This window comes from Diadema setosum, chromosome 21, assembly GCF_964275005.1.
Source record: "Diadema setosum chromosome 21, eeDiaSeto1, whole genome shotgun sequence".
NCBI classification, from domain to species: Eukaryota; Metazoa; Echinodermata; class Echinoidea; order Diadematoida; family Diadematidae; genus Diadema; species Diadema setosum.
Genome location: NC_092705.1, coordinates 13,393,028 through 13,465,116, shown reverse-complemented (window position 1 = coordinate 13,465,116; position 72,089 = coordinate 13,393,028). Strand labels below are relative to the sequence as shown.

Here is a 72,089-nt window from a genome sequence, read left to right as displayed (position 1 = left end):
CAAGGAGCCAAGATAACACTAACTTAAAATGCATGCAAAAGTTCTCGTCTACACTATATGCAAAGCTGCACACTGGCACTGGTCCGAGACCAGGAAAAATCACTGTCGGACCAGTAACTTTTTCAGGAATTTACCAGTGAAAAAAAGAAGAAGAAGAAAAAAAAAAAACCCAGATACCTACTGGACTGACAGGCAGGTCAGACCAGTAGAAGAAATGGGTTAGTGTGTATCCCTGCATATGCATTGAATGCCAGTGGTAATTTGTGAAAATTTTGTGCCACGAAAAAGACCTGCAGCTCCCATTCGCAAAAATTTCATTCCTCGAATATTTCTTGTTTACAATAATCTTTACAATATTTGCTGGTGATGTATGAAAATATTAATCTCTGATACTGTACGAGCTGAAATTTTCGCAGTGGTTTTATTTTCATGAATTTCGCGAATCGCCTTTGAACCGCAAAAATAACAACACGTGGAAATTTCAGCTCGTACAGTATACCATTTGCAATGACTTGTGCCATTTTGATTGTTCCTTGTGTGCATATATTAAGATGAAGCTAATTGTGTCAAAGGTATAACATGCAAAGCTAAGTGGTCCTTACAGTGGGAGAAATGAATAATGAAATACGCCATTGGGACTGATTAGATTGATTATTCATTTAAAAAGTAATGTGAAGCTGTCTGTAGTAGTCATATCCTCTTGACTGGTAACATGATAATAAAACCTGTTAGACAGGTGAAAATCTGTATACATCAAAATTGACCAATTTCTTCAACCGCTAAATTCTATCGAAGAATTTAAACAAAAAAAGAGAGCATAGAACTCTGTGACATTGTCCTTACATTGAATGCTTTCATTCAGTCCAAACACTATGAGGTGGTACAACCGCTGTCCTCGCCTCCACAGCAGATGACCATCTCTGACCAGCAAGGGACGACAGAGGACAATGACGACACCAGCTTTGGTGAGTTGAGGTTTATCTTGTGGATGCATGTCTCTTGTCTGTGTTTGTGTTTGTATGTGTGTGTGTCTGTTTGGTTTCTGATACGCATGACCGTTTGTAGACATTCTAGCACCCGTTGCACTCTGTCACAGCGTCATTACGCATGTAGCTTGTATAGTTTTACCCTCTGTGATGTGGGTAGTTTGTAGGTCAGTGAAGTACTGCAAAATTTGTCAAATACAAATCTCTATAGTTGGAAGTAATTGCATAGCCTTCAGTGTGTGAATTGGCATTGATCTTCACTGGCAAGGAGCTTTGACAGGAAATATGATTATAATCACTGTCATTACTCTGATGTGAAGTTTCTGTGATGGTTGAGTGCCCATACTGAGCTTGATATTTGGGTTCATTAGATTATGTGATAGCCTAAACACAACATGTAAGAGTTGTACACTTATGTGACATATCCCCCCCCCCCCCCACACACACACACAGACCAATATCATGTGACCACTCCCCACATTTAGTATTGCCTCAAAGCGAAGTGTCTTGGGATGACCCAACCTTTCCACTTCTTCACCGTGATCCATTAGCTCACATTTTTCATTTACATTGTGGGAGATTCTTGTTGAGTATAGGTCACTTATGTGCAGTTCTGTGTGTCTTGCCTGCAACTTATTCATTCCGCTTCGTAAGAAATAGAATGTTGGTAGACTGTCGATCATCACATATAAGTGCTGTGCTAGTAGATTTGTGCCATTGATAGAATTTATGATGTGTAGATAAGTGATATCATAATCTTTTCACTGTTATGATGACTCTGAGGATGAAAAAAAAAAAAATCTCTAGACACCCTGGAATTCCTGACCAAGTTTTGTGACTTGCATCTCACTCTGCCAAGCATATCTTACAGTCTTGCATGAGATACTCACCTCATTATACAACTAGAGATTGTTGTGTGTATCCCACGGATTGCATGGATGTCACTTTGTTATTCAGTCCAAAAGAATGAATGCAACTGTGCAGGTTGTTGCCAGCAACGGGTAGAATTGAAGTTTTGAAAACTGGAATGATTAGTGTTCCAAGGAGAATATTGTAATTGATTCTGTGGGAACACTTTTGTGAGTTCTCGGGTGTGAAAATTGGATCTCATGCCAAATGAGAGGACAGCCAAAAACTCCACCATAGCTTGGTGGGATGCACAGTTGCATTTTTTTTCAGATATTGACACCCCTCTATTAGGAGCTTTACAACTGATTTTATTGAGGACTGCATTGTATATGGATTTGCTTTGTCCTGTAATTAACATACCTTATGTTGCCTTTTGCCCTCTTTTCTTGTGGAATGACCAGCATGTTTAATTTGAGAAGGAAAAAAAAAAAAAATCTTGATACCAGTATATTGTAATCCATCATTTGACTTAGAAACTGTGCAACCTGAGAATTTGAGTTATGCATGAAATGTCAGCGAATTTTCAGATTTAATCATTGAGAAAAAATAATGGCATGTGTCAGTAAAACATCAACAGCCCATATTCAATCAGTAGAGTGGATGCATTTGCATACCCCTTTTTTTCACACTGCTTGTCGTTTACAGAATAAGTGAGTGCTGAAATGACTGTGTGCTAGGCAAATGCATGTGTCCTTGTCCATACAAATGTAGACAATGATTTTTCAAAAAAAGAAAAATCTCTATCTAAACTTAGCGACAAGTACATGTCATGGGTGCTATTCTTTCTGGTTTAGCCATATTACATTAGACAAGATCATAGTGTGGCTGAACCTTTAGAGTGTTTCTACTCAAGCTCTAGTAGCAATTCCTGGTCCTCTGTGTTGAAATGTTTCCTGTGGACTCAGTATTCATTAGATTGTTAACTATAATTTTCATTCTGTCCCTTCCTATTTCAACCAAAACGCATCCGGATTTCTCATCCTTTATACTACACTACCAAATTTCATTTCTTATGTTCACATGGCAATGTATCACCTTTGTTGTTTGCTTTTATTTGTGTTTGTTTTTTTCTTCGATGGTATTTGCACCATTCACTTATTGTCTTTTTCCTTCATTGGTTTATTACACTGAAATCCATCTCATGTCATTGGTACTGATGATAATGATGATGATGGGTCCCTATGGCTAACCGTGATGGACTTTGAAAAAAACAAAAACAATCCAAAACAAACCGCACAAACACAAGCAGAACAAGAAGGCATGGACACTCTGTCCCGCGTCCTGCAAGAGTCCGAGTCCTGGCTGACCGGCACCCATCCATCCTATAACCTTTCCGATTCAGGTCAGAGAAAGAGACTTCTTGCCTCTGTTGAAGCATAATACTGTATAATAATCTTTTCTGGGTCTAGGGGTTAGCCTAACATAGTTATTAGTCAGTCTGAAAATGAAAACTAATTGACATATTTGTAGTGATGACTAATGTTTAACCATTATAAATCATTTCTAGAAGTACATGTACTCGGCCCTTTCAAACGAACTTCTGTGCGTTAAGTGATCTTTTGTTAATCATGTAATAATGAAAGACTCCCTTTGAATGGTATTGTGACTTCAGACAGGGAAGCATTAACTCAGATCACAAAGTCTGACAATGTTTGTTTCAAGTTGTGAAATTTCAAATTTGAAAAAATTACTATATGTGATAAAGAGCTAGATACATTGTTTGTTCCTCTTGTAACTTTGTGGATTTTGAAGAAATTCAAAGTGTATTTCACATTAAACTAGGCACCCATTTCAAAACAAAACATTAAACTCAAAATTTAAAGGACAAGTTCACCTTCATTAACATAAGGATTGAGAGAATGCAGCAATATTAGTAGAACACATCAGTGAAAGTTTGAGGAAAATTGGACAATCGATGCAAAAGTTATGAATTTTTAAAATTTTTGTGTTGGAACCGCTGGATGAGGAGACTACTAAGGCTCGTGATGTCACATGAGTACAACAGTATAAAGAAAATGTAAAGAAAATTCAACATATTTTCACTTTTTTCGCATAATAAAAGAGCACTTGACTTGCCTCTTTCTGAAGGCAATGGGAATAATATTACCCATAACATATGTCAGTAACGAGTCAAGGGAATGTGTACTTTTTCAAAAGATGAAATTTTGTGAAATTCTCTTTATATTTTCCTTATATTGTTGTACGCATGTGACATCATACACTACAGTAGTCTTCTCATCCAGCGGTGACTGCACAAAAACTTCTAAAATTCATAACTTTTGAACGGATTGTCTGATTTTCCTCAAACTTTCAATAATGTGTTCTACTAATATTGCTACATTCTCTCAATCCTTACGTTAATGAAGGTGAACTTGTCCTCTAATCTAATCATTTGATTCTGCATAGCCCTCAAAAAGTTTGTTCAATTTGAGAGGGAATAGTATTGTTTTTGGATATATTTTTATTCCTGTTACAGTCTCAGCTACCACCTACACATTCAGTGATTGCAGGAGATGTAATTTTCAGTTTTTTTTTTTTTTTTTTTTTAAATTAAAACTGTCTGCATGCATTGGCTAAATCAACATCACCTTGAAATTTCAGACAAGGAATTTTGTCCTCTGCTGGAACCTGTATGTATTTTGAAAAGAGAGTTGAAGATCACCACAAGATGAAAGCAGGACTTTGTAATTGCATAACTGCCTTCACAAAGCTCGCAGATGTGAAATATGAGAGCACATTTAGTCTAAAGTGATTCAGAATTTATTGGAAATGCTAAGGAAAAAAATGTTTGATTTTAGACTCTGAATGCTATTAACATGAACATTTAGCCATCCACCCTGCATGAAATGTCCATGATTCTAACCTTCAAAATTTTCCATTTTATTTGAGTGTTTAACTAACAGATATTTTCACTCTAGTACTAATTCACTGTTGTCACAACATTTAGCATGTTTCCAATTCTCATTTCATATTTTTTGACTGTCTGTTATCAATGTGAATTGCAGCGTCAATTTTTCCTCTTATCTTTGCAATGAATAAGTATTTGAACCGATCATGTGCTGTTCTGCAAACACTGACACAAACACCAAAGTCCCAGTGTAGAATCTCCTTTTAAGTTCTAGTGTTTAGACTTTCACAAAGCACAGAATAGCATTACCACACCATCAGTCATCAGTTTGTTTCCTGTTGATTTTATCTACACATGTAACATGCACTCATCATTTAGCAGTAGATGCACATACACTACATTTTAAGTTGTAGCAATGGTAGCTGTTTTAGAATTTTTCATGAGAAGTATAACTTACATAGAACGGTGTCAAGATTGAGTTTTGTGTTTAAAATGTGCTTTGACTTTGCCTGACTTCATGAGAGACAGATTATTACATGTGAAAATATTCTTGAAATCATCTGCTAGATATGCAAGTGAATAGAACTTTTCTCAATCATAGTTTTTGTGTACATCAGCTCATAATTTATTGCATTATGTTTGAGACTTGATTATGAAATAATTTTACAGATTCTGATGATGTAAACAGACTACCTGTGAAATGATGTTGTAGTGTAGATGTCAATGTGCAGTTGTACTCCAGCATTCATTTTTGTCTTTAAAATGTTGTAGATCAGCTAGATTGTGAATCTCATAGAGTATGTTCTTGTTTACTCAGTAGACAAAAGTTGTTTATTGTACTTTCTGTGGCATGATGTTTCATGGCTGTGTCTCTGTCGCATTTGTATCATTGTGCTTGTGCTCCCTCCCTTCCCGACGTGTTGATCCTGCAGATGTGAGTGAGGATGAGTTGGACGCTGCTAGCGGAAACCAAAAACCTGACCAACATCATACATGTGGGTATCTTGCTCATCAACCAAGCAGTTGCTTACACTTAGTACTGTATTCTGCCCTTAGCTCAGAGGGGTTATATTAGAGCAGAGAGAGATTTAGATTTTATATTTGTTCTTCCTTCATTCTTCTTTTAATTTTATATATTTGTCCATTTTTTTTTTTTTGTGGGTGGGGTTGGGATAGGAGGGGAGGTAAGTTTTGGTGTCTTTTTGGATTCTTAAAAATGTTTTATGTAAATGTAAATGCTTTGCATTTGTGAATGTTTCTGTTCTTAGATTAATGATGTTTCACAATCATCGTTATGATTATCAGTGAAGTTAGTGTTCAGAAGATTGAAAGTTCTATCCCCCTCTTTTTATTTAGAGAAATTTTGTTCAAAGTTAATCAAACTTTTGTAGGTGGCTCTGATGCTACGTAGCAAGTAATTTGCAGATAAGATTTGAGAATAAAGTTTTGAAGGTCAAGACAAAGAAGTGTAAGCAACTTCATACATGATCATAAAATTTTTGGGAGTTTTTGTATAGATTTCAGGCAAATATGGCATGCACATATTTATGCTGCTTACAATTGGAGTTTATTGACAATGCTTTGCACTTATACAATATATTTGGCATAAAATTGGTAGAAACCTGGCTTTACATTCCTCTGTATAGCATGTTATGGCAAGATATACATACAAGAGTGTCACTTACTTATCTTTGCTTAGTTTGTTCCGGTTTATTTCTTTCTTTATACATGTATTTGACTTTATAACTCTATGTATGCCATGTTTCATGTCTTTGAGGTTAATCATGCATTACCAGTGTCTGCAAGAACTACTCGCTCAACAAACTGTGCAGTTTGGGATTATTGTGAAGTTCACATTCAGGGCAGTGATGCATGTATAACAAACTTAGTGACTCTGTGGTTATGCCCCCATCCCAACCCCAAGGAACATATTTGATTCCACAGTGACAATGTTTAGGGGAGAGCCAAGTGAAAATGTTCTTGGGCTTCATGAAGACTGTAAATCATCACATTGGTTTGGCAGTTTAGTCTGAATAATTGCTGCCTTTTTCATTCATACACTGTTTATGATGAATATCTTGAAACAGAGTCTAAAGTCACGTGAGATAAAGCCATTGCAGTCTTTGATAAATTTATTTGTCGTAAATTCAGCAAAAAGTAAATTGCAGAAGCGCTCGTTTATTTGTGTGTCCTTTTTACAACCTTGAAAATTAGATTCCTTTCAAAAGCTGGCATATTGTAGAGGTAGGTAATTTAGACCTTTCCTCAGAACGATAGAACTGGAAATGTCTTTATGATGGAAAGGGAAATAATACTAAAGATTTCCAGTGAATGTATTCAGGCTGCGAAAAAAATTCCAGTTGTTATTCTCTGTACAAAAGAGAAGTGCATTCTCAAGTGACATGGGGTTAGTTTTTCATTTCTTAAGAAAAAAACAAACAAACTGAGGTGTATGATCTATAGATTTCATACACCGCTGTTGGGAGACACTATTCTTCAACCATGCAAAATTTTGTGATGTTTATAAAAGGGATATATGACCTTTAAAGATACCTGTGATTAAAGTTATTATGAATTGATTATAAATGATGTCATCTGCATGTTATATGTTTGGCTGTCAATGAGAGAAATGTCTTGTTTGCCCGCTTAACCCACAGTCTCACACAACAAGGAGCGCATCATCGCTGGTCTGAAGGACGAGCTATCTAGTGTGCTGCAGAGGAGTTTGGAGAAGCGTGGTGTGCCAGAGGTAACAAGATGGCTGTCTTTTGGCAGTGTTGTCATTTGGTTGTATTCCAGTCAGTTGTGGCAAGGCATTGTTTGGGTTCTGTTCACCAGCGGTAACAAGATGGCTGTCGTATGGAAGTCTCGCATTCTGGCTGTATTCGAATCAGTCGTGGCATGGCATTTGTTTGTTTTAGTTTCATTTAGCACATGTAGATTGTTAAAAAGCGTTAGTGGTGATGGCAGTCACATTCTTTCAGTAGAATGTCTTTTCACTGCACTGGTGCTCAAAGTGCTTTCAACACATTATTTCTGTGGTCAGTAGACTATTTAGGGCTGTTTAGAGGCTTGAACCTTCTGGTTGAGTGTGACAACTTTCAAATATTAATCTATGTAAATGTACCAAAGTTGGAACTTTGTATCATTTGACAGGATTCAGCACATTTTTGTTGAAACGATGAGGACATCAGTCAAGGGAAAATAAATGGTCCCCAATCAATTGTCTTTGAAATACCATGTGAAAATAGCATAATTTCTTCACTATTTATCATGTTCCATCACTGAAGGAAATTCCATTCATGTTCCATTGTGTATCAGTGATGGGACACTGCTATTCAAGATTCATTTAATACATTATTAGTAATCCACAGCATGTGTAAGTGTAAATACGGCTCTCACACATTTGACTATAGTCAAACCTGAGTTAGAGGCCACCTGTCTATAACAGGCTCCCCTTTCATCTCCCTTGGTTGGTTTCTACAGACAGGTTTACTGGTACAGGCAACTGCTCTCACAACAAAGTCCTCAAGAGACTGGTAGTTTTCATGTCTTATATCAAAATTCCATTATAGGAGAACAATACAGTATAAATTATAAAGATATATAGACAAATCATGTGGAACCTGAATTCGTACTTTGCTGTTTAACGAGAATTCCGTTATAACTGTGTTCGTTATAACGGTAGTGCTCTGTACCTTCCATGCGGTCCATTCAATGGTGTGACTGAAATATGATGTGTCTGATGATTTCTGATCCAGGGAATGCAAGGCATCTCTGCACAGTCACTGGAGAACAAGGTCCGGGTGCTGAGGCAAGAGAGACAGCAACTTGCGAAGCAGCACGCCAAATTCTACGACATCCGGGAGCGCTTCAAGCGGGAGGTCGACCGCAAGGCCTCGGAAATGAAGAAGAGTGGCAAACCTGTCGTCAAGGCGGTGCGATCCGGTCAGTTAGTGCCCACAACTGTGTTTGGCCAGGGAGGTGAGAGGAAAAGGAGTGGGCACTGGATTAGTGTCTTTTGAACCATCCTCGGAGCCGCACTCCCCAAGAGACCACTCCACTAACTAGATTACTGCCGCTTGGCCGCACAGTGCACATGCGCAATCCTTGTCCACAGGCTGGTGGGTCTCACCCCTCCCTGGCCAGAACCTAGATTACTCCACGTGGTACTGGTGGGTGGTGTATACTGGTGCATTACCCATTGCTGTGCCTGCAAACAACACTGGTGCATTGTGATGTGCAGTGAACTGGTTGCATGGTCACATTTTGAATTTTGCAGCTAGTATTTAAAGTATTATAACTTATATGCATTTACATGTCCATGTACTATAAGATTTCTTGGGAACAATGTACTTTGCATGTTATATGGTGAAATAACTTTTACATGAAATGGAAACAAATTATGATTAGCAGCACCAATAATAATATACTGATTGTAAGAATATGAAGGAAACATGAACAGCTGAGTAGTGGAACACAGGCCCTATAATGATGTCTGATGATGATAATAATTTTAATACCAAGCTAGCACAGAAAATACCAACCACAACAGCAACAACCATCATAAAGATACCCATTCAGCTTTCAAATAAGAATAAAACAAAAACAGAGAGACAGACAAAAAAAACAATAAGCGCCATGGTGAATATCTTATCAGGCATGTTATACAGTGATACAGGACATGTGAGATAGTTCAGCTCTCACCAGGGAGGTGAGACACACACCTCCCTGCTCTCACTGAACTCTCACATGTTTTCACCATACACCAGGCAAGGAGGCAAGTTATTTCACCAAGATTAGGTCCTATAGTAGTCTCCATCATGACCACTCTGTTGTAGATTCGAGCCCTCCTGCCTCAATATATCCCCAGCATACAACAAACAAACATTCAAATAGTGTTTTCACCCCCTGGAGAACTAAAATTGCTCACAAAAATATGTTAGTGGGACCAGAAAAAACATGTCTTGGCGGATGTACGCAAGTTTCCCAAAAAATATGACAAGAGAACCAACACGAGCGAACAATGAAGTGATACATCAGACTAAAGAAAAACCCCAACATCTGCTGATCTACAGGTGAATTTCGTCAGCGCTAGTCAGGATTTACACTTGACATTGCGTCGTAATTTGATTAAGACAAGAACAAAACAATGGCTATTGTTAAACAGTTACATTGTCAAAACTCAACTTCTTCTTGGCCGATTTTCAAAATTTTTGTATCTATCGAGAGCTGAATTCTTAGACTAGCAGGTCCCAAGAGTACATGCTGTGTGAGCCTGCATAAAGAATGTAAAACCCTCATACAAGTCCTTGTGAACACACACAAGTCAACTGGCCTGTCCATACTCCTAACGATAGAGGGCCAAATCACCGCGGCCCCGAGGATCGAACATCAAAGAGCAGTGATAACGATCAGACTGACCTCGTTACGTAAGAGGTCGTTTACTTGTTCGTTGGGGCACTGATCCCTTGTAATCCTGTGTTGAGTGATAGGGAAAACCCTGAGGGCAGAGTGCCCACTCCTTTTTGTCTCACCTCCCTGGTTTGGCTAACCTCTCCTTGTCAATCTTGTCTTTGTTTTCATGTTCACTGCTGTTTTATTCTGTATTGTTCAAGAAATGCTAGGATTTTTGTGTGGGGCAAATAATATGTAAGGAGTAACTCAAGTGGTAGTAAGCACTTTGCTCTCAGAATGCTCTTGGACTGAACAGTGCCAATTTTTCATGCTTTATATATATCACATGTTTATGTGATAAGTGTTAGTACAAAAACAAACAAACAAACAAGCAAAGACCTGAAAGTAACAATAAACCAGAAGCAAAAACAACAACAACAACAAAAACTGCATGAATTTTACCACAGCGTTTAGTTCTCATACTTTTGCTAATCTCCTCCTAACCCTGTCAACTTGCTATGGTACAGTCTCTCCGCAAGGCAAGAAGAAACCCACCACTCTCTCGCCACCCCAGAAAGTGGTCCATACCAGCAAGCCCAAGACTAAGACCCCTGTGCAGAAGCCCCACCCCACCCCAGCCGTTAAGAAGATGTCTCCGGGGCAGGTCAGGACCCCACCCCCAGTGGTCCCCAGGGGCCCAATGCCCCAGGGAAAGGGGTTGGGCACACCCACCCAGGGCCGGGCAGTCCAGGGCCGCACAGCACAGGGCCGCCGATCTGCCGGTCCACAGTCAGCTACCAGAGTGTGAGTACATTATCAATTTGAGAGTATATTTATGGGTGTAAGTGCTGTAAGGTAGAATGTACTTGCAGCTCATTTGGTTATTTAAACTCTAAATTTGTTTTAAGGATGGAAGTTGAAGCTTTTTATGTAAAACAAACGTCCAGAATGCTCTTCTTTCTACCAGTCAACATTGTTTCCAGGGTATTTGCTCATAATACACGTTATTAACTTATATAATGATTGCACACTACATGGACATTTCAAACCTGTCATGATTGATTAAATTGTTTGTAATTGTTTGTTCATAGAATAGCTTTTATTCCATAGGCTAAACGAAAGTCTGGCAAGAATGGATTTCTTAGTGATCCGTGTTTTAATTCATTATTATTGTTACCCTTTTAGGCAATAATTTGTCTTTTTTAAGATCCATCCTGATGTGTCAGAAATTTGCGTAAATTAGGTTTATTGTGCCCCCTCCCTGGATATGCTGATGATGTATGATACAATAATAGCATTGCACTACCACAGCATATTGAGAAATGTCTGTCGTCTGACTTGTTTCCTGTATAGATCATTTGAAGATGAAAGCGAGGAGGATGAGGAAGACGAAAGTGAAGAGGAGGAGGAAAGCGAGAGTTTCGATGACGAGGATGACGTCGGGGAAGACCCCATCTACAAGACCCCCCACGTACCCCCGAGAGCAGTGGCACAGCCTCAGCCGGCCACTAATGGCTTCCACAGTGGACAAACGGAGGTAAGTTTAGTTTGAATTGGTTGGTTGGTTGGTTGGTTGGTTGGTTGGTTGGTTGGTTGGTTGGTTGGTTGGTTGGTTGGTTGGTTGGTTGGTTGATTGATTGATGGATGGATGGATGGATGGATGGATGGATGGATGGATGGATGGATGGATGGATGGATGGATGGATGGATAGATGGATGGATGGATGGACGGATGGTCAGTCAGATGAGTAGGGTGACGTGGCGATAGAGATAATGATTCACTTTGTCTTTGAATAGACAGGGAAAAGTCTGATGAGAGTTGCAATGGTGGCTTATTACTTTTATTGTTGGCAAGAATAATAGAGTTTTGTGAATTAGAATGCATTATCATGATTAGACACTTTCACAGATAATTTTTCAAAGTTTGACTAACTTCAGTAAACATTGCTTATTCTGCTTTTGATGGTGATGGTAATTATGCACATATTTTTGATATCTCCTCAAAGTGTTTATCTGTTTATGTACAATGTCAATGGCATTTGAGTTTGGGTATCCTAAGGGGTTAATGCCATCTCATTTGCATATGGTTTCCAGGGCGACATGGAGGATGAGAGTGAGAGCGAGTGGGATTCGGAGGACATCAGTGAGCTGGAGGAGGTCAAGCCAGTAGGAGGAAGACCGTCAACTGCCTCAACAAGACAACCTCAGGTATTTCCCTTCAGACCCCTTTTGCCACTTTCATCTCTATGGACTCAACATCAAAAGCTCTGTTTCATTTTTGTTTTGTTTTTTATGCCTCCGCCAACGAAGTGGCCGGAGGCATTATGTTTTCGGGTCGTCCGTCCGTCCGTCCGTCCGTACGTCCGTCCCGTTTTGTTTTTGTCGATATCTCAAGAACCGTGAGGTGTTTTTGCATCAAACTTGGTATGAGGGTACATGTATATCGTGGGGGGATAATACTTTGTTTGGATTTTAGGGTCACGTGGTCAAAGGTCACAGGTTATTTTGTGAAAAAAAGGTTGAAATTTCATGTTTTTCTCCATATCTTGCAAATGGTTCAAGGTATCTTCATGGAACTTAGTATATATGCATGTACCGATGGGCAGTGATTATCTAGGGAAGTTGGGGGTCATGGGTCAAAGTTCAAGGGGTCAAAGGTCAAGGTCAACTCCTCAAAATATCACTGCTTTCCTTATATTTATGCAATGCCTGAAGGATTTTTTTTTAACTTGATGTATGCATGTATAACCCAATATATATTCTGTGGAAAGTTTCTTGCCAAAAGGTCAAAGGTCAAAAGGTCAAAGGTCAAAAGGTCAAAGGTCAAGTGAAAGTGCTAAATTGCACTTCTTCCTCTATATCTCAAAAGTAACTCAAGGTATTATCATGAAACTTACATATTTATGCATGTTCTACCTAACAGTGATTCTCTTTGGAACTGTGAGGTCAAAGGTCAAAGGCCAGGTTTAGATAATACTATTTTACCATTTGATACTGAAATTATACTTTTTCTCAATACCTTGAAAATTACTCAATGCATAAACTTATAAAAGGGTAAAAAGTCAAGTAAAAATCATCAGTTCCCCCAAATACCTGCACTCTGACGTTTTAATCATTCATCCAATTAAACCTTTAAGTGAACATTCAGCACATTTGTGGCAAACCTGTCATTTTAATATTTTGCCAATTGTGTGAAACTTTCATCACACATTGTCAAGACATTGCACTACAGTATAGACCTATTAGGAGAACCATGCATTATGGCACAGGCATACACCAGTCGCCGTAGCGACATTTCTAGTTTAAGTTGTTAATTTGTCTTTCCCTCTATCTTCTTACGGGTATTTTCATTTCCTAAGTTATGCTAGATTCATGAAAAGAAAGTGAGCAATGCAGTAAAGCTACATAATACGTGTCTTGATAGAAAATCAACCTGTAGGATTTTGGATCTTTTTGTTGATGTGTTGAGCTATAGGTCAGAGGTTATGGTCGGTACTTCCATTGGCAGGGGTATTTGCAAACAACAGAACAATACAAAATATTAAAGCAAATCCACCACCATTGGCTGCTGTAGAAGTGCTGCAAGTTGTAAGCATAGTCAAAAGACAGGTTCAGGTGAGTTCATTGAAATTCAACAACAGATCCTGGAGCAAGAATATATCAATGTGTAAACGTCTTTGACAGCTGTGTCATTCACAATACGGATTCTATCACAAGTATACATTACAACAGTGTCGAATAGAGAGGACCAGTAATTCATGGTATCGCCAATACCTAGGTGCCATGTGCAGAGCAGCGTTTAAGATGCATTGTGAGATAGCTCAGGAAACAAACTTGCCCCGGTTTTGGCTGCACATGCACTCAGATCACGCTCTGTCTTTATTCAGGGATATTTTTTGTTGAAGATTTCTTTGCTTTCTATCATGTGACCAGCACATTGAAGCCTTGCAGTGGTGAACCATGACCTTAGAGACCACAAATCAGTAAAATTTAGAAACTTTCAACTCTTTTAAGCTGAATCATAGCCAGGAAAAACAGGGGTAGCAACGGAAAAGCAGACAATTAACTCCATTGAATTGTATAGGAACTGCGACTCTCATGAGATAACCGGAAAGGAACAATGGCACCGAGGAATCCCACCAGTGCATCACCTATGACAGGGCTCTTCAGCGTGCGCAGAAGTTTTCTGCGCATTGGCGATACCGAGAATTGGTCCATTTGTTGTTCACCTGTCAGTGAGCAGCATCAACCACACGCACATGACAAGAAGAAGGAAATATGTTCTCAAGTCATTTTTCGCACTTCCCAATCTTTCTTTCCACCCACTTCTGTGACCCCCAGGGTCCGATGGTGGCCAGTCTCACCAAGAGCATCGAGATGCAGCTGAGTGGGCGTAGACAGGGGCAGAAGCCAGTGGGAGGGGTGGATGTAGGGGGAAAAACCAGCTCCAAGCCACCCCAGCCTGCCCCTCGCACCCCATCTCCATCGCCTACGCCAAGGATACCTGTAAGTCTCATCCTTCATATTCTTTCAAAGACAGTGCTTGGTAATGTATAACCATTAAAAAAAGATATTGAGTAAAATTGAGATAGCAAGGTAAGATCCTGGATACATATAGCCATCATATTTCATAGGAGAATATGGTTGCTTGCAGTATGCATGAACTATGAAGAGTTTAGTTTTGTTTGTTTCCTGTGCTTTTTGATGCTAAGTTCCTCTCATGCACACAATTGTCATGGAGAGCCACTAATCCGTAGTGTTGGTTGTGAGAAACAAACTTGGCGCACCTTTCTACTGTACATATATACTGAAAAATATCCTGTTGAATTGGTAAATGTCTTTCAAATGAACTAAGGAGTGATCGTTCTGTGCAAGAATCAAACACCAAAAGCTTTGTTTTCCAAATGTATGCTGTAATTCTAACCATAAAAATGCATAAATTGAGGGAAGGGAAGAAAAAATAGTTGTTGCATGCATTTTGTGTTGCCTTCTGAGATAGTCATTGTATTTTTAATCCTCCTTTTTGTTTAATTGTTTATTCTACCTCCCTCGATCTTCCAGACCATCCCCGATGCAGGAAGTGAGGATGATGAGGATTCTCAGAGTCTCTCCATCTCGTCGCTAGGCGACAGTACCTCCGCCTCGGCCCCCAAAGCCACCAGTCCCACTCCTGCGTAAGTCACACCTCTCTTCTGGAGGGGGGGGGGGGGGGGAACTGTCTGTCTACTCTTGTTTCAGTGATGATAGCTCTTGAAGATTAAAGTGTCTGTTTTGTCGTCCGTTTTGATCATGAAGCTGAGTATCTGCATTTCCAATGACTTAGATTTGCCGTTAAATGCAACATCAAAGTTCCCGCGAAATTGTCCCATGTATCCATATTTCATTTCACCAATACCATGATGAATACCTCATGAGTGTTTGTACAATATGGGTAACGATTGCATATCGTTGCTGGGGTGACAAAACCTCGTATCTCAAAATTGTCAAATGTTCAGGAGAGCGAAAAAACATGGCGGCCAAAGCACTATAGTGAATGGGAAAGCCTTCTCTTTGACATGTCATGTTGGCTTTATTTTTGGAGTAAGACAGTTAGGATTTGGCCAAGACATCACTTGACCCATTATTTGACCATTAACCCTATTCTAACTGGGCTATTTGAGACCAAGTTTTTACTGGGGGGGGTCAATTTGACCCCCCCTTCAGATCTCGGCCGCCGATCGCGCGATCGCCGCAAAATTTTGCCTGAACATAGAGCCGGATGTCAACTACAAGATTACATGGTCATACAATAGAAAAATTTTGATTTCATATTTTTTAATAAATTAATTATGCAAATTAACGCATGAAATCATATTTTCACCTATAACTCCATCAAAAAGACTGAAAGATTATTAAATTTTTGTGTCAGAGTTCCTCAAGACACATCAAACAATTTTCTAGTAAAAAAATAGCGCAATCAAAATCATTTTCTTTTGTTTTTTATTGTTTTGTTAATTTCTTATGTATTTTATTGTTTTTTCGATCTTTTGTTTTATATTGTTTTTTTGTCAAAATTTGTTGGAGGCACTTTTTCAAGCTTATCTACATTAGAATTGATTTATTTCAATGGTTAAAAGTTGAAATAATCTAATTTATATCAATTAAACAAAAAAACACAGTTTGCATTGGATTTGCACACGAAATCATGAATTCGAGTGTTTTTCGGGTTGACATGCATATGCAAAACATTGCATAACTTCAGAACGGTGTACCCGGACGTCGCAAATTTGGTCTCAAAATATGCGGGAGACTCGAATGAAAAAAGTCATGAAACGACGCGGCAAAATCTTTGCGCGTTGCGGAATCATAACGCGAAACGTCGAGGGGGGGGGTCAATTTGACCCCCCCCCCCCAGTTAGAATAGGGTTAAGCTAAAAAAAAAAATTTTGACATTTTTGAGATACGAGGTCTTGTCACCCCAGCGACGATATGAAAAAAACAGCTCAATCTTGATGTGTTATTGATTCATTGTGCAGACACACATCACAACTTGTGATTTTAAAAGAAACAGCACATGTATTTATTTTTTCTGAAGGTTCTCCTCAACACATTGGGAAGATGCCATTAGCTTTTAGAGAATAATAAGATCCAAGGAATATCCAAATTTAATATGGCCCAGAGCTACACTAGCATATATCATGAGCTATTGGTAAAATTTCGGAGAATGTAGGAGACCTGCTCGAAATAGATTATCATTCCTTGAATAGAGGAAGTTGTTTGTTTGCAAGCCATGCTTCTTACCTCCAAATTTAGATAAAATTATGTGTGTGTATATAATTTCAAATTCTTAGGCATCTGCAAGAGTCAATGCTCTGAGAAATGTTTTTCCGTGTGTATTGTTGTCTCCAGGCCAAGGAAGAAGCCGAGTAATGACACTGACATGTCCAGCAACACCTATGGCACCAGCATGTGGGGCTCATCCAAGGGTAAGTGAAACAAGCCGTGTCATGTTGACTTGGCAGTGATTCAAGTATGTCACAGAAAATTTTCACATTGTCATAATCCTGCCACTGGCTGCAATTGAAATTAGAGTGTATTGCAAGAATTGGTACCCAAAATATTGGCGAATTTTTATAAGTGAAAATAATGGCAAACTGTTTGTGAATAGTGTAAAATGAGGAATGTTCGGGTGCATTTTAATTTCGCGAATTTCTTGAGAGCCAAGATTCGCGAAATTAAAATGCACTTGAAAGTTCTTGTCTACAACATATGAATTGAATGTTAGAGGCACCTCACAAAAATTTCATGCCGCGAAAAAGACCGTCGTCTCCAATTCGGGAAAATTTCATGCCGCGAAAATATTGTGTTTTACAGTAGAGGTGAAGAATTCACAAGTAGAGGATTTAACTGAAACAGAAAAAGAGTTAATGCATGGATGAATGAAATAAAAGATTTTGCCAAACAATGCTTTCCTGCCAATAAGCAATAGCATGTAGGCAAGAAATTTGAACCAAAATTTTGTTTATAAATCAAGTTCTTGATGTGGTAGTATTCCCCAAAGAATGAGAAACCGAGTTGACTGACATTGGTACTTTATTGCATTTGAGCTTAGCAGCCAAGTTTCAAGCAGTTTTTTTATCCTGTATTTTGTTTGCCTAAATAAGCAAGTGTGAATGAAAGGAAGGCATGTAACGATTTCACAGGAAAATGTATCAACAGTTTCAGAGTTTCTTTTTGCTGTTATTCTCCATAGATAAGATTTTGTGCTCAATCTCTATTATTGTAAACACCCAATGAAAAAGAAGGAACTAGCTTAGGATTTAAACCTGTGCCACCTACTGCTTACTGGACAGCTGCACTGTCACTGAGCTGAAGTCAGAGCACACAATCTTATATACGTAGAGCAACAGTAAAAAGAAAAAAAGAAAACCCTCTCTAACTTTACTCTTACAGCAAGAAACCAATTCCCATTAAGTCATAAAAATGCATCATTTTCTTTTTCCAAGAGATATCATGGTTTCCCAGTTGTCATGGGGCTTTAAGATAGTTATGATGATGTACCTCTGATCCCATCCCAACAACTAATCCTACAGCTTTGGCCCTTGTGGTAACAGAATGTGGAACACAAGAAAAGTTAAATGATATGCTTGGTAGGCTTTGTGACATCCTTCTCACACATTAAGGCAGTACAACAAGTTTGGCAGTGTGCGTCAATATTGTTATCGCAGATGTGCTCACAGAGCGTTAAGTACAGTGCCAGAAGTGACGATGTTCTCTTTCATTTCTCATTTCTCAGGTGGCGACAAATCAAAGGGAGGAGGTACCGGCAAGAGTTCGATAGTATCTGTCACGGACTTTGACGACGATGACGACGATCTCAGCTTGGACGAGTTATGAGCAGGATGTTGACTTGCATGATGGAAGTAAGACCAGCATCTTTTGATGGAAGCCATTGGGCAAAGTGAGATGTGACAATCTTCTTACTGGCATGACGTCAGACTCAAGTGGAAGCCAAGATCCATGTGATAAATCAAGATGCATCTAGGGCAAGTGGCCGGCTTTGTTTGTCACAGATGTGGATGAAACGGTGGCTGCAGTTTCTCTTGAATGGAGAATTCTGAAGTTGATTGCATTTACGCTCAGCCAGAGTGTATCATATAATTCCTTTTTGCTTCAAAGGGAGTTAGCCACCAGAGTGCAAAGTGACGTAGGGTCTTTGTGTCATCGCTAGAGATACCAGGTATAAGGAAGAAACTAACTGTTCAGAAATGGATGCACTTTATGCTATCTGTTGGATTCTCTTTATCAACTGACAAAATGTATATCAGATAGTGAAGACACATGGGTATATATCTACATAATAGTAAACCTTGAGAGCTGTTCACCTTGAAATACCTCAAATTAGGTACAAATGAATGAAAGCAGGTATGCGTAAGATATTGAATTGCAGCTTCATTTAGTTTTGTTTCATTCTGTGAGTGCGATTAATTTCTACCCGTGCTGTAGAATCGTTACACCTTGAGATCAATAATGATTGCCTTCACATTAGCGTAAAGAAGAAAAAAAAGAGAAAAAAAGCTTTATTACAGACGCTATGCTAGTAATTCTGTGAAGATCCAGTCTTTGCATAATTTTAATCTATTTATTTCAGTTTATATTTGTAGCCAGAGGTTATAGAGAAAGCTCAATGCTTTAAATTCATTCTTTTATCCCTAGTTTATCACATTTTCCCATTCTCACTGCCTACTTAAAAAAACTCAATGAAGTACTTTAAAGATGCACTGACATGTTACTGCCACTACAGTTGTTGGTCAAAGCAAAGCCCCTCTTCATATTCTGATTGACTCTTATGTCTGATAAAGAAAAAAGGATGGTTTAGCAACATATATCTTACAGGAAGTGCTGTATGTCACATTATCACTTCACATGCAAACCTCATTTAGCTATACCGCAGACTTTTGCGCAAGTATTCACCAAATTTCCTCGTTTAAAATGAGCTCCTTGGTATCAAATAATTCAAGAGTTATGTTTTCTAACTGAAGCCGTTTTGAAAGAAGGTATTACATTTGCTAAATACAAATTAATGTATTCACAAACACACACACACACACTAAGGGCAAGCAGAAATGAAAGCACAGAACAAAGGAACCTGCCTGCAAAATAATCAAACTCCATTAGTGACCATGTATTCAAGACAAAATTGGAAGTGGTATTCTCATTGTATTGAATTATCTTAGACAGTTGTACTCTTTCGTAACATAGCAATTTTTGAAGATTGCCTAGCCATGCATATTTTAGAACACTGTAAATTGCTCATGTCTCCTGTTGTTCACAGGAGCGCCAAACTTGGGCATGTAGCACCCTGACAAATATTCCTTGTACCGTTTTGATATCCCTGAGATTCTATATCATAATACTTGAGCTGATTCATTTTTATGTGATTACAAGTATTTAATACATTTTTCCCCATAAAATGTTCAAAATTCCATCAACATTTTGCAGTACCAAGGCATGTTCCTGTAGTCAGTGGGTTTAAGTCAAGAGAAATATTGCAGTTCTCATGTTTGTAGCATACAATTTCGTTGCTAATCCATTTTACTAAATATTGAATGATTTGCTGTTTTTAGGTATTTTTCAGAGTACAAGTATGTATTGGTATTCTCTGAGCACGACTCGTATATATGCCGGAAGACTTGCCATTTGGAAACTTTTTGCCATCTGCTAATTCGCATGAAATTTCTTAGGATTGACTTATACACTTTCATGTAGATAATGTACTACGCATCCTTGAAAAATAAAAAAATAATAAGCCTCTTCAAAATCATTTTGTGGAGTTGAACAAGTCATGTCACCTCAGATCTGACAATACCTCAAGCCATTATCTCCAGTAAGTGTCAGCAGGAGCTTGTAGACATTGGCGATATTCCTGAACGATACGACACCATTCGAGGTGTGGTGTGAATGTCTTCCAGTCTGCTTTGACTAACAAATGTCACACTCCCCATCCCCCTCCCCCAGCTATTTTTATTTTAAAATGTGATAATGTGTTGTTGTTTTTAATTCACAGTGAAATGACATTCATGATAATATCTGCAGTGGTGTGTCTCGTACTTCCAATTGCCAGGGGCGCTGCTGTGTCCTTGCCATTTTTTCCCCCTGTTAAATTTCTGTTTATGTTCTTGTTTTGTTTGTTTTTTGTTGTTGCTACACTATGTGTAGAATTAAAACCAAAGAAAGTCATATATGCAACATTAGAATGGATAGAAAGATATGTGACATCATTGCAAATGTCAAATAGTTGATTCAAAGGAAATTTTAGTCCGAAATAACCTTTGCGTTTAATTTCTATTTCTATGAATTCTCCTCTTGAAACAGAGAAAGAAACAATATCATGACAGCCAATTCATTTTTCAACCGTTTGCCTGGATTTTGAGTGTCTTCTTCATTCCAGATTCACTTATTTCCTTCATTACATGACATTAAATTTGATTATTAGCCAAATTGCAGTTCATTCTGCATCAAAGCAGTTTTGAAAGAAAGAAAACTCCCAAGGTTTGGTGATACATGTATTCAGATCAAATTGTAAGTGTCATCAAAGTAATATTTCAGAGCAGTTACAAATACCGTAGACTTTCAGCTAAGCCACTAAATTAAATCTGTTGAATGTGGACTCCTACAGTGTTGACCAGAACTAAAACCACGTTACATCTCACGAGACAGATCTTTACTAGCAAGGAGCTATAGACTGTTAAGAAAAAGAAAAGAAAACAAAAGGAAAAACGGAAATGAAAATGAAAGAATATCTTTTAATGCAGTTTAATCACCAAAGCTGAGACTTTCATCAGGGAATATTGGCAGATTTTAAGAGGTATTTTATTTCATTTTTTATTGATTGCTATCAATAAATGTACAGGCAACTCAGTACCCTAACACTTGCATTAAGGAGTGTAGTGTGGAATGCAGGCTTGATAGTTCATGTACTGGTGATACAACATACTTAGTTGTGCAGACTCAGTACTTTTATATTATGTGTACAGGATAAGAAAGCAACAGATACAAATTTGGTATTCATGGGGTCTTCTATGTGTACAGATATTTCTATTAATTTATTTGTAGATTTGAAATATTTACAGTGTACAGTTTCAATGTAGTATACATGTGTATGATTTTTTTGTATTATGTGAATTTTTACTGCAACTGTTCATAGGAGTGAAAAAGTAAATCTAGGTACATGTATATGGCATTTCATCATGTTCTGCAGATGAAGTCCCAAACATTAAAGCTTTCAAAACTGCTAAATAACTGATTTGACTGAAATGTAGGAAATTTGGTTTTAAATGGAAACAAAGGGAAACTGACCAGAAATGAATATAATTTATTAGTGAAAAAATGAGCAAAGAAAAATGGGATTCGATGGAATCCCATTTCCATTTTCTTTGCTGATTTTTCCACGCTATTTGTTAAAAATATGAAGCTTTTAATGTTTTAATAGCTACATCTTGTCTGTACATCAAAGTCTGTGACTGCTTTAGAATTCAGAACTTTTCAACGGCCATGAAGTTTGGATTGACCCATCTGAGGTTGAATGCCTGATTTCCTGCAGACTTCACTCCATCTAAACCTTATAAGCTTATTTTCTCTCTAAAGAATATGTTTATCTGATTGCTGGCTTTTGACCTCTTTTCTTTGAGAATCAAAAAATTAGAAAATATAGATATTGGTGGGAAGAGAAATTTGCGTGAACGCCATGTACGTGTAGTCTTTAAAGGGTACCTCCGGATGATTTTCAGACTTTTACATTTGAACAACTATAGATTAGTCAAACTGAGTACACAGTTTCAGAATTTATATTGATTGGGATAAGGAATGAGAATGTTTTAAAAATTTATAACAAATTGCAATGAACAAGGATGATGACATGACAGCCTCACCATAAGAATGCATGAGTTGGGGCTCAAGGTAGCAGAACAAAAGAAGAAGGCATGCATGGATTTTTCACAGGTGAACTTGTTGAGCAAGCGGTATTGTAATGGAATTACACTGCTACATTTCTGAAATATATGAGGCTCTGATGTCATCAGCACTGTTCAGTGTAATTTGTGTAAGATTTTCAATTTATTGGTTTCTCTGCTCTAGGACCACAATAAATTCCACGAATCTATACATGGAGCTGTTGAATTATGTACTACATGATGTGAAATTATGAAAATCGTCCGGAATGCCCCTTTAAGTACAGTTGCTTGTACACATGGTGTAATACCATTATACCGTGTACCTCTCTCTTTCATTTACATCACCATGCAAACTTTCAAACAACACACAAGGATATTGATGCCTTGTGTTGTATTCTGACTCGCGTGGTGATAGGTCATATGTTTTGAATGTCAGCACATTGTTGGCATTTTATGTATGTTTCATACTTCTGCCATCTGAGTTGTTAGGGAGAGGAAGGTTGTTGAATTCAACTTGGTTTGTGATGTGCATTTCATTGATAAAACCACAATTTTGATTGTACAATAGATATCGATATGACAGTATGTCCCTTTTATCACTTAAGGATGATAATGAAACGTGACTATGAGGGATGAATCAAGTGCCAGATGTCCATATGGGTCCAATGTTTACAGTGGGAAGATAAATGTGTGGCCACAGCTGTGTCAATACATTGGTGATGTTACACGTACCTGCAAGGCATCAGTCACTGTTCTTTGTTCTCACAAATTAGATGTGATTCATTTGGCATGCATTTCACCATTGTTGAAGCCATATACTTAGATACCACATATCGTCGCTGGGGTGACAAAACCTCGTATTTCAAAATTGTCAAATGTTCAGGAGAGCGAAAAAACATGGCGGCCAAAGCACTATAGTGAATGGGAAAGCCTTCTCTTTGACATGTCATGGTGGCTTCATTTTTGGAGTAAGACAGTTAGGATTTGGCCAAGACATCACTTGACCCATTATTTGACCATTAAGCTAAAAAAAAAAAAATTGACATTTTTGAGATACGAGGTCTTGTCACCCCAGCGACGATATATGTCAATGATAATGAAAAGTCCCCCTTATTTGTGAGTCATGATTCACCAAGTAAGATGCATATACATAACACACAATATCTCTCTCATGGCATTTTGAAACCTCCTTAACTTTGATGTGTGTATGTTGGCAGGTGTGATATGTAGTACTCTGAAAGGTATATTAAGTACTCCTGCAAGCTCAAGACATAAAAGTTTTCAGAGAAATTTGAGAAGATACAGGACAATACAGGATGTGGAATGCTGAGAGTGTTACACAAAGACTTGCACAATACTAGGACTGCGATTGGCACTGTCTGTGGAATGTTGAAGTGTTCAGTGTAAAAGCTCTACCCTTCATTCCTGAAAACGAGTATTTATAACTTCCTCTTACTTATGTTTCACTTGAATTGACAGGCTTGAATTTTTCTTAGTGTAAAGTGATTTGGGAATGAGCAGAGGCATTTCCACTGCCTCATACACACTTGGGCTGACTTAATACAAGAGACAAATGATGTTAGTATCGTCATGACAGATGAAGGGGGGGGGGGGGATTAGGTGACCCTGTAAACAAGTTCTTGTTCCTCATTTGGGCAGGCAAGGGCCGGGGCTACTCTGACAGCTGGCAGATCCATCTTTTGGCAAGTTGCCATGGATACAGGAAGTAGGAGGGATTGTGGGATCTGAGCTGACGAGTGATACATGTGGCAGACAAAAAGCTATGAGTGCTAGACAATCATGAAGGAAAGCCAAAGAACTCTACAATCACAGGCCTGCCACTTAGCAGCAAATGAACTTTTTCTTTCTTCTGCATCTTCACCGACATATGTGCTAACAATCAATCTTTGATGGAAGTATGACAAATCACTTTTCGAATGTATTCAGATGTATGGTATACATATTCTTCCTATTTGAACCTGGTAATAGGCTATTAGGTTCGCCTGTTCCTATTAAATATAGTTCAATGCTTTGAAACCTGTGTGCATGCAATGGAGTTGTTTTGCCTAGCAAAGCTCAAGCATGCTCTCTGGGTGACCCAAGTAATACTTGTGCTATAAATGTATACATGCAAATAAATGTCATGATAAACATATCTATTGAAGAGTAGTAGTATTGAGTGTGTGAATGAAAAATTTGGATTTTAAAAATCACACACAGGCAGTGAAGCAGTGAGCTGCACTACACACTGTGAACACTCTACTAATTGACTACAATGCAAGTTATATCACATTTCTGTTCATCATGATCATTTTAGATTATAGCACAGTTGTAAATTCTTCTCAATGAGTTGGTGGACTGGTGGATGTATTATAGCATTCATAGTAAAATTGGTTAGAGGACAAGTTCACCTTCATTAACATAAGGATTGAGAGAATGTAGCAATATTAGTAGAACACATCATTGAAAGTTTGAGGAAAATCGGACAATCCGTTCAAAAGTTATTAATTTTTAAAGTTTTTGTGCAGTCACCGCTGGATGAGAATACTACTGCAGTGTATGATGTCACATGTGTACAACAATATATTGAAAATATAAAGAGAATTTCACAAAATTTCATCTTTTGGAAAAAGTACACATTCCCTTGACTGGTTACTGACATATTTTATGGGTAATATTATTCCCATTGCCTTTAGAAAGAGGCAAGTCAAGTGCTCTTTGATTATGTGAAAAAAGTGAAAATATGTTGAATTTTCTTTACGTTTTCTTTATACTGTTGTACTCATATGACATCACGAGCTTTAGAAGTCTCCTCATCCAGCGGTTCCAACACAAAAGTTTTAAAAATTCATAACTTTTGCATCGATTGTCCAATTTTCCCCAAACTTTCACTGATGTGTTCTACTAATATTGCTGCATTCTCTCAATCCTTATGTTAATGAAGGTGAACTTGTCCTTTAAGAGTGTGCATACCATTTCACTTCTGTGGTCTATTGCCAGGGTTTTTTTGACCCAGTATTGGAATGTTCATCTGCATTTGAGAAAATATGTACATGTACTGAAATATGAATTCACATGTGGCCGCTTCCAGCAGAAATTTCATGTGCTAACCCCAACAGTATTCAATGCTTGATGTAATCTGAACCCAATTCAAATGTACATGTATAGCCCAGTCCTTGCACCATGCATTTTAAGTACCATTTGCAATCAGTCAGATACTGATTACATGTGTTGTCTGTGATATCTATGTTAAATCATTCTAAAATGAGTGCACTGAAGTGCATGCCTGCAGTCAAAGTACAAGTTCTGCTGTGTGGCTAAGACTTAAAAATCCTCTGAAATCTCTAGATTAATCCAGTGCATGGCCATCTTACTCTCTGATCTAGTGTGATATGGAACAGCTGTTGTCCTTTTTTTTTTTATCCAGGGACTGAAGGAGAGTGTGTAGTGCCCTGTTTTAGAATGTGAATATCAGTGAAGTCAATAATCAATTGTATTCGTCTGTGTACAGCATTGTGTAAATAGTGTAAATTGAAATATCCTCTTTTTTTTTGTATATTTGCAAATAAATATTGATATGTTCTCCAGAATACACAACTAGGTGGCATGTCGTCAAATTTGTCCTTGTTACAATAGGATGGGTCCCTGTGTTGATAATGATAACTACCAAACTATCTTCATCTCTCTCTCTTTCTCTTGTTTCTATTATGCATGAATTAAAAGATTAAATCTCATCCCCAATTTTAATTCATACCACTTACTTGAGAATTTGAGAATGTTTTAATTCAATAATTAAATCACATTTATCGAAGTAAACATACATGTAGCAATTACTTGAGAATTTAATAAAAAAGCCAGAGCACTTGGGGATTGCAACAGAACCTTATACATCTCGACTTTTAGCACAATCATGTTCATAGATGTTGAGGACCAGAAGATTGAACAGATACTGTATATTAAAGTCTATATTCCTTGTAGGAGATGTTTAGCAAAGCAGGGTAGTACTACGTATACTCACACACACACACACACACACACACACACACTGTGCAATATTTGTATACAATTCACTCAAAAATCAAAACACATATACTGGTAGTTAAATCTGTAATTAATTTGAAAATCACACATACATGTACATGTATATACAGTTGTACAATCATCCAAATTCAAAAGATTAAACATCAAAGAGGCAGAGAAAGTAGGCATACATGTAAACATTGTTCTGAGATGCATGAAGTATACAACTGTACATAGAATAATATGGAAATATAGAAAATCTCAAGTCCATTGTCTTGATGGCAATGAAAGCATTGAATCCTAGCTGAAGTATTTGTAGTTTCAAGCACAGTTAATTCCAGTATTGCACAAAATATAACAAGGGTATGGAATAAAACTGGGTAAGAGACTCTCATCGCATAAAACACAATGAAGCAATTACAGCCATTGTTCTTACAGAGATTCTTACTAGTTTTGACAAAACTTCACTATATCTGTAGACTACAGCTGGGACTGGAGTTGTTCATGTTGGTGTGTTTCTATCTTTAACTGTTAATCAAGTTTCATCATGTCATGTAATACTCTGCTTTACACTGTTTCTACCCACAGGTAATACGTCAGGTACTGTGCATTTCATCCTAGATGTTTTGTCATATTCTGCTTTATTGGGCATTGTTTAATAAGAGCTCTTAGAATGAAATCTTTAAAAAGAGAAGATGGTATTTCAATATCACTCATTTCTACACAAGAAGGAAGCACATCAAGAAAAAGCTGCTAGTTTGAAAGTAAATGCTGAGATACTGTGATGAAGACTATGCGAGGCAGAATCAATATCTTACTCATCATTTGACAGCACATGAATTGAACTGAATGGCAGCAAAGTGAAACTAGTGAATTGATACGGAGAAGATATAGTGATACTAGAACGACCTGATGCAAAGCTTTTGACAGTCCTTCCTGTGTGGCAAAGAAGGAAGCACTCGGCTGAAAAACACTGAATAATGTTTACGGCAGAAGGTATCCCTAACATGTCCCTCAATACTGATGGAATGATAAATGTTTCTTTTATACAACTGGAGTATGTACACATAGAAAAATATGTAACCATAATTATACAGTTTTTCATGCCTCGAGTCCCATATCCGGTCTTGACTTGTAATATACATATAATACTATGGCACTGACGATGACGGCAAATGTCGGGAGAACCACATACAAGATATTTTTCTTATTTTCCACATTTTCTTTCTTCCTCATGCGTTTCTCCTTCCGCGTTTCCTTCACCTTTCCCTTTAGTTGCCTCATCTTCGATCCTTGGCAGTGCAAGTCACAGATATCTAAACATGCAAAGGAAAATTTATTCATAAAAGACTTGGGTATAAACAAGATTGCTAATAAAAAAGAGAAAGAGAAAAAGAAGAAAGGTGTTGTAAGTGTAGCTCATGACATCAATCATGAGGCAGAAATATATAAATGCATAATATATCAAATGATTGTCACAATAAAGATTTTCCTGATGAAAGTTGAGACATGAAAACTTGAGCACAGTTTCACAAAAAGTCTAGTCTTAAATGGGGAGTACTATCAAGCAGCGTAACAATTACAACCTGATAGACATATCTTTGACACAACCATTTTGCACTCAGTCAGATGACTTAAAAGTGCTTTGTCACTACATGTTCAGGTTGGCTTTGATGAACGGTGCAACAGCTGTGCCAAACATTGATAATAGGGTTAAAGGAATCAGTAGATATTTCATCACAATTGAATGTAAGATAAGAAAGTTATGGGACTTTTAAATTCCCATTAATTTCACAGAAATAGAGACATTGGTTGCAACCACAATAAGCAAATCAAATGCAGTGAAAATGTCAAAAGAAAGAGTGAGGAATAGCAGAATGAGCTGTAGATGTATGATAAAGAAATAACTTTCACATGTCTCCATGAAATAGAGATATTAGTTGCAACCACACTCTGTAAACTATTAAATGCAGAGATAATATCATTACCTAAACAAGTGTTCAATTGACCAGGACACAATTCTTCACTTCCTTTTTTTTTTTTTTTTTAACAGCCCAAACATAGTTCTCATATGCCGTGCAGAACTGTCAATTCTTGTTCTAAAATGTACACATTTATGCCTATTAGGCATATGTGTACATATCTCTGAAAGAGATGTGTTAGATAATGCTGTCATAATGCAATTTCAATTAGGTAATGACGAAAATGCCAAATATTAGCCAAAAACTTCGCTGGACGTACTACAACCTCAAAGCTTACCAGATCATGGTTGAGCTGCTCATGGTTGAGCTGCACTACGTGACTTTTAACATTCAATTTCATCGATTACAATTTAATTTATTGGGCCACGGCAGCATTCATCGCATGCCAGTTTACATGCAATTCAATGCCAATGCATGGACACAATTTGATCATCACACATACTAGCACCGTTCTACATACCCACTACTGGACAGGGTAGGCGCGGCAGGAATTAAAGTTGGTACACTGTATACCGATTTTCATTATTTCACACTTGATCTCAAAATACAAATGTACTATACAAAACAACTCATTATCTCAGCGAATTGCATCAGGCAGCCAAGGTTCTTGATAGAGCTTTCCGATACATTGCAAGCAACTTTCAAATGGTGGAAGATAAAAGCCCTTCCTAGTACAATTATCTAGTTTTAAATGAAATCAAAAAGAAAAACTTGAATCCTTTGCATCAAATTATTGTTGTATTGTAATAGTCCAACATTAGTTACTTTTAGATGGGGAAAGTGTTGGGTTACAATATGTTTTTTTTTTCACATTTTTTGCACAAACCAATGGGAGAGTTGCGTGGTGATGACATCATCACCTCATCTAATTTGCATATGTAGTTGCAACCAAGATCACTGGTCCATGAAAGCATGTGACACTTGAAAATTCAATAACTTTACCAGATCTTACATCCAACTTCAGTGACATCACTACTATTTTTTATTTGATTTTACCCAATTTATCAAAGTGAACTTCACAATTTGCATTGCATTTGAACATGTAAACTCGGTGTGCTTCTCATTTTTTTTTCCAAATTTTGCACAGAATACACAATTTTACTACATTGCAGTTGCATGTATTTCATACAAATGCAATTATGCATTACAAAAACCCACCAAAAGAAAAATACACAATTGTTTATATTTAAGGTGATTCTTTTGTTTGTTGGTTGAAGACCTTGAAATGAAGATAAATTCAATTCAATTCAATTCATTTTATTTTCATACTTCTCATTTATGAACATTACAACAGAAACCAGACAGGTTCTTTTACCTTGTGAACAATGTGCAGAAAACAAACAATATACAAGGTGATAACACAGTAATTACATGTAATGATAACTGGTCAAAATCGAAATCGAAATGGGGTTGATCAAAGAGAAGTATGACGGGACCTACATGAAAGCTAGCTTGTTTGGCTGTAAGCCCCGAGTAATCAGTGTTTGTGAAAAAGAAAAGGAGAACGGATAGAAGATAAGACCAGAATGATGATGTAGGTTGCCAAATTTTATGTAATAAAAAAGAAGAAGAAAAAGAAGAAGAAGAAAACAAACAAACTATACATTAATATGAACTTACTGTGACCGAGCCATCATTGTTATACAGCCTACTTTGTATATATACTATAACCTATTGTTGCATTAAAACTTTCACCAGGATATGATCAGTAAGACACAAAAAGTTAACATGTACAGCTATTAAGCCATTTGGTGCCTGCCGTCAAGCTCTGCATAGAAGGTTAGAGAGGGGTAGAGGGAAAGAGGAAGAGAGGGAAACGAAGTAGAATGTGGAATTGCTAATGATGAATTCAGAGAGCCTGATGGCAAGACCCCAAATGGAATCTGCAACGTGTTGACAAAATGTTTGATTGGACAATAATAATAAATGCAACAGAGAGTCTAATATCGAGGGTCTAATATCTAATATTGAGTCTAATATCTAATATTGACAAAATGTTTGATTGGACAATAATAATAAATGCAACAGAGAGTCTAATATCGAGGATAAGAGAGAGCAAAATCTGCAAACTATTCCCTCCTTCTTACTCGGTACTTGGTAGATGTCCTCCAAAAGGCTACGTAAGAGGTGCTTAAACTGGAGGTGTGGACATGCCCTATACAAGTTTATCATTAACTATCAATATGTGTAAAAAGTATGATTTCCTCAGAACTTACCAGTAGTGCAGTGTGCTTTTATTGTCCACAGCCCTTGGCTTTAGCCTTTGCCTTGCTGTCCTTGATATACGTAGCTCTCTTTTATTCCAGCAAGTAATAATGGATACTTTCACCTACATAAAAAGAAAAGAGCAGGAGGGGAAGAACATTTAAAATCAAAATAAGTATGATCAACACATTAGGGCCTCATTCATCAAAAGATATTTTTATAATCCATTATAAATTTCCTCACCACATAGACTACCATAGACTTACTGTATGATAGAAATCAACTATATAATCCATTATCAACTCTTCGTAAAACAGGACCCAGGCATTACATCTCAGTTTTAGGAGTTTGAATTCTACTCACCATGAAAAAAAAAAAAACAACAACATTGAAAATAAGTCATGTAATTTACACATATTTCCAAATACACGTATAATATGGTCCTATTTTTTCAAGTGATAACCAAATATAAATTTAAAGTCAAAACTCAGTTATCAAAAAGCATATGAAAAGTGACTGCACTGCCACAAAAAAAAAAACAAACTCAATACCCAGTTTTACACAAATCGTTGACATTGAAACTGTCATTTGAAACTTTTTAAAACTTCCCCATCCCTTTATTTATCTGCAGCCTACTTCTACATGTATTTCTATGGCATACGGTGCTTCTCATCAAAACCTGTTCAGCAACTGGACGAGGGTTTCTGGTGTGGAGAATTCTGACAGTGAGTGCAATCTGTGCTTTGTGTCCTTTCTTCCTCTTCTTCTTCTGATTTAAAGTCTGCCTCCTTCAATAGGCTGAAGATTCTCGCACGCAGACTGTGTTATTTACGTTAAAATACAGTTTATTTACGAGTGTACCGGTACAATGCAGGTGCTCATTGACATTGTGCAAGAAGACAAAGATCTCTACCATTGGCATTGCTTAGTTTGTTTCTATTATTTTTTTTCAATCTACTTTATCATTGCAGGTATAATTAAAAGTACATACAAACATTGAAACATACAAACGCACGTGCTGCGCTCACGCGCTGCACTAGATAGAAAGATCAGTCAGATCCATCCGTCCGGAGTATTCTTTTATTTTTTATTTATTTATTTATTTATTTATTTTTTTGACGTTATCGCTCTCCTGAGGGGATCCGTGAAGCCAGACGCAGTCTCCGCGGAACATTTCCCCGACGACCAGACAGACCGATCTTTCAGTCAAGCGCTGCGCCTACCCTGCCAGCTGAGCTGTGTGTGTGAAGTGTGTGTACCCACTTCTGCCCTACCTGTGAGAGAGGCTTTCTTGCCCAGATTGGCCTCATCAGCCACCTCCGAACCCATCGAGCCAATTGATGTCATTGCCATTGGTCATCCTCGAGAACGAGGGACGAACACACACACACACGCATCAGATTTGCAGAGCGACCTGCACGGGTTTACTAGAGGAACAAGCGCCGAAACTTCGGGGGAGCATAGGAGGAGGTGCCTGAATCAGCTGCAAAGCAGTGGAGGGAGATGTTGATTACTTATGACAATGACTGCAAGACATATTTCTACTTATTATTGCCTACAAATGCATACTTACAGTGGTTGGCAATCGGTGGTTTTATCTCTTTGAGATTCAATGACTGCAGCAATGTATATTTTTGTATTTATCTGCAGTAGTCGACGTAGTTTTTCGAGGGTACACAGTTCTTATAACACGTCAGCTCTGCTCATCAGCTAGCTCTCAACCACAGCTGGGATCGGAAATGAACACATACACACACATGTAAGTACGTACACACCAACAGTAACCGTAACCCGATACACAAGTTTACACACGCACTAGCCAGCATGAGCAGCAGCAACGATTTCGCTGACCCATTGCCCGATAACCATTTGGCCTACAAGCTAGTGTAGTTCCTAGCCAATTTTGTGCGTCAGCGAAATAGTTCGACTGATGTCGACAGCGGAAAATTCGAAATCGTCAACATCGACGGGTAAGAGAATTTTGAGAGAAAAAGATAATATTTCACATTCATCTGTGCCATTTCCTTAGAGCTGAGAAAATGGAACGGTTGAGATTTACTCTAAATATTGTCTAAGGGCACACTTGCCCTTCATAAAACGCAGTCGCAGTCGTTGTTGATAGTAATTGTGAGCCAAATACCAAGTCCCACATGCTAATATCGATGTCATGGTATTACTACTACTAGGCCGGCCGGGCATAGGCCCTGCTGCACTAACGTTAGTTAGGCCTACTAATTTACCTGACTAACGCTAACTAACGTTACAATTGTACAACCTAACATTGTTAGACTAGATCTACTGTCTGTAGTGTGTACACTACATTGAAACCGACACCCCTCTATTTATACTAGCATTGACAATGCCACTAATTACCAGTTCGGGAAACCCACTCACAAGCAGACAAGGGGGGGCCCCTCCTTATATATAAGTAACCCGTCCCCCTTATAAGTAACCCCGTCCCCCTTATAAGTAACCCCCGGGGCACCCCTTATAAGGAGTCTCCACGCTTTTTTGCAATGCAACGCGAAAAGGAAAGGACTGCGGCAATTGGCTTGATTATGTCCATAAAGCTTCACAAGTTTCCTAGTTACTCACGAAATTTGAGCAAAATGGGTTCGAGGCATCATATCTAGAATCATGGATTTAAATGCGATGTCAGACGACCCATGCGAATGCTGAAATGCGAGCGATTACTGGCGTGAGTGTCGCCAGGCGCGGCGGCGCGGCAATGCTTGAGTGCAGACGTGGCGACTGAGTACGAAACAGTCGACAGTCTCCGTACTCAGTCTATTATCAATAGAGGGTAAGGGTATCGGTTTCAAAATTACGGCGCAAATGAGTACGTCAAAATATTCTACACCCCACGCGTTGGAAGCAGTTATCGATCAAGTGAAGCATGTGCCACAAATCGCATTTTTAATGTGCTTGAGAATTCAGAGTATTTTCTTGACATGTGAGTAAAATTTCAGGCAAATTGTGAGATATTGTATAAGTTTCTACAGGTGTATAAACATTAGGGTGTCGATATGTTGGACACCCAACCATACCTACCATTCACTTTGTCATTTCCAGACTGATCTCATCCATGGTCTTGAAAAGATGTTTTTCTACGAGTCCACCTCCATTCTCCCTGTTCGTTCCTCCTTCGTTTTTTGAACAACCTTTGCATGGCGCATTGTTTTTAGCCTTTGGACAAGACTCTTTCGTTCTCATGATTTTGCACTCAGCTAGGATCGCTTCTTCACTTGCCCAGAAAGCAATACAGTAGAGTATAGAGGGCCTGACTGTAGTCAACAGCGAGAAGGCCTTGTCAAAAGGCTGCACTACACTCCAGCTAGCACATGCACGCAGGTTTCAAATTTGTTGAATGGAGCAGTTGTCATTCTCACAAAGTCCCCTTGATCGAATCATTTAACGTCATCAATTTGGACAGAAAGGGACTATTTGAAGAACCACTTGTATGTTCCCAGGTATGAGTTATCAACAACTGGACTACATCAGTGTGTATTCAAATTGAAGCAATTTTTAGTTCTTTATTTGGAATTTAGGGGTGATTACCACGTACGAGACCCCAAATCCTACAATCACTCCAGCCACTGCCTTTGTGACCTTGTGTCACATACACTGTAAGAAGCAGGATGTCCAACCATGAGAATCGCTTCTGCAACACCAATACCAGATTTCATTTTGAGGAGATGTACAACCTTTCATTGGGACTTTTCTTAATGTCAAAAGAGCTAACCTCATAATCTGAGTGGAGCTGAGTTGAGCCTCTTTTGTAGCTTACACCAGAGTCTTGAGTGCGCATTTGGAAATGCTGCATATTTCAGGCTGCTAATATTGTGTCTTGTCAGGCTGTTTTCATCAATGCAGGGGGAAAAAATGGAAAATTATTAATAAGGATAAAATAGATTACAGCATCAATATTAGCATCAACCTTAGTTTACCTATCACGTATAAGATTATTTTGTCAATTCATGTTTTCAGGATAAAGTGAGTTCAAAGAATACAAAATATTCCATGTCTGTAGTCACACTTTGTTGTATAATCTATATCATGATTGCTATGTACATTTTGAATTCAGATGAGTACCAGCAGTAGGCAACTTCCAGTACTACTTTTAGGATGTCTCAGTACACTGGAGCCGGAAATTCTGTGCATGGAGCACGCTACAGACTGAGCCCCAATGAGGAGGCAGCAATTCTGAAAGAAGAAAGGGACAGACGCCGGAAGCTTCGACTGAAACAGGTATTGCTCTTATTTGTATCAGTATGTACATAGTTTATGTGTGTACTTCCATCATCTTCTATTGAGGGAGAAGCGTGACTATTCATTGCAAATTGTTTTATTCACTATGACCTTGAAAATGGATAAACAGGTGCAAATGGGTGAATACAATAGTTAATTGTGCTTTACATATAATCTTGTCACTTGTATCAACAAATAGCAATTCCCCATTTCCCATAATCAAGTGAGAATGTATTTGATTGCTTGGATGTCTGGTTGTATATAAAAACCGTGTAACTGTCTTGATAAACATCCTGGTACAAGACAGTGCTGAGGTGAAGTGTATCCACTTCTGGCCTTTAAACCCATTCTATACAGGATTCTGGTGATCTGTGTATCAAGTCTATGGGGATCTCAGAATTTGATATGGAAGGGGTTAATGCTTTGATCATGACTCTTGTTGCCCTGCCTTGATTATGCAGGTGAGAGAGCAGGACAGACTGTTTGCCAAGCAGCTGCTGGCCAAGGCCAAGGCCAAGAAGGTGGCAGAGGTCAACGCACTCTCAGAGAAATTGGAAGAGGAGTGGCGGGCAGTCCAGCAGGAGAAAGCCGAAGCCCTCGATGACATCTACCAGAGGTGTCTGGAGAGGGTCGGGGATGGCCACAGGGCGGCTCAGTCTCAGGTTTGTCCAGTCAAACCATCAACCTTCATTTCATCCTGAAAAAAAACAAACAAACAAGAAAAAAAGTTAAGCAACAACAAATGACAAATATTAGAGCAATATTCTAGTGATAAGAGCTCTCTGAAACGACGTAATCAGCTTTTGTGTTGTCCACAGACCAGCTACATGTAACATGAAGTCAACCTCGCCTACATTGACCTTGCACAAGTGGAAAAATAGGCTAAGTTGATGAAAAATTCTACCCTGGATGTAAACATGTGGTTCTTCTATTGTATTTAAGTAAAATCGAAGAATTTTCTCAGGTCCCATTCGTTTTGACTTTGTCGATGAGGTAGACAAGGTTGACTGTTTCCTCAATTTGCACAAATTCATGTAAAAACTTATTTATTTTGATGGCTTATTTGGAGTGGTTGATGAAATGATAAATAACTTAATCCATTGCTGGGCAATGTTGTCTACTATAATTGTTTACAACTTTGTGAATTGATTGTTAGTGCAAATTATTATCACACATGAATACATCTTGATAGCTGACACAAGTGTCTGGACACTTTTTGGCTATTGCTGGCAAGAAGTGGCTAAAGATTGTTTTATCCAACAGACATTTGAGAGGTGCAACAGAAATCCACTGAAGAAATATTCACCTGATCACAGAATTTTTAGCGTAGCAATTTCTCTCATCTGCATAATTTATCTGAATTTTACTGATTTTTACTCATGAGTGAATGGCCTACACTGCTGTTAACAAAGAGAACATTCTGCTCTGATCCTGTGTTTCTGTTGTCTCATTGGACATAACAGAAACCCCTCGACGAAGAACGAGCAGAAACAGCCAGGAAAAATTCTAAGGTGGCAAAACAGCGCCACCGAGAGGCCATGATGAAGGAGATGACTGAACGTAATGAGAAGTGGCAGAAGGAAAATGCTCACATCATCTCTCGCAAGAATGCCATGGACGTCGAAAAGTATGTTTATTTTCCCCACAAATCTTTTTCAAAAACTGCACACATTTATTTAAGAAAGAAAAGTAAAAACATAGCATCATGTAACATAACTTTTAGGCAGTTTGTTTACTATAGCCGGCACAAGGCACTTTACTTTTAGAATATTTGCAGCATTGTTGACATTAAATCTGACAAATTTAACTGCAGCACGATGAATGGTGGCAAGTGATGTACTGTAAAAATAAAAAATAAAAAAATAAGAAAGTTAGATAAAGTACTTTAGGACTTGAGGAGTATTTGAAATAAAACTTGGTAAGCATCCCATCGAAATAATTTCAAAGGTTTATTGATTTTCCAAAGAGATGTTCAGCCTGTATTTTGTTTTTGTGCACACTATGTCATTTTCATAGGGGGACGGGTTCAGACCAAATAAATCCTGGTGTGTTCACAGAAAAACTAGTTATCTCCCTTTTCAACAGGAATTTCATCCAAATGCCTTTATGGTGTTCATTTACACTGTGTTCCTTATATCCACCATGGTTTTCAAGCCAAATATTACTGGTTTGATTCTGCACAATGTCTCTGGCTTCTGCTAGAATTGAACCCAACTTAATGTACATACATTTTGCAAATTTTTCAAGTCTGGCGCCATTTGCAAATTAAAAAATCCACGAACATATCAACTCTGATCCAGCCCATAATGCAATCTGCATGCATACATTTCTGTGCTCCCCATTTGTGAATTTAAATTTAACCACTCACGAAATTTGCCAGGAAGTCCTGATTCGCGAGAAATCAGACTCGCTAAATATATGGCGTATACAATAGTCTTGGTGTGTACCTGCCCAGTGTAACCTGTTTCAACTTAGTAGTACCGTCTCTAATCCTGGTGTGTACCTGCAAATTGTCTCCTGCCAAACCAGGGTGCGAGCCTCCCACGTGGCCAGCCTGCCCCCTCCCAAGAGAGATCCCCTAGCTGACCTTGACCTCCAGAAGCCTCCAGTCCAGGTGACCAGGGTAGACGGCTTTGCCACCACTCACTACCACATCCCTGCTGAATATGTGGAGAAGGCAGACCCTCATGAACAGGTGCCTTTTATACTTGAGTAGTTTTTTCATGTCCATTTCCCAGAAGAAATGTGTGCAAAGCATTTAATATTTGTGCTATTGGGTTTAAAGGAAACCAAAATCCAAAGAGCAATAAGGATTGAGTGTAAGCATCAACATAGTAGAAGACATGACTTGAAAGTTTGAGGAAAATCGGATTTTTATTAATTTTTAAAGTTTTTGTGTTGTAATCACTGAATAAGGAGACTACTAGAGTTCATGATGTCATGTGTAGACAATAAAAAGAAAATATAAAGAGAATTCCACAAAAATTAATTTTCATGGAAATTACACATTCCATCAATTTGATACTGACATATGTCAAGGGTAGTAATTATTCCCCCTGCTCTCTGAAGGTGGTTAGTCAAGTGTTCTTTCATTACTTTAGAAAAGTATAAGCATGCTGAATTTCCTTTATATTTTCTTTTTATTGCTGTCTACACATGATGTCATGAACTCAAGTAATCTCCTTATCCAGTGGTTCCAACACCAAAACTTTACAAATTCTTACCTTTTCCATTGATTGTCCAATTTCCCTCAAATTTTCACTGATGTGTTCTACCAATGTTGCTGCTTTCACTCACACCACATTTCTCTGTGGGTTTTGGTTTCCTTTAAAGCTTTAGATGTCTACTTTTGATATAAGCATGTCTGTGTTTCTGCTTTTGCAGTATGATTTTTGTAGATAATTATGAAACAAGTGATATTTATCCTTTTGATGCTGCCACAAGCACCACTTATGCCTTTTCTTAGCCATTGTGACTTAGTTTTGATTAAGGAATTCATGATATGACACTGATTGATGCTCATTTATGTCAGAACCTGATTTATGTCCCATTATATAGCATTTTATATTGAAATATCATATTATATTGTCCCTGGCGTGACAAGACCTCTTATCTGAAATGTAATGACATTTTTGGGGGGGAGCAAAAAGCTGTTAATTCATTTTTGCACCATTTTCACTTGATAACATCAATATTGATGTCAAATAATGTGGAAACATTGAATTCGATCACATTAATTAATTGTAATGTTTTGATATCCAAATCAGTATGTTTGATATTAAAATTTGAGTTAGGAGGTTTTGAATATGTGCCAGCTGATTTACAAGGTCTTGTCATCCCACTGCCAGGTATGATAATTATATGAACATATTTTTAAATTTGTGATACAATCTATATAAAAAAAGGTGTTAAATATCACAATTGTGGTATTGATATTCTTATGACATTTCGATTTGTGATGTGCTTGTTTTGTTTGCGTTGTGTTTTGGTTGCCTTCTTAATAGTGGCATATTGGTAAATATAATCAATATGTTTTGAGGTGAAAGAAAATTCCCATGGCTGGTAGTGTACAAACCTTTAAAGAATAAAAGATATTCACATGACACAGGATGATGCGAGGCAAGCTGCAGAGGAGGAGGCCGAACGGATGGGCAAGGAGGTGGAGAGGGTGGAGATGGAGCTCAGGGAGCGGCACGAGAAGGCCGCCCTCAGGCACCGGCACGCCAAACAGAAGGAGCTCTTGAAGCAAGACTACCAACAGCTCCTCCTCGAGCTGAGTGGACTCCAACACGCTGATCGAAGGCGGAGGCAGGCAGTTGTGGCTGATATCCCAGTAAGCTTCGGCATTTCCCCAATTTGAGCTCGAGCTTCTGTTTTATTCTATTAAGAACCATCCTAAGTTATGATACTCTGTAAAAACATGTCAAACTCTTATCAAGGATGTTCCATTCATTATTTTGTAAGCAAGTGAAATGTACAGTAAAACAGTTTTCAATCAGCTTTAAAGATTTTTACAGTGTCTCAATGTTTTATCGTGAAATCTGACATGAAACGTGACACTCTGACTCCTCAAGGAGTTGTCATGAAGGAAAAACACACACAAAATCAAGCATTGATAAAGATGTCCATAAGCATGTCAGTGTGTTTTCTTAATACTGTGAGTTTTTTTCCAAACTCATGTGGACCAAGAAATGTTCCTTTTACAATTATTACAAAATTCATTGTTACTGTAGAAGAACCACATTGAGAAAAGTAAGGTCGGAGAATTGACATACTGTAAAACAAGATATTTTTGCAGCATGAATTTTCGCGAATTGGAGCAGACGGCCTTTTTCGCAGCATGAAATTTTCATGAATTGCCACTGGCATTCAGTGCATAAAGTGTAGTAGAGAACTTTTGTGTACATTTTAATTTTGCAAATCTTGGCTCTCGCAAAAAGTCATAAAATTGAAATGCATGCGAACAATTCTAGTTTTACAGAGCATGCATTTCAAGCCAGTGTTAGGACATCCCATGTTCATTTTGTTTGTACTCTTACAGCGTCAAGTGTTCCAGCCGCCCCACCGCAGACTTGAAGAGAAAGCTGAACGGCAGCACCAGCTGGAGGAGGCTTTCGAAGATATGTACATGGCTCACACAGGCAAGTATTGAGGCATGTTATGAAATGGTAACATGGATCCTTATCAATTGATTGGCTGAGAGCTTTCATGTGACCAGTCTTTTGTTTTGCCTACAGGCCCCAATTTACTTTTCAGCCCATGTTAGTATCCTAATTACCTGTAATGACAACTGCTTGTCTGCTCTCAGCTACATTGCCTGTGTATTATGAATGTCTGTAATTGTTTTAGTGTGTGCGGCTCAGTAAGTATTGAGCTGGTGCTGGCCTGGGAATCCTGTAAAAATGGCTTCCACTGAATTCAAATCATGTTAAAATGTTATGAAACAAATGATGCACATTACCAGGTCAAGCGTTAGTAAAATTATCCTCCCTCCATATTAACTTTTGAACAAAAAGAAACACATTCAGCTTCACCTTGTGTGTGACCAACTTTTCCAAAGTTACAATCTGGTGGAAAATTCTTACTAACACGCTGTGGTAACTGGCATTATTTGTATACCATTAACCAGACAGAACTGCTAAATCTCCCTGATTCCACAGGCTGCTGCCTCCACGTTGAACAATGTCTAAATATCCTGACAGGAGAATATTGAAGTCTCCTTGTTTTTGTTAATTGTTTTCTCCAGTTATATGCATTTTTCAAAAACATTTCCTATCTCCTTGATTTCTCGTTGATCCCTCCGTGAGTTTGATGTGATTGACTTGTTGTAATCTGCAATTTGAACCTGGGCCGTGATCTTATCTCCCCGCTGTTGTTTCACTTTCCAGACTATGCAGGGGATATCACTCTAGCCCTGGAGCCGAGAGCCCCTGGTCTGGACACAGACCTGGACCTGACACCAGACGTGTCCCATGCAAGGGACGAGGAGGAAGCCGGTGATGGGGATGAGGTTGTTTTGGAGAGGCCCGCCGGTCTTGCCAGTCCAGGACCAGGTCCTTCTCATTGGATGGCACCGGGGAAGGGACCAAGTGATGCTGGTAGTATTGTCGGTGCAGGACCAAAGCCAGTGTCAGCCAGAGCAGGTAAAGTCCAATCTCAAAAAAGGAAAATCCTTTCCTTTGGATTTTATTGTTCATTTTGCTACCATTGCTGTTGTTAGAGGGGGAGGAGGGCTGTAAGGTATTTTAAGACCTTGTGTCTTTCAAGGGGCTCACCCTATCCTGTCCATTAATGAAGGCACTCAACAGGATATTTGCTTATATTTAATGTCATTGTCAGTGTGTATTCGGTAAAACCTATTTTTATGATGTGCGTACAGACCATGTGGTCTTTAAGAGGCTCGATCTATTCTATCCAATAATGAAAACCATCAACAGTGCTTGTGCACACATGTATAGTATGATTATCAGTGTGTAATGAGAAAGGAATATTTTCATATGTGTGCAATCTTTCATGTGTGACATTTGTAAACATATTGTATTGACTCATGCAAGGCATTACCACCCAACATGTTATTTATTGTTGTAGAACATCAGGTGCAATAGATTATTACAAATATTTTCGTTCAGGAAATGCAATTCTCCGTAGCTTCAATGAAAATCCATTGTATTTATCTTTTGGAGACATTCTGTTGCTATATGCTCTCTCAGATATGCTGAAAAAGTTGATGGGGAGAATCAGGGGACAGAGGGATGACTGGCAGAAGCAGGAAACCAAAGTTCCATCTTCAGTGGCCACAGGCCAGCCTTCCATTAGACGTCCAGCAGTCCCAACGCTAGGTAGTGTACACGATGTCAACTCTTGACCTTGATACATTGGCAAGCAATGTGCATCATTTGTTTTTCTTTCACACTGTGGGGAAAATCTTTGCATGTAAAGTTTGTGTTTAATCAGGTTTCCCAGAGTCATGGGAAACCTGGAAAAGTCATGAAGTAATGAAAAGGTGTTTGTTTGTTTTGTTTTGTTTGTTATTGGGGTTTTTGTTGTGCCTGGAAAAGTCATGGGAAATGTATAATTAAGACCATATGGAAAAATCATAGATATTTACATTTTGATGGTTTTTTTTTTTTGCATTTTAGTGATTTTTTTTTTTTTGGGGGGGGGGGTAATATTAATTTGTTTTTAGGAAAACATTTTATCAAATCAAGTTTGGATCAACTCGTCCACCACAGACATTGTTGGTGTGATACACACACTGACACTTTACATGGACACAATTTATTTAATAGTATAAATTTCACTTCATTTATTGACACTAACCACTTACGTTTTCATGAAGTTACTGTCCAAAAAAAAAGTTCCTGGATTTCTAAATTTTCACGTAGAAAAGACATGGAAAAGTCATGGAATTAATTTGTGTAGAAGGTACAGGAAACCTGTTCAATGTAGATGACAGTCGGTGCTGCTTTTTGAGTTAAGATGAATGGCTTCCCTCTCAACGAGTGTCCCAACGTCTCCCATCCCTTGACAGAACCTGACCAGTCAACCAGTGCGTCCACAGAGGAACCCTCAACCGTTGACACCCAGCCCTCCTCTTACCAGGCTACCCCACCACCGACCATCACCCCTCCCACAGAGCTGTCGGAATATCCCATCGAGAGCGTGGGGTCCGAGTTGGGTGGCAGTAATGGAGGGAAGTCTCTTGAGACTGGGAGCCTGTCGGGGGAATCCGGATCCACCCTGCTTCATCCAGTGGAACGTGCCGCCAAGATAAGACATCACCAGGTATTAATGAGTTGCCACTTAGTGATGTTTTATTATGGAATCACTTGGAAGTGGTAAATTGTAAATATTGTGATAGTTCGCGCCATGAAGGGAGTAGTGGTGTTTTTGTTTTGTTTTGTTTTGTTTGTTTTTTTTGAAATGGTTCTCATTCAAAATTTCACAAGTTTAATTAACCTATAATGAAAAAAATGCAAGTGTTATTCTTCAGAAAGCATTTAGATATTAACCATTACCCTGCATTTGAAATTTACTGTGCAGGCAGGTGTTCAACGCTAACATATGTTTATTTATCTTAACACATACCAGCTGTCCAACCAAAAGAGAGTACAAGAAGACATCGCAGCCAGAGGGAAGGAACAAGAGAGGCAATTCCAGGATCTGAAGGAGGCTTTCTTCATCCCATGGGAGGATATCCCACAAGCAGATCCTTCATCCATGCTTCGAGACCAGGGTTGGCCCACAGACCTGGTAGCTGGCCAGAGAGTAGTGCGTGGGGACCAGCTAGAAAGGGAAGGGGCTGCTCAGTCTGAGGAAGCTGAGGATGAGCAGCAACCATCAGATGTAGAGGATGCTTACACCGTGATGTCAAGATACCCACAGCCATGGCAGGATGTGACACAAGAGTCAAAAGGAGTGGTCACTGGCACCGAGCACCCAGCTTCACAGCAGCATACCGCAGATCCACACCACAGTCAAGTCAGCACAGCCCATGGTCTACATCATGAGCCTGGCCAACAGGCTCCAACTTCATACAGTGAAACAGATGGTGATGGTGCATCACCAAGGTCAAGATGTGAAAGAGGCCCAGAGTTCCTTGTAGGCCAAGGCTCTGGCAATACCAGAGATGAGCTGCCCAAAGAAGATGAGCAACTACTAGCTGATGCAGACTCAAGTGCAGACTGGCTGCAGCGTGCCAGAGCCTATCAACAGAGACTCCTGGACAGGCAGAGGGATAACAAGGAGTCTCTTCGTCAGGCTCAGCGCAAGCTACAGGAGCGCAGGGACAGGCTCATGATGAATTACCCCACTGTCAAACTGCCAACGTATGTTCCCTATCCACTACAGGATGATGCAAGCGGCAGATTTCTTCATCAGTCTCGGTGTGTTTTAGCCCGAACTCATCCTCCATTCACCTCCCTTGAGGGAACAAACCAGTTAGAGACAGGTGGTCAAGATGTACCAGAAGAAGAGCAAACTGTAGGAGAAGATGTTGGTGCCATAAGCACACTTTTGTCAGTGGCCGAGCACAGTCAGGAACCGTATACAACAAGATTTCCAAGTCAAAGAGTGCCACTGGCTAGCCAACACACTCCACCTAGCAACGATTCAATCCTGCATCATCAGTCACCACACAGAAATTCTAGTAAACTGGTCTCAACCTCACCAAAGGTAGCAGTGTCTCCTGCAGCTGATGTGCATGCTACAGAAAGGACTGGCGACTACCTAGCTTCGGCTGCTGCCGAGGATAGTGTCAACACGTCAGAGATTGATGAAGAAAGCAGGAATGGTGGTAATCATATCTCTAGTGAGGACACTGATGCTGAGGGTATGCAGCAGCAAGACACCGTGAGGGAGAGAGAAAGGCAAGAAGCAATCAGATCTGCAGAAATCGCTCTTGAACTGCGTCATCAGCAGCTGTTGGAAGAGAAGCAGCATTTGGAAGAAAAACAAATGTTGCAGCAAGCTAGGTTACTGCATAAGCAGCAAGAGTTGCAGAGACAGATTGAAAGACAGCAGCAGAAGTACCAGGAAAGGATGGAGGCCATACATTATCACCAGCCTCATGCCAGACTTTCCAACGAACCTCCCCTGGAACATTCACCATCGATTCCTCACCCAGAGTCACATGAACGGGATCTCCAATCATCAGTAGGAAGTCCCGGAGCACCACCATCTGATGGGTCACCATCAACATGGCAGAGGGAGGGAATGGATTATCGTAGAATGATGCAGGGTCAGGTCTTCAGGCCCAAGGACCTTCAGCGGCATCTCCAGTCATTTGGTGAGCTGGGAACCCAGTCTGGTGAAGATGACACTGATGATAGGCATCTTTCTCCTGAGGCTGACCACAGCCCTCAACAGCCAGGAGGAATGATGATGGGTGTCCTAAGGCCCCATGAGTTAATGCCATTTTTACAGGACCAATTTTCCAGTTCCACTGGGTCACAAGGTGCAGATCATGACCAACTTCATACTGCAAAAAGCTCGGGCTTGAGTTATTCTCCTGAACTCAGTCAAGATAGACGAGGACCATTTGTACAGTCAACGGAACACTCTGAATATGAATTAAGTGAAGGAACTATAGAAATGGACTCAACTGTATCTCCTCAAGGGACAACAGGATCTTTCAACAAACTCCAAGGCCAAGTCTTCAGGCCTGGAGACCTGCTGGCACAGCTCAGGGACATACAGCAGCAAGTGGGAATGACTGGTTCTCAAGGAAGTTCACATGACTTCGGTCAGACTGAATCGGCTGAATTAGAGCAGGGCTCTGGCAGTTTTCAGAGATCAATCTTGCGAGGGACGTACACCAGATCCAGTGAGTATATGAGTAGAAGCAGTGCGAGTTATAGTTCACAAGGTACAGTGGACAGGAGTAGTGCTGGAGGGCCGCAGGGCATCTATAAGGAATTGTTGAAAAGCCATGTATTTACGCCACAAGACCTGCTTCCACATCTGCAAGACCTGCCGGCACCTGACGATCCTCTATACCATGAACCACCACTGGGTTCATCCACCTCAAATCAGATAGACACTTCCTGGGGTCCTCTCCACTCCCTTCCGAGACCTGAGGCAGATGGTGGGGGAAGTGATCCTCTCCATCAGCCTTTGGCAAGACTTAGCCTATCTGATGATGAAACAGTCCATGCTGCTTCACCTGACTTCACCCACCAGAATGTCACTCAGTTTCAGTCAGACCATCTATCAACGTTTTCCATGTCTCTCCCAAGCCCTTCAGCACAATCATCGGCTGCGGCAAAGTCCAGAAGACCACCACCTGCCAACCTTCGACAAATGGCAAATTTTTCTGAGGTACCACCTCATGAATTGAGCACCATTGTGGAAATGGAGACATCTGCAGATGAGAGGATGCACACCTATAGCACACCTACCCCCAGAGTTATGGGTATCCAACATCAGGATCCTAGGAGAAGTTTAGGTGCTCTGCAACAAATAGGAAGTTCTGGAGCTACCATGAGAAAACAAATACCAGCTGCTGGGAGATCTGCAGTAATTAATGACATACTGGGTAACAAATCCAGTGTTGAGAGTAGAACACAACCTTCAGACACTTTGCAGGACACTATCCCGGGAGCGTCAACTCTGATTCAAATCTCAAGACCTACTGTGGTTGGTCATGACAGTGATGAGTATGATGATGCAGAAGGCTTTCATGCAACAGATCAAGGCTCAAAGACTTCTCCTCAGGAGCCTGAAAGGCATCAAAGGGATGTCAGCATTGCGGCGTCCTCACTGTCTGAGTACACAATCGATGATGACAGTACAGTAAATCACAGTCCGGCTAGAACCTCTCAACCACCATCCTATGAGCATGTGCTGCTGAACTTTCCTACCAGAGAGATTCCAGGATCACACAGCCCAAGTGGTGCTCACACACCTCAAAGAGGAGAACCTGCTGGAGAAAGCATGCGTTGGAAGGACCTGCTGAAATCTTCAGTGAGTGGCAATTCCTCAAGCAGTACCGACAGGGAGGAATCAGTCCGGGAAGCACCCAGAACACCTGCTGGCGGGGAGTTCTTACCCATGATGGAAACTGGCAACATCACCATGGCAACGGTCCAGGAAACGTCATCCCAGGATCTCACCCAACACCCGCTAACACCAACATCAAATAAGACATCAGTGGAAAGTCTGGAGCAGTCACTGTCGCAACAGACAATATCTAGAACCTGGCAAATCCAGAAACATATTGCAGCAGGTTTGAACCTGGACTCCAGCACAAGTTCAGATAGTCAGAACAATGCACACATGCCAGAACAATTGCCGGGGAGTTCATCGACAGCCTCAAGCAGTTCCAAGCAGAGTACAATAATTGGAGCAGGTGGAAGGGTGCCTTCTGTGCCAAGCGCCAGTGATGACTCTCCACTCTTTGTGCCAAGAGCATCTCAGCAGAAACAGGGCCAGCCTCTCCATCCCAGCATGAGATCACATCCAACAGATGGAGTGGATAGAATGGTCCCACCTATCCAGAAACAAATGGCATCACAAGAAATTAAGGTGATAGGAGAACTTGTGCGAGGTCGATCCTCGGATGTCTCATCTGTACCTGATGAATCTCTGCCAGAGTCACTGTCATCTCTGCGAGATGCTGATCAACCCACTGGTGACTTCAGCTGGGCTAGAGATGCAGCAGACGCAGCCATTGCAGCCACCCAGGAGGACTACATCAGAAACTTGCTGTCAAGTCTGCCAGTAAGACAGATCAGCTTTCATATCATATTCATGCACTGAATTATTCAATCCCTCTATGCCTTCACTTCACACATGCTGTTTTAGGAGTAGAGTAAAGATACAAGCAGTATTTTGTTTCTTTTCCAAAATTTAGTTGGGAAGTTGTATTTTTCATACCTAAAAAGAGATCTTCTTGGTAGTTCCAAAAGACTACAAGGTAGCTTGCCTCTCTTATTACCATTGTAATTCTACCGTAACATGTTTAAGTGTAATAAATATTGAATAATAGGGTGTTGTGTAGGCAGCACGAAGGAGTCACACATCATTGGGAATTTCATTGAGATTTAGCATTGCTATGCAATGCATACCTTTCTGATATGACTTTCAAATCAGATTCAGTTGACCAGGAACACAAAGAAACAGACAAATGCAAACCTCCACCCCCCTTGAAAACAGAAAAAAAAAACTGTACACAGTACACAGTAACACAATTTGAGCTGTAAAATCAGTTGTGCTTACCCACATATACAGGTGTAACAAGAAAACTGTCAATTCAAAGCCTTTTGTAATAGGTGTTGAAGACACTTTTTGACATTTAGTTTTAGGACATCAGTGCTAATACAAAGATATGCTGATCAGCTAGCAAAGCGCAGTCAAGGGTCAATTTGGTAGGAACATGACTGACCAGGTCTTGCTCCGCTTTCTCCTCTGATGCACGCAGCATGCCAGCAAACCAAGGGGAATAACCTTGCCCCTCTTCTCCGACGTCTCTCTGAGTGGGTTCAGCATGTCTCAAGATGGCTCTGTGGTAGACATGCAGTCACCAATGAAACCAGTTGAGCCACCCGCCCCAGAGGTGAGCTGACACCTATCAGTGCTTTTTGCTTCATTGCAGTGAAATTCTAATCCAAATACAAGTAGACCTTGATGAATAGATTCATATCCAACAAACAGAGCAGTGAAAGTTTCTTAATAATCAAAATAACACAAATGAAGTAATGAAGCAATGGAACATGGGAATTTAGCATGTTTCCATGAAACAGTAATGTCAGTTTCCTGTGTGTTTTCCATGATTTACTTTAATCTATGCTGAAATGATTAGATCTTTAAAGGTCCAGTTTACCTTTGGGAGCAGTGATTTCAAAAATGTTCAAGATATCACATTTGATGAATATGTGTAGGTCTGTTGTATCTTAAAACGACATACCATATAAAATTTTTGCAATCAAGCCTAAAATGTAAGGAGATATCAGTATTTTTCTCAATAAACCGTAACTGTAGACGGTTTAATCTGGAAGTATGCTTATTATAACTATTGTTCACATTTTGTGTATTTAACAATTTACTTAACATCGATTATACGGATTCAGTTTTTTACAGTGGTTGTTTCTATCCCTAGCTCGCATTTTAGAACTAGTTTAAAGCACGAATGCTGGGTTTTTGTTTCATCTGCAAATGGTAAACTATGCCTTTAAAAATTGCGTTTGTTTGTTTGTTTTTTTTTTTTTTTTATGAAAATGAAATTGGGTATTCTAATATGACTTGCATGGTTTTAAGAAAAGACCATATACAGTGACATCCGTGAACTATGAATATGAGAAACTGGACTACTATGGTTGAAAAAAAAAAAAAAAAAAAAAACGGCCATCAGCAGTTGAAACTTTTTTTTCATGAATGGCTTTAGAGCATGCATTTGTGTCTGATGGGAAAGAAAGAACTTTGAATCAAGAAACCTAGTTTAAAAAAAAGAACCAAAACAAAACATAAATACTCATAATGAGAGTACAGCAAAGTAAGAAATGAGGCAGTCTAGTTTGAAGCCACACAGCACATATTGTCTTTAATTAAAGTCATTGCGGGTCTTGTAAGCAATTGCAGGATGATTCTGGCCAGCACTACCAACCAGAAACAGACCCCACCCATGAGGGTGAAGACCACACCTTCCCCTCCCTCAGTGACCTCCAGATGGAGACGGGAATCCTGGAGGAACCAGATCTCACCTTCCACACGACCTTTGACACCACTGTCGATTCCACTGTACCAGCCCAGGCGCCTCAGAGGGATGGAAACCTGGAGTCATCTCCCGGTGGTGACCGAAATTCAGCAGACGCGAAAGAGGTATGGCATTTATGGCAGAAATTTCACTCATTTTGGAGCTTGGGTATTTGTTCCATGTTCATCGTGTCACTGCCGGCAACCAGGGACAGCCTGGTGGTAGTGTCGCTGCCCAGAAAGCAGTAGATGACACGTTCGAGTCCCACTGGTTCATTTTTTCTGGCATGTTTGTTAATTTACGGATCAGCAGTTGCGATATTAACAAATTGCACCTGAACCTTCACCCCTCTGAATAATATCTTGCTTTCAAGAATTTTGTTATAGCCGTGTTCGTTATAATGGGAGTGCACTGTATTTGTGCATGCTTCCCTATTTACCTGTGAAAACTTGTTGAATTGAGTTATTCCATTCGACCTACAGGATAGGACAATGTAACCCTCATCTGCTAGTCATATAAAGCCTCCCCCCCCCCCCCACAAGGTGTTCCGTCGCCTCTGAATTATGCTGCATAATTAGTAAAATGTATGTACCTTGCACTCATTCAATATTCAAAGAAAAAAATATGTATAAATGTACATGACAATACTTTATCATGAACTTGAATCTACATGGATATATATCTTTAGGTGATATGTATACTCTATGCAGGATGTAATATATAAATATGAAATTGTGTAATATTTTTTGACATGCAGATAGAGGAGGGTCCCCTGGATAACTCCCAGTCATCCCAGGCCAGTGTGAGCCAGTCGCTGCTATCATTCCAGCGTCATGAGCAAGAGATGTCCGACGGTAGTCCTCAGACCTCTGTCCGGCTCACAAAGTCAGAGGGGCAGATCAGGAACACTCAAGAAACCTTGACCCAAACTGGTAGGTTCTTGCAGACCAATGTGCTTTACAAATTTTTTAAAAAATACAATTCATAGATAATGGAAAATGTTTTTTTTTTTTTTTTGCATTATGGGGCTGGAAATTTTGAATGTTCTTGTGAGCTATTTTACTGGGTTTTTTTTAAGGAACTTTAATAATGAATTCTTTTTTTCTAATTTGTCAGCTAATTTGTTGTGTTTATTCAAACTGTTTCAGATTCTAAAATGAGACAGAGACAGAATTTAATATGTATGTAATTAATCAAAGATCAAATAATCTATATCAAATTGCCTATCACGTTCGTTTGAATGAATATCTGAAGAAAGTTGATTACTCGTGTACCCACACATAGAATTTCATTTTGGTTTTTAGATGTTGTGTCAGGATTCTGTTTTTGTGTTTTGTGGTTGTGAGTATGGGCTGGTGATAAAAATGCATTTTTATCAATCATATTCCATCATTTGCTCCTTTGCATCTCAGTATGAAAGTTTGCATGTCATACACAGAGTGATCATGAAAAGTTTTGAAATATTTTACAATATCATAACTTATTTTGCTAAAGGTATCCTGTGTAATTTGTTCTTGAGCCTTGAAGTATTTTTCTGTCTCTCCTCATTGCAGCGTCACTACAGGAGGCCTTTCTGCGGCGTAAGCAGGCCTTCGTCCGAGCCTCTCAATCACGCGAGCAGGAAATCAAAGTCCGGGCCCAGAGCCGAAGCCAAGAGGCAACGGCCTTTGCCAAGACTCTGCAGGACTGGAAGAGGTCAAAGGTGAAGAGCAAGAAGAAGCAGACGGTAACCATGACAACCTCCTTAGCAGCCAGGAGAGGTGTGTGTTGTCATCATGTTTTTGTTTCATATTTCTCTCTGTGGTCAGCACTTTGTGTTCAGTTTTTCAGGGTAGTACCTTTATCAGTACATCATGTACATTCGAATTTGTAAAGTGGAAATAGTGAAGTGAAGACTTTGATTGTGTTATTTAATAGCTCCTAATCATTCCCTATTTCTGTTCTGGTTTGCTTTTTTGCTTTTTCTTTGTCAGATTCAGATTCAGATTCATTCCTAAATCGAATGGTTTGTGCACTGCAATATTTCAATTTTTGTTCAAAGTGTATCTACTCCTTTCAACTCATTGTGAAATGTTGTATTGAAATACTAAGAGGTCTGTAACCTTCCAAAAAGATTATTTCAAACCCTGGAGTTAGAACATTTAATTATACCCCCGCCAAACGAAGTTTGAAGGGGGTATATAGGAATCAGCGGACGGTCGGGCGGTCGGGCGGTCGGGCGGTCGGTCCGTTGCAAATCTTGCGTCGCGAACTACTTCCTCAGTTTTCAACCGATTCCCATAAAACTTGGCACAGATGTGTGCCTTGGGTTGTAGATGTGCAAGACGTATTTTTTGACAGTACCCAAAAGTATGTTGCCATGGTAACGGCATATTATGGGCAAAAATGGGTACAAATCTTGCGTCGCGAACTCCTCCCACAGTTTTTGATCAATTTTTATGAAATTAGGTACAGACGTTTATCTGAATATGTTAATGTGCAAGACACATATTTCCGCAGTGGCAAAAAGTGCGTTGCCATGGTAACGGCATGTTATTGGTAAAATATAGGGCAAAATGCTTCATGGCAAAACTGCTTCATCAGTGTTCTTCCAATTCTCATGGAATTCATATTGAATGTTTGTCTTAGGATATAGGTCAGCATGACACATTTCTTGACAGTGACAAAAAGTATGTTGCCATGGTAACAGCTCACATATTATGAGCCAAAATGATGGAAAATTTTGTGTTGCAAACTACTTCCTCAGTTTTTGCCCAATTTCCATGAAACTTGGTACAGATGTGTGCCTTTGGTTGTAGATGTGCAAGACGCATTTTTCGACAGTACCCGAAAGTACGTTGCCATGGTAACGGCATATTAATGGCAGAAGATCAAGGAAAGATCTTGCAGATTTAACTACTTCCTCAGTTTTTTGACCAAAGCTTATGAAATGTTGTTTTGACCAAAGCTTATGAAATGTTGTTTGGCGGGGGTATAACCAGTCGCTGTAGCAACATTTCTAGTTTATTTACTGATAACAAAACTTATCATCTGTTATATTGCATGGGTTAGTCACAAGTACTTTGAAAATGCTTATCTTCAATATGACTTTCACTTTAAGCCATTTTTTTTTTTTGCAGCATCTCAAACAAGCCCACAGCATGTTTTCTCACAGGAAATCATCTCAGAATGTTCTGCCCATGAGAGAACAGTACAAAATGGCTAACTGTCACATGATTATTTGTAGCCAACCACTGAATGAAGTTAGCCTGTGATTACATACACACTTGTCAAACAGACTTGGGATGAAATTGAACCAACAATATTCCAGTCCTACAATTCACTTTGTCCAAACTACCAAGTAATATAAAGAGGTGACTCCGGTTATAGCAAAGTCCTTGGGACCGGCAGTTTTCTTTTGTTATATGGAAATTCCATTATAGCCCAACAGCAAAGTGCATACAGATTTACACATGATATTTTGATACCTGAATTTTTACTATATTGTAACAACTACGTTGTAACAAGAATCTTGTTAATAACCATGTTTATTATAACCGGAGTACAATGTATATTTTTCCTCCATCACTGGTTTGTATCATCCAGATGTAAAAGTGTACGAGGCATCCAGCAGTGCACCAGCCATGACCCTAAAAACAAGCTCAGACACATGATAATTTTGATACCTGAATTTTTACTATATTGTAACAACTATGTTGTAACAAGAATCTTGTTAATAACCATGTTTATTATAACCGGAGTACAATGTATATTTTTCCGCCATCACTGGTTTGTATCATCCAGATGTAAAAGTGTACGAGGCATCCAGCAGTGCACCAGCCATGACCCTAAAAACAAGCTCAGACAGAAGCACTGTGCAGAAGGAGATGCGCGAGAGAAATCTCAGGTAAGAAAGAATCGTTGGTCCTGCCAGAAGATAAGATGTAAAGATGTAATGAAGGATTTCAAAAGGTATCAATTGTCTCATTTGTTTGTTTGTTTGCCTGTCTGTCTGTTGTTTTACAATTAGTTTTGATGATGCAAATATGGCAGGAATAGAGATAGGCGAGACCACATGGCTGGGAAGCATGAAGTCTTTTGGGAACAACTGCAGAAAATTTGTTATAGCTGAACAATAAAGTATCTAAAGTTTACATGGACAATAATTTTGGGATCTTGATTTTTACTTCACTGTAACAAGAGTTTAATTACAACCATGTTCATTATAACGGGAGGGCACTGTTCTGTACGCAGTACATCTGATATGCACACCACACAAGCCTTCTGTGCACACTGTAGAGTATGTCCCCAAAAAATTACAATCAGATTTTCACATTGAAAATTCCCAATATGATTAAACTGTTTGAATGCTACTTCAGGGTCTTGAAAAATTACATCTTAGCTCTATTTTTGCAGATAACCCTATTCAATTTCGTTAAGTGGTCACAGAGAAAAACTGATTGTTGTAAAGCATGTCATGAGTCTGATTCTTCCAAGTTTAGCACTTGGATGCTCTTGGAACTGCATATTAATGTGTGAACACAATAGCCAGAACATGGAGGGAAGAGATTCCTGACTTGCTCTACAAAATTCCTCATTTCTCTTTGACCACTGAAGCAAATCAAATGGAGTTTTCTGTAAGATGTGGGCAATGAGTTATATTTTCATACCCTGGAATTGTATTTGAATTGATTCACTGCTTTTAAAGTTATCATTGCGGAGGGTCCCACTGTAATTTTTTTTTTTTTGGACATACAATACACATAGAAGTCTTAGTGTGTGATTCTCCCCCGTGTTCTTTATATGACTGTGGAACGGTACATGACCCGATCCTTTTCCCTTCCCCCGATTCAGACTTTACAGTCAGCTGGAAGAAGTGAAGAAACAGAAGGAGGAGAGAGAGAGACGAGAAGCCTATGCCGCCAACCGACAGAAAAAGAAAGAATTCGAGCAGAAACTGCAGGAAAAGCGCCTCAAGAAAGCAGCATCCTCCAGCCGCAGCAAGCAAAAGGATAAATGATGCACGGCAAGAGATGAAGTGATTGAATTCACTGATGAATATACTACTGACTATAAAGGATCTACCATCTAGTTTGCTGCAGGAGCCAACCCACAAAGTTACATCACGACTCTTCAAATTGTTTACTTTCAATAAAAACCAAAACTATCTCCAACAGAAAATTCGAAACAAAAACACGAACCTTTGTAGTTTATTGCTTTATCATCAAAGAGTAGGGAACATTTTGATAAGACAGCGCAGTTGGAGTTTTGAGAAATTTTTAGCTGTTTGAAATATTGTTATACACTCCATCAGTAGAGAGCAGATTTGCCAAATTGCCACAGAAATGATTGTTAAAATGGCCAAAAATCTTGTCTATGAAAATGTTCTTTTATTGTGTATCAGCAAGCTTTCTCATTGAGACGTAGGCACAATGCTGAATACACTTTACAGAGTGTCTTTAAACGAATAGGTACACTGTAATTGCTGCTCAATGAAATATTCTACAGTGTATGCATTCTATATTTTTTCCTGAATATTTCGTGGCTTTGTTAGGTGTCCTATTTTTGTGTAAATTAACAGTGATGAGGAAGAGACATTTGTGTTAATGCCATATGTATGTAGTCCTTGAAAGGAGATTTATCTGTTTTTTTTCTCTTTCTAGGGTTTTCTTTCACCAAATAGCAGTTTCTTCAAGGACTACTTAAACATGGCTTTACTGCAAACATCTTTTCCTCATTTACATCACCATGCAAACTTTCAAACGACACATTGATTGTGATGTTGGCTGTGTAGACAGGAATGCACAAGGTGCTTTCTTTTTTTTTTTTCTTCTTCTTCATTTTTTTTTTTTTTTTTTTGGTTTGTTTGCCCGAGATTGACGTAATCATCTATTTTAGACTGTTTTTTCACTGCCACTGTGTGTAAACTCGGTTCTCTGACTGCATTGCAGTTGCAGAGATGGGAGAATGGAGACACTTGCATCACAAATTCATCACACAGGAGTCACATCTGTACAAAGTAAACACAGTATAATAAATGCTATTTCTTTTCATTCTTGATAATGAGATGTTATCTGACGGTACAACACTGAATGCACTTTTCCATTCTCATCCGAGAATTGATAATCTTGTCAAATCCGATCATTACTAGGATGGCTTCTCAAGATAATTTGCAGTACGTGCACATGACCCCCCAAAATTGTACATGGTGTATATTTTCAGGTCTTTCTCCAAATCTTGCACGTCACCAGTCATCATTCTGATGAATCCAGATCCCTGCCCCTTGTTTGATTATGAATTTTTTGATCAGAAGTTATTTATATGCACTTTAACTGCATCAAAATATGTATTATAACAGACATATATATATATGTATAATGCATTGTGCATAAAAAGCTACACTGATGTACAATATAAAGCCTTGAATTGATCATTTTTATCAAAATTAAATATTTTGCAACCTGAAACTACCAGATCATGTGTTTGTCTTTTCGATATTAACTCTATGAAAAAACATAATTGCATATGATGTATCAATTTTGCTTTTTCTTATTTCTCAAATGTTCAACTGGATATCACATATCGTCTGTTGAGAATGAGAAGGGCTTTAAGTCTTCTCGAACACTATGGGTTTTGTGGTCACTTAACGCCCTTATCATTCTCAACCGACGATATGACTTCATACATCTACAAAGACACTTTACTGGTGGGGAGCATAATGTAAAACCAGACATTTTTGTGTGCATGAAATTTTTGCGAATTTGGCGAGCAGCCAAGATGCACAAAATTGAAATCAACACCAAAAATTCTTGCCTACACTTTCATGCATTGAATGCTAGCAGTAATTTGTGATACAATGCGTGTACTTTTATCGCTGTCAAAGGCTGTCAGCTACAATTTGCGAAAATTTCATGCTGCAAATTTTTCTGGTTTTACAGTGGACTCCCGTTATAGCGAAGTCCTTGAGACTGGCAATTTTCTTTCGTTATATCAAGATTTCATTCTAACCAAACAAATGAACAATAAAGAACAAAGGGTGGATAATTTTGCCGCCCGAATTTTTACTTTGTTGTTGTAACCGGAATTTCGTTATAACTGTGTTCGTTATAACAGGAGTGCACTGTACAGCATCCCATTATCTTTGAATTGGTAACTGATCATGTCACAAAGACAGCAAAAGAGAACGGATATTGATTGGTAAAACATGGCTAGGTTTGATATGTTGTAGTTACGGCTTGCAAAAGATTTTCAGAACAGTGGACTCTAATTGTAAGGGACATTGATGTAATGAACATTCATTATAACAAAGTAATTTTCTTGCCCAAAGGATCAAAGATTTTTGCACTTTTTCTTACTTGTCAAGCCCTGATATAAGAAATTCTGATATTACAAAGTGATTTCACTTGTCTCATTAAATCAATTTTGTTATCGTAAGAGTCCACTGTATTAAACAGACAGTCAATTCAACTTTGCCATTAACCAAACAAATCATCCATTTTGAGACTTGCATGTACATGAATTGTCCAAGTGCAAAATTACTTTTTATGTAAAGCTCTGTTTTGAAAGGTAATCTTAAATTCTTGTGTGCCCTTTGGTTACCATTAGACTCACTACCTATGTCATCACAATACGGGTTATTCCCCTTGACACAGAAAGAAATTCAAGAGTAACCACAAAGTACAAAACAGGATCTCTTAAAAAACAGCAAAACCTCATTACAAGCTCCTTTAAAAAGAGGTACTGCTTTAAACAAGACGAATTTGGTGGCCCCAATTGCCCATTACTGTTTTAAAGCTGGCCTCTTTTTGGTAAGTTAAAATGGTGATACCAGTTGTAACGAGGTAAAATCGATGGTCGTGGTGACCTCGTCTGTAATGGGGTTTTCCGTGATACAGATGAGGATTAAATGATCCCACTTCACTGATCCCTGTTCAATGAAGGACACTGGACTTAACCCTATTCTAACTGGGGGGGGGTCAAATTGACCCCCCCCCTCGACGTTTCGCGCCACGACTTCCCAACGCGCAAAGCTTTTGCCGCGTCGTTTCACGACTTTTTTCATTGAAGTCTCCCGCATATTTTGAGACCAAATTTGCGACGTCCGGGTACACCGTTTTGAAGTTACGTAATGTTTTGCATATGCATGTCAACCAAAAAACAGCTCAAATTCATGATATCGTGTGCAAATCCAATGCAAATTGTGTTTTTTGGTTAAATTGATATAAATTAGATTATTTCAACTTTTAACCATTGAAATTAATCAATTCTAGTGTAGATAAGCCTGAAAAAGTGCCTGCAATAAGTTTTGGCAAAAAAACAATGGAAAACAAAAGGTTGAAAAAACAATAAAATAAATTAAAAATTAACAAAACAATAAAAAACAAAAGAAATTAATTTCAATTGAGCTATTTTTTTACACAAAAATTGTTTGATGTGTCTTGAGGAATTCTTACACAAAAATTTAGCAATCCTCCAGTCTTTTTAATGGAGTTATAGGTGAAACTATGATTTAATGCACAAATTTGCATAATTAATTTATTAAAAATAGAAAGGGAATATTTTTCTGTTGTATGACGATGTAATCTTGTAGTTGACATCCAGCTCTATCTTCAGGCAAAATTTTGCGGCGATCGCGCGATTGGTGGCCGAGATCTGAAGGGGGGGTCAAATTGACCCCCCCTCAGTAAAAACTTGGTCTAAAATAGCCCAGTAGATGGACTAAAGATTAAAAAAATAACCAATGCTGAAGTATTGAGAAAAGCAGGAGTTACACCTTCACTCACCCATACATTTCAGACAAATTAAATGTACAAGGCTCAAGTACACAAAAGATGATATGTAGAAAACCTGGAACATACAGTGGAAGCTTGTTACAATGGTGTATAACAAGGTTGGATATAGTGAGATACCTGATATAACAAGATAATTTTGCAGGTCCTGTTCCTTTAGATAACACTCTTCTGTTGATATCATGAGATACCTGATAAAACAAGGACATTTGAGTGGTCCAAAGCAGCTTGTTACTTACAATGAGGTTCCTCTGTAGTGATGATAAGAAACTCAATGTGAATCGAAGCAGAGGCTGCAACATCTCACATAGCTTTAAAAGTCATATTAGTTGGACTACAGATAACCAACTTGGCAACACAAGTTCTCTTGTGCACCTTTTGCCATGCAAAGCACACTAGTGGATACAGTATGCTTATTGGCAGATAAGCATAAGTGTCATTTTGGTCCTTTTTACATTCTAATGATGTCCTTTACCAGTGCATAATTGGAGAGGTATAAGATCATTTAACTTCATTCCATGACTTTATCATATATCTCATAACAAAATAAACAAAAACAAAAATAAAAACAAAAACAAAAATCAAAGCCAGCTTTGCTACTCAAATGCCTGGAGCAAAGCCATGGATTTTATTTTATTTATTTATTTTTTTTTTTACTGTCACATCTTGACAAACTAAATACACATGATTGGTAAATGAGGGGTTTGTGACCAAAAGCAAAACAAGATGGTTTCATAACTGTACAGTGTATTTTATGAGCTCTAAAACTGGCAAAAATCTTCAGGTCGCAGGTCATCAAGTGCTGATTCTTTGCACCTGATACAAATCAGAGAGAGAAAGGGGGAAAAATCTCATTATAATAATTCTTTTTCATACACTATTATTATCATTCATATATATAAGGTAACAAAATAGACATATCTTTCTCTTCTGACAAGCAATAAAACGAGTCCACTCTCATTTATTGATATTCCGGATAATCCTTCGGCAGTGTTGTGTTTTCACTTCGGCAAGGGCACCCTCTAGCGCCTGGGTAAGGTGGACCAGGTTGACAGGGTCGGTCTGCAGGGTGTGGACCTCGTCCTTCCCATAATCCTTAGTGTGGAGCTTCATGAGGACGGTCGGTATTGTCTGATGCCTGAGAGAGCGGCTGGCAAGCTGGTGAGGTTGGGGGAGGAGAAAACAATAATGACTTTTTAACTAGAAATGTCGCTTTGGCGACTGGTATGCCTCCGCCATAATGCATGATTTTCCCAATAGGTCTAGATAGTACATGTGGACAATGTGTGATTACATTTTCACAAAATTGGCAAAATATTGAAATGACAAGTTTGTCACAAATGTGTTGAATGTTCACCTTCCTTAACCTAGGTTTAATTGCATGAATAGGAGAGCATGTATCTAGGGATTTAAGGACTTTAACTTGACTTTGACCCATTCATACATTTAGGCATTGAGTAATTTTCAAGGTACAGGTGTGGAGAAAAAGAGCAATTTCTGAATTGAATAGTATATTGTTACCATTTTCATCTGGCCCTTGACCCTAAAATTCATAAGATAATCACTTTCAGGTAGAACATGCATAATATGTACTAAGTTTCAAGATAACTTGAGCCACTTCGAGATATGGAGGAAAAAGTTAGTTCAGCACTTTCACTTGATCTTTGACCTTTTGACCTTTGAGGCAAAAAAAGAAGAAAAAAAAACTTTCCAGAGAATTTCTATTAGGTTACACATGCATACACCAAGTGTAAAAAAATAATAACCCTGCTGGCATTGCATAAATATGAGGGAAATAGTAAAATTTTGAAGTGTTGCACTTGACCTTTGACCCCTGACCTTTGACCCCATGAACCCTACATTCTCTAGATAATCACTTCCAGTCAGTACATGTATATACTATGTTCCATGAAGATACCTTGAACAATTTTCCAAGGCACAGAGAAAAAAAAGAAGTTTTGATATTTTTACTTGACCTTTTGACCTTTGACCTTTGACCTCATGACCCAAACTTTCACCAGAGAATCTTAATTGGGTAATACATGTATACACTAAGTTTCAAGAAAATATCTTCAGGCATTCAATAGATATGGTGAAAATAGTGAAATTTCATGTATTTGACCCTGACCTTTTGACCTTTGACCTTTGACCTCATGACGCAAACTTTCACCAGAGAATCTTAATTGGGTAATACATGTATACACTAAGTTTCAAGAAAATATCTTCAGGCATTCAATAGATATGGTGGAAAAAGTGAAATTTTATGTATTTGACCTTGACCTTTTGACCTATGACCTTGAGCATGTGCACCCAAAAGTTGATAGGCACAACTTCACCCCCTAATACACATACATGCCAAGTTTCATTAGGATACCTCAACAGGTTTTGATAGTTACCTTGTCCACAAAATTCATTACGGAAGGACGGAAGGACGGAAGGAAGGACGGACGGACGGACGGACAACCCGAAAACATAATGCCTCTGGCACCACTTCGTGGCGGAGGCATAAAAAGTATCTAAATACAGGTGACTCCCATAATTACAAAGTCCTAGGGACCAACAGTTTTCTTTTGTCAAGATCAAAATTTTGTTATAGCCGAACAGTGAAGTTTAAAGATTTATTATATAAATGGTGATTTTGAGACCTGAATTCGTACTTTGATTTTCATGATAATCATGTTTGTTATAATGGGAGTGCACTGTATACATACTTGTATTCCTTGATAATCTTCAAAAGACTTATGTTCTACTAATTGACCGATAGGACATTAGGAAAGTTATTCCTGATAGAAATGTAATTATTCAACTGTACTAAGACTTCATTTGCCTCCAACAGGGAAAAACTAGAAATGTCGCTTTGGCGACTGGTATGCCTCCGCCATAATGCATGATTTTCCCAATAGGTCTAGGTAGTACATGTGGACAATGTGTGATTACATTTTCACAAAATTGGCAAAATATTGAAATGACAAGTTTGTCACAAATGTGTTGAATGTTCACCTTCCTTGACCTAGGTTTAATTGGATGAATAGGAGAGCATGTATCTAGGGATTTAAGGACTTTAACTCGACTTTGACCCATTCATACATTTAGGCATTGAGTAATTTTCAAGGTACAGGTGTGGAGAAAAAGTGCAATTTCTGAATTGAATAGTAAATTGTTACCATTTTCATCTGGCCCTTGACCCTAAAATTCATAAGATAATCACTTTCAGGTAGAACATGCATAATATGTACTAAGTTTCAAGATAACTTGAGCCACTTCCGAGATATGGAGGAAAAAGTTAGTTCAGCACTTTCACTTGATCTTTGACCTTTTGACCTTTGAGGCAAAAAAAGAAGAAAAAAAAAACTTTCCAGAGAATTTCTATTAGGTTACACATGGATGCATACACCAAGTGTAAAAAAAAATAACCCTGCTGGCATTGCATGATAGGAGGGAAATAGTAAAATTTTGAAGTGTTGCACTTGACCTTTGACCCCTGACCTTTGACCCCATGAACCCTACATTCTCTAGATAATCACTTCCAGTCAGTATATGTATATACTATGTTCCATGAAGATACCTTGAACAATTTTCCAAGGTATGGAGAAAAAAAAAAGAAGTTTTAATATTTTTACTTGACCTTTTGACCTTTGACCTTTGACCTCATGACCCAAACTTTCTCCAGAGAATCTTAATTGGGTAATACATGTATACACTAAGTTTCAAGAAAATATCTTCAGGCATTCAATAGATATGGTGGAAATAGTGAAATTTTATGTATTTGACCTTGACCTTTTGACCTTTGACCTTGAGCATGTGCACCCAAAAGTTGATAGGCACAACTTCACCCCCTAATACACATACATGCCAAGTTTCATTAGGATACCTCAACAGGTTTTGATAGTTACCTTGTCCACAAAATTCATTACGGACGGACGGAAGGACGGACGGACGGACGGACGGACGGACAACCCGAAAACATAATGCCTCCGGCACCACTTCGTGGCGGAGGCATAAAAATACTAACAGCAAATCACATCTGAAAATTACTACACAGTGGTGGGAAAATTTTCTCTCTTTGCAGTCTCACTCTGATATGAGCAGGGCTAGATATTGAACACAAAGGGGTATATTGTATATGCAGTATATTTGGACAGTGTTTCTATTTTTCATGAATTCATGGGTCAACCAATATTTGCAAAAGTAACAAAGCACAAATACTACAGCATTGCCTCCTACAACACATTCATTCATTGTACATTGTCTGCATGATAGTAAATTACTAATTTCTCCAGAAAAATCATAACAACACTTTCTCATTACTTATGTGGTTCTTGATAGCAAATTCAACCATTTGCAAAATTGTCTTACAGGTCCCAATTCCCAAGATACTACGCTTGCAAAATATGTGGCATATACAGTACATTGTAGGAGTCTTTCACAGCGTAATCACCATTTGGAGAAATCCTGTCTCCCAAACCATCCAACCCCGCATCCCTACTCTCTGACTCAAGATTCGAGAAACCAACCTCTACGTCTAGTCTCCACTCCAGGTTGTGATAGTGGGGCAGATCCATGGCCATCTCTGCCAGGATCGTCCTGATCTCCATCCGGCTCTCCGTGTAGAGGGCCAGGAGCTCCTTGCGCAGGTCCTCCGAGAAGCCCAGCACTGCGATGGAATCCTGGAAGTCTAAGTCTGACACCTGGGGATGGAATGAAGATAGGAAAATGTTTTACATTACGGAGCCTTATCAGGGTAATTACCCCCTGGTTAGTACCAAAATACTGATTAGTGATGAGGCTAGAGTAAAGATTAGGATTAGTGTTAGGTTTAGGGTTAGAGTTTGGGTTAGGGTTAGGATTAGGTTCAGGATTAGGATTAGGGTTAGGGTCAAAGGAAGGGTCTGGGGTAATTGCCCTAGACCCAACAGAGCACCTACAACCCGTATAGTCTGCCAATATCAGTGACTCAGTAACTTACTGAATATTGAGAAACTAAATTTCTTGAGCTCAGACCAATCATACCCAATACTTCTTTATCACAAAAAGAAAGAAATGCAGGCCCTCAATGCAGGGGAAGGGATTTTCCCTGGAATGAAGTTACGTATATTAATGCACACAGTTTTGATTGCGTGTTGTATGATTACAGTGCACTCCCGTTATAATGAACACAGTTATAACGAAATTCCGGTTACAACAAAATAAGAATTCAGGTGGTAAAATCATCAACTCTATGTTTTTGTATTGTTTATTTGTTCGGTTATAAAGAAATTTCGATATAACGAAAGAAATCTGCCGATCCCAAGGACTTCGTTATAACGGGAGTCCACAGTACATCTATTTCTTATCATTTTGAATGTAATTTGTAACATATTTTTTGTGATAATATAAAATGGTAAGAGTTATTTTAAAGTGCATAGGAAACATTGATTTTTTTGCCTGCCCTATAGCAGCTTAAATATCACCATCATTAATAAAGATGAGATCTCAAAGATAAGGCCTACATCTACATGGTAAAGTGAAACGTCTTGCTGTTCATAATTGTGGCTTGATGAATACTAGCAGCTCAACATGTTACACTCCTGATACCTTTTGATTCTTTCCTATTAAAAAAAAAAAAAAAAATAGAGCACACAGAGATTACACTATCATTATTTCAAAAGCACAGAGGCTAAACCTCCAAGTTGGTCCACCAGAAGTACTTGAAATAGATTTTTTTTTTTTTAATGGGATAAGTGTATACATCATGATAGGTACATGTACCAATGGTATTCAAGTTCGCTTGGAATCAATTTGCAACTTTGTAATATAGATACTAAAATTTGTAAGTATTTGTGCACACACACAAAGTGGCAGATGGCAAAACAAGATGCCATAAGGTCTTTCTTACCATCAATCTGGCACTCTCTGTAAGGAGGTACATAAGGCCTTCCACACCATGCCTTACAGTGTCTGCATCCTCGTTCAGTTTCTCTGTTTCATGAAAAATACACAAAATGGATGATAAAATTAGTGTAACCACCAAGGATGAATTTATTCTTAACACCAACTCGCGTAGAAAACAGAACTTTGACTGAAAATTACATACAACTAAATAAGCTTAAGTCACATATTTGAAGGTTCTGCTTGAGTTGAAGTCAATTCTCAGACCAGAATATGACATATGACTGTTATTTGTCAAAGCCAGATCTCAAGTTAATTGATTCGTATTAACAATTGCACAGAGTTGACTGTATGTGCTAATTTTCTTTAAAACAACCCCCCCCCAAAAAAAAAAGGTACATGTATAGAAAACAAATTCACTCCAATGCTGTTTCAATGAGAATGTATTGATTGTTCCTTGAACATAAAAATTTAAAGGTCTCACATTAAGGTTACATAATAGAGGGTGCTGTAAGAAAAGCAAAGACCTAAACAAACACAACTGTGGACATGAAATACTAATACACGATACAGAGCTCAGCCAGTATATGTTGCTTCAAGCTAACATGTTTAATTACGGTAATTTGTTTTGATTCTTGAGCAATTCATGACACATCTTTGAACAAAACAAAACAAAAACAAAACAAAACAAAAAACAAAACAAAAACAGAAAAAGATATTAAAATGGTGGGCTGATGACTATACAGTATGGGTACCCAGATATCTAAACTTCAAAGCAAGCAGTGTTCACCAGGTGTACAGGTGAGATGTGTTTAAAGGGTACACAAGCCATAACATACTGTACTTACGTGCAGCATTCTGGTAGACTTTCTGGTTAATTCCTTTCCTCATAAATTCCACAGCAATTTTGCAGAACTCTTGAAGGACTGAAAAAACAACACCAAAATAGTATGTTTCTGTATTGATTAACTAAAGCATATGATCAAGATATCGGTACTCTTACTAAGGGTAAAAAGAAGTGGGTGTCATCTATTCTAGGTTTCACCGGTTGCTATAATTACATCACTGTCAGCAAATAGCTCTAGATCTAGTGTCGGACTCGTAGTGAGTCCGTAGTGAGTGAGACTCATAGCATCGTGTTGCTCTTTATGTGATGTGGTTTTGCATTATAATTTACAGCTTACTCTTGACTGCTGCAGTGCTGGTGTGCAGCACAAAGCTTCAATTCAACGATGTTCAAGCTCTTCTGAAAATGTAAGAGTGTCAAAATGGGACGGGAAGGGTCAATTTCTACTGGTTTTTAAAGACTCCAATGTTGTCTTCTCTAAATAAAAGTTTGTGAAATAGATTTAGTGCTTAGCATGTTTATTTAGAATCTAGGTGAGTGCAAATCTGCGTTTGTAACGTTACAAGCATGACATGTTTGAAATCATGAAGTGGCGCAGTGCGTAAAAATATGGAGTTCTAAATTACACTGGTGCCCATAATAACTCTTGCAGAAATCTTAATATAGATAACAGAATCTCGGTACAGTCTCTAACCCGGTTATTATTAGCGGGACTGGCCCTGCGCATTATCATTTATTGATGCAAAGCCAAAGGCAAAGCAGAGCAGAGCTGGTTGCAGTCAGTGCAGATATGGGCACTACACGAAAAAGGGCGAATGGGACTGCACATTACCCCTTTTTACTAGTAGTTGTTGACTGTTGTTAATCGAGTTTACCTGCACTGTCGACATTCGCCAGGAAGCTAAGGTGCTCCTTGTGCTCATCATCAAGAATGAGTAACATAATGAAGATATTGTGTTTCAAAACTCAAATTAACAAGTCGAATTAGTAATTGGTAACTTGGTTAGTCGAGCTCCTACAGCCGTGTCAACTCCGCCTACTTCTTGAAGCTCGTGATGACGTAGTCTTTATACCAGACAGACCACGTACCAGCTTTTCAGAGAGAGAGAGAGAGAGAGAGAGAGCGTTTGTGAATAAAGGGATTGTAATAGTAAGTAGGTTGCCTATTGGTGGTGATGATGATCAGGCTTTTCACTTTTTGCGAGATCCCAAGAAACCACTTAGTACTGAGCACTCTATTCTAAGAGGTTTTCAAAGTTTAATGAAAATCGGTTTTGGAATGGCTGAGACATCATAAAGCATGCAAAGTACGGTAAAACAAAGCGATCGTCATGAAAGGTGGGTCCCACCTTTTATTGGGATAGCTCTGTTTTGGCTATCTCAGCCATTTCGAAACAAATTTTCATCGAGTAAACATTCAATTCTTCTTGAAATTACGGGTTTTTTCACATTTCATTATAGGTTTCTCATAATCTCACCTAAAGGGAATGTTAAAAACCTGAAGTTAGGTGTCCCCCCTCCCACGGTAAGAACCTTTTTGCATTTTGATGTTGTAAATGGTGCAATTTGATGCATGTTTTTGCGCGTTTTATCGACAGTCCCACTTGTTTAAGGTAGCAGTATATTTTGATGTAGATTATTATTGAACAATTTGCCTATAAAATGCTATACTTCTTGTACTAATTCTTTTTCACTGAATATCATGAACGCGACTGAACCCGAGCGAGCGGAGAGAGCGAGGGGGCACGGGAGGGTGTGGGAGGGGGGTGTCCCCCTCCCACGGTGAGAGCTTTTTGCATTTTGATGTTGCAAATGGTGCAATTTGATGCATGTTTTTGCGCGTTTTATCGACGTGAAACAGCCCCACTTGTTTAAGGTAGCAGTATATTTTGATGTAGATTATCATTTGAACAATTTGCCTACAATATGGTATAATCTAAATACACTTCTTGTATTAATTAATTTCACTAAATATCATGAACGAGACTGAACCCGAGCGAGCGGAGCGAGCGAGTGGGAGGGGAGGGTGTGGGAGGGGGGTGTCCCCCCTCCCACGGTAAGAACTTTTTGCATTTTGATGTTGTAAATGGTGCAATTTGATGCATGTTTTTGCGCGTTTTATCGACGTGAAACAGTCCCACTTGTTTAAGGTAACAGTATATTTTGATGTAGATTATCATTGAACAATTTGCCTATAAAATGGTATAATTTACATCCACTTCTTGTATTGATTCTTTTCACTGAATATCATGAACGAGACTGAACCCGAGCGAGCGGAGCGAGCGAGGGGGAGGGGAGGGTGTGGGAGGGGGGTGTCCCCCTCCCACGGTAAGAACTTTTTGCATTTTGATGTTGTAAATGGTGCAATTTGATGCATGTTTTTGCGCGTTTTATCGACGTGAAACAGTCCCACTTGTTTAAGGCAACAGTATATTTTGATGTAGATTATTATTGAACAATTTGCCTATGTAATGGTATAATTTAAATACACTTCATGTATTAATTCTTTTCACTGAATATCATGAACGAGACTGAACCCGAGCGAGCGGAGCGAGCGAGGGGGGAGGGGAGGGTGTTGGAGGGGGTGTCTCCCCCCCCCCCCCCCACGGTGAGAACGTTTTGCATTTATTGCGTTTTCAGACCTGAAATTCAGCGATCTGCTGCAAATTTTCGGTGCAATACTTTTTCATCGAAGTGTTAAAATCACGGAATTTAGCTCTTATTCCGAATTTGCATCATCTGTGTGTATGTACAAAGTCTAGTGAGGTAGAGCTTAGGGGATTCCTCCTCCCGCTCGCGGAGCTTTTGCGTTTTAGAATTGAAATAAAGCGATCTGGGGCACACTTTTTGTGGAAAATTCGAAAATGTTGTCATTCCCAAAAATGTACCAAGTCTATAGTGGGTAACAAGCAATGAATGGGTGGCAAGATACCTCTCCCATATTCAAGGGAGCCTTTTTTTTTTCAGTTTTAAGCTTTTAGAACTGAAATTCAACAATCTGGCACACACTTTTGTTGGAATATCTGGAAATTTGTCAATCAGAAGAGAAGAGTAGCAAGTCTGTGGAAGGAGATTCTGTATAATTTTCTGATTGCAGTTTAACGTTTTGGTGCGCACATTTTGTGTCATATTTGGAAAACTGTTTATGTTCAAAGTGTAGCCACAGTCTACTTCTATGCATGGCGGGGAGGGGGGGGGGGGATGGGCGGGCGGGCAGGGAGAAGGCGAGGGCGAGTGTTATCTCCATCCTTCCCTTACTATGGAGCTTTTGCCTTTTTAAGGTTGAAATTGAGATATCTCGTATACGCATATTTGATGGAATATTTGGGAAATAAAAAAAAAAGCTGATGGGGGGGGGGGAGAGACTAAGGGAGGAAAGGGTCGATTAAAAGGGGAAATTCCCCTTGTACATGAGGGAACTGTGAGTTTTCGGAATATAAGTGATAATTTTTGTGCACTCAGAATTATTCATAATTTTGTGTAAATCTAAAAAGTGTACTAAGCTAGGGAAAGAGTCAAAGAAGGGGGAGGGTTTGGGAGGGGAATACCCCCTCCCAAGCACGAGAGATTTTGCATAATTTGATTTGAAATTCAACGATCTGGTGCACACTTTGAGTGAAATATAAAAAAAAAATGATCTTATTTGATGAAAGGTTGCAAAGGAGACCCGCTTCATGTGCATGCATACAGTATACACGCATTTTTTTTCCGCCTCCCAAATCCCCGGTCCAAATCTTAGGGGGGGGGGGGGGGGCGACCGCCCCCATCGCCCCCCCCCCCCCCCCCCCGGCTACGCCAGTGTCCACCTAGAGCAAATATCAATATGTTATTGTATAAGCATGATAATATTTTCACACAACCAGATACCTTTAGCCTCGTCAGATGTAATCCTGTATCTTATTGTTGTTGCACTAAGGGTTCCGTATTCCGAAGGTTCGTTAAACCGAAAATTCCGCAGGTTCATTAGCTACGCACCCTGTTTTCACTTTCGGATTGACAAATCTTATATACTTAATTTTCGGATAAACGAACCTTCGGAATGACGATTCTTCGGAATAACTCCTCATTTTTTTTTCATTTTTTTTTGTGGGGGGAGGGGTGGGGCACGAGGGTATCCCTTGCCACCCACAGAAGGGAGCTTTTGTATTTTTTGAATTAAGATGCAACGATCTGGTGCAACGTTTGCCGGAATATTTGCATCTTCGGGTTAAATACTACTACTACTGTTTACTACTACAACTATTACTACTACTACTACTACTAATGATAATAATGATAATGATAACAATAATAATAATAATAATAATAATAATAATAATTATGATGATGATAATAATTACCCAGGGTAGCCTCTTCAGTGTTGCCACCGCTTTACCAGAGGATCCTGACATTATCATTACCCTAGCGTTGCCAGGTACCCATTTATACACCTGTGTCGAGAGGGACATGGTGGGTAAAACATCTTGGTCCATGTGCGTAAGCACTGGGCGGGAATTTAACTCGGGTCCTCCGATACGGAGTCGGGAGTTTTATGTACTAACAAGGTCCAATCATGCGCTCTTAAATATCATAATCGTGATAGGCTATCGACCATTTACAAATTACATTTTCATCCAAAATATATTAATATTGTAGTGGTGTGTATTGTGTGGGTTCGAACGCTTGCGTAGGCTGCAAATGCAGAGTCTGCCAAATTTTCAGTCTCAGTTTGATCACCCCTCACCATGTTTTTTTTTTTTCTACTGAAAAGAAAAAGGAAAATACTAAAAGAAGAAATAGGAGCCTCAGAAGACACGCCACTGGTCCCCGGTGATTTTCTCTGTAGCACGAATTTAAAGGGGCCCTGAAATCCAAATGCATGTTGATTAGTGTTGATTTATGATACCCTCAGCATCACTTTTGCGGTAATAATAATAATAATAATAATAATAATAATAATGTCTTATTTACCCAGGGTAGCCTCTTCAGTGTTGCCACTGCTCTACCAGAGGGCCCTGCTATTATTATTACCCTAGCGTTGCCAGGTACCCATTTATACACCTGGGTCGAGAGGGACACAGTGGGTAAAATCATCTTGTCCAAGGACGTAAGCACTGGGCGTGATTCGAACTCGGGTCCTCCTATCGGGAGTCGGGAGTCTTATCCACTATGCCACAGCGCCCCCAAGTATCCAGAAACATTCCATATATTTTTAACGATTTTTTCTTCTATTTTTCTTCAGATTACTTGGGAACGCCCACAAAAAATCCTTCCAAACCAATCAATATTAATATTCTTGAGATGACCTCATCTGTCAATCATTGCTAAAGTACTGAAATGTTTAACAAAAGGCATTGGAATGCACCTTCCTCTCGACTCAGCATAACTTGCATGTTTCTGTCAATTAGCCGGGTTCACACGTACAAATTAGCGGGATGACGATCGCGATGCTCATCCCGAGTTTTTTTGCGAGCGTCCACACGTACCAAATTAGCGGGATAGCGATCGCGATCGGTATCCCGCTAATTTGGCGAGCGTCCACACGTACCGAATTATCCCGCTAATTGCCGATAGAGATAACAGCAAAGCCTGCAAACTGGGTCACACAGTGCCCTTCTCTATCACCACCTGTTAGTGTGCGCACTTTCCTTTGTCCATTGTCTTTTACGCGTCAGTGGTGTGGTTCGTGTGCTGTTGTTATTGTTCTCCAAAGAGGTGAAGGACCTCCTCGCAGAGGCCTCGCTGTTGTGATGTGCGCATTGCATGATGGGATGTAAAAACTCGAGATTCTAATCCCGACCGTTCACACGTACCAGCGCGGGGCCAATTATCCCGCTAATTGGCGAACCAGCGCAAGATTTCTTGGGATTAGCATCGCGATGCTTATCCCGCTAATTTTCAGGTTTTTTCTGTCCACACGTGCAAAAAACTCGGGATGACGATCGCGATGCAAATCTCGAGATTTGTATCCCGCTAATTGATGTACGTGTGAACCCGGCTATGTGACTAACAAAAGACATGGCGCGGGAACATGCAAGTTATGCTGAGTTGAGGGGAAGGTGCATTCCAATGACTTTTGTTAAACATTTCAGTATCTTAGCAATAATTGACAGATGAGGTCATCTCAAGAATATCAATATTGATTGGTTTGGAAGGATTTTTTGTGGGCGTTCCCAAGTAATCTGAAGAAAAATAGAAGAAAAAATCGTTAAAAATGTATGGAATGTTTCTAGATATTCGTTTCACCGCAAAAGTGATGTTGAGGGTATCATAAATCAACACAAATCAACGTGCATTTGGATTTCAGGGCCCCTTTAAATGTTATGATCTTACTATGGAAAACATTGAAAGGCTTCACATGCATACACGCAACTTTATTTTTTTCCCCGTCTTCGAAAATCTTGGGGGTGGGGAGGAGGACCGCCCAATCCCCCCCCCCCCCTTACACCACTGGCTATATTTGACCGTTGTGCAGTATCCGCCATCGACGTCTATATAGCTACAGTATAGTAGGCCTTCGGTCTTGCTACGTCACGAGCTGCAAAATGACAAACTTTCTGATTGGTCAGAAGTTAGTGTATAAGCTCTTGCATGGGCTCGCTTGACTTGAGCATAAATTCGAGCTTGCTGTGAGGGACTGAAAAAGTTACAAGAATACTTGATTGCAGCAGTACAAGTCTCAAAACATAACGCCAAAGCTTACAATGCGTCGAGGAACATTTATTTGGTTAATTTGAGATAGGTAAACAAGTGTAGTTCAGAATTACAAATTATGTTGTTATGGATTTGAATCATTTACACATGGTGCATCCGACAGTCAGTCATGTAAACTTGCCGTCTTACAAGGGAAGCCCTATACAAATAAAGAAACATGCACTGGAAGAGAATACTAGATTGTCATGGTGTAATTTGCCGTCATAGATAATAATCATTGAATACCATCGACTGACTTTTTCCGCATTAGCGGTAAAATTACACGACTCAAGTTACAAACGGTACTATTTTAGACCTTTGATGTGATTTCCGGGTGTTTACTGACGGGTGGCCACATGACGTGAAGCAACGAATAATAGTATCAACACTCATCCGAGCCGGTAATAAGAAATCAACAATGCAAAATTAAAAGATTAAAGAAACTTATATTAACTTCATTATGCTGTTCGATGAACTCAATGTAGGCCTACATCATGATTGTCTTGTTTAGTTTAGTTTAGTTTAGTTTAGTTTAGTTTAGTTTAGTTTGGTTTGGTTTGGTTTGGTTTGGTTTGGTTTGGTTTGGTTTAGTTTAGTTTAGTTTTAGTTTTAGTTTAGTTTAGTTTAGTTTAGTTTAGTTTAGTTTAGTTTAGTTTAGTTTAGTTTAGTTTAGTTTAGTTTAGTTTAGTTTAGTTTAGTTTAGTTTAGTTTAGTTTA

General features: G+C 39.0%; 3 protein-coding genes across 3 annotated transcripts in view; 2 read left to right on the top strand and 1 right to left on the bottom strand.

The window, feature by feature from the left end:
- The window catches only part of LOC140244563 (uncharacterized), a 28,296-nt gene extending 11,183 nt beyond the window's left edge, over positions 1-17,113 (top strand). The window contains exons 11-21 of the mRNA XM_072324188.1: positions 863-965; positions 3,151-3,237; positions 5,676-5,738; positions 7,401-7,492; positions 8,505-8,691; positions 10,668-10,944; positions 11,494-11,677; positions 12,235-12,348; positions 14,482-14,646; positions 15,202-15,314; positions 17,029-17,113. Of these exons, the coding sequence (XP_072180289.1) occupies positions 863-965; positions 3,151-3,237; positions 5,676-5,738; positions 7,401-7,492; positions 8,505-8,691; positions 10,668-10,944; positions 11,494-11,677; positions 12,235-12,348; positions 14,482-14,646; positions 15,202-15,314; positions 17,029-17,113 (1,470 nt within the window). The remainder of the gene's footprint in view (positions 1-862; positions 966-3,150; positions 3,238-5,675; positions 5,739-7,400; positions 7,493-8,504; positions 8,692-10,667; positions 10,945-11,493; positions 11,678-12,234; positions 12,349-14,481; positions 14,647-15,201; positions 15,315-17,028) is intronic.
- Positions 17,114-32,711: 15,598 nt separating this feature from the next.
- On the top strand, positions 32,712-55,652 carry LOC140244321 (uncharacterized). Its single transcript, XM_072323965.1, has 17 exons — positions 32,712-32,748; positions 34,863-35,026; positions 35,488-35,688; positions 36,490-36,653; positions 37,556-37,721; positions 39,135-39,359; positions 40,068-40,167; positions 40,915-41,169; positions 41,737-41,865; positions 42,558-42,811; positions 43,118-47,245; positions 47,946-48,080; positions 49,094-49,342; positions 49,975-50,149; positions 50,771-50,977; positions 53,001-53,103; positions 54,051-55,652. The coding sequence occupies exons 2-17, from the start codon at positions 34,904-34,906 to the stop codon at positions 54,214-54,216; spliced, it is 6,780 nt and encodes a 2,259-aa protein (XP_072180066.1). The 5' UTR covers positions 32,712-32,748; positions 34,863-34,903; the 3' UTR covers positions 54,217-55,652.
- Positions 55,653-58,653: 3,001 nt separating this feature from the next.
- On the bottom strand, positions 58,654-65,731 carry LOC140244548 (COMM domain-containing protein 2-like). The gene is made up of 5 exons (XM_072324174.1): positions 65,576-65,731; positions 64,702-64,779; positions 63,861-63,943; positions 62,500-62,673; positions 58,654-59,143 (listed from the first exon to the last, which is right to left on the bottom strand). Exons 1-5 carry the CDS (start codon positions 65,640-65,642, stop codon positions 58,943-58,945), a joined length of 603 nt encoding a protein of 200 aa, XP_072180275.1. The 5' UTR covers positions 65,643-65,731; the 3' UTR covers positions 58,654-58,942.
- Between the last annotated feature and the right edge of the window lie 6,358 nt (positions 65,732-72,089).

Bases quoted from the DNA above. Each gene is read 5' to 3' on its own strand.
- LOC140244321 (XM_072323965.1), top strand. From the start codon at position 34,904: ATGTCTCAGTACACTGGAGCCGGAAATTCTGTGCATGGAGCACGCTAC. The intron at 35,027-35,487 runs GTATTGCTCTTA...TTGATTATGCAG, and splicing joins GGAAGCTTCGACTGAAACAG to GTGAGAGAGCAGGACAGACT. The intron at 53,104-54,050 runs GTAAGAAAGAAT...CCCCCGATTCAG, and splicing joins ATGCGCGAGAGAAATCTCAG to ACTTTACAGTCAGCTGGAAG.
- LOC140244548 (XM_072324174.1), bottom strand. From the start codon at position 65,642: ATGTTACTCATTCTTGATGATGAGCACAAGGAGCACCTTAGCTTCCTG. The intron at 64,780-65,575 runs GTAAACTCGATT...TTGTTTTTTCAG, and splicing joins GGCGAATGTCGACAGTGCAG to TCCTTCAAGAGTTCTGCAAA. The intron at 63,944-64,701 runs GTAAGTACAGTA...TTCATGAAACAG, and splicing joins AGTCTACCAGAATGCTGCAC to AGAAACTGAACGAGGATGCA.